Source organism: Maylandia zebra, linkage group LG10 (assembly GCF_041146795.1).
Source record: "Maylandia zebra isolate NMK-2024a linkage group LG10, Mzebra_GT3a, whole genome shotgun sequence".
Taxonomy (NCBI): Eukaryota; Metazoa; Chordata; class Actinopteri; order Cichliformes; family Cichlidae; genus Maylandia; species Maylandia zebra.
The window spans coordinates 13226488-13278678 of record NC_135176.1 but is presented as its reverse complement, the minus strand read 5'-3'; the positions used below and the strand labels follow the sequence as shown (position 1 = coordinate 13278678).

The 52191-nt window shown below is 42.1% G+C and overlaps 3 protein-coding genes across 4 annotated transcripts; 2 read left to right on the top strand and 1 right to left on the bottom strand.

Annotated features, from left to right (window-relative positions):
- The first annotated feature begins 6820 nt into the window (after positions 1 to 6820).
- atf5a (activating transcription factor 5a) lies at positions 6821 to 12266 on the top strand. Its single transcript, XM_004563918.3, has 4 exons — positions 6821 to 7524; positions 8453 to 8701; positions 9040 to 10228; positions 10315 to 12266. The coding sequence occupies exons 2-4, from the start codon at positions 8560 to 8562 to the stop codon at positions 10499 to 10501; spliced, it is 1518 nt and encodes a 505-aa protein (XP_004563975.1). The 5' UTR covers positions 6821 to 7524; positions 8453 to 8559; the 3' UTR covers positions 10502 to 12266.
- A 506-nt stretch (positions 12267 to 12772) lies between these two features.
- stk36 (serine/threonine kinase 36 (fused homolog, Drosophila)) lies at positions 12773 to 19212 on the bottom strand. 2 transcript variants are annotated; one of them, XM_004563917.3, is made up of 20 exons: positions 18667 to 19212; positions 18442 to 18582; positions 18262 to 18339; positions 18047 to 18177; positions 17721 to 17970; positions 17417 to 17510; positions 17126 to 17313; positions 16857 to 17029; positions 16676 to 16781; positions 16390 to 16521; positions 16126 to 16302; positions 15950 to 16041; positions 15770 to 15833; positions 15524 to 15634; positions 15362 to 15436; positions 15151 to 15268; positions 14934 to 15060; positions 14658 to 14838; positions 13500 to 14426; positions 12773 to 13208 (listed from the first exon to the last, which is right to left on the bottom strand). In XM_004563917.3, the coding sequence occupies exons 1-20, from the start codon at positions 18748 to 18750 to the stop codon at positions 13089 to 13091; spliced, it is 3369 nt and encodes a 1122-aa protein (XP_004563974.3). In that variant the 5' UTR covers positions 18751 to 19212; the 3' UTR covers positions 12773 to 13088. The 2 variants fall into 2 exon arrangements, with proteins under 2 accessions (XP_004563974.3, XP_076745198.1); XM_076889083.1 differs by having other exon boundaries at positions 18678 to 19211.
- Positions 19213 to 21401: 2189 nt separating this feature from the next.
- Positions 21402 to 35059, top strand: adamts15a (ADAM metallopeptidase with thrombospondin type 1 motif, 15a). The gene is made up of 8 exons (XM_004563916.4): positions 21402 to 22567; positions 27242 to 27374; positions 27502 to 27669; positions 29401 to 29684; positions 29785 to 29962; positions 30062 to 30234; positions 32469 to 32644; positions 32790 to 35059. The coding sequence occupies exons 1-8, from the start codon at positions 21638 to 21640 to the stop codon at positions 33580 to 33582; spliced, it is 2835 nt and encodes a 944-aa protein (XP_004563973.3). The 5' UTR covers positions 21402 to 21637; the 3' UTR covers positions 33583 to 35059.
- The last annotated feature ends 17132 nt before the right edge of the window (positions 35060 to 52191 follow it).

The window sequence follows — 52191 nt, the reverse complement described above, 5'->3', positions numbered from 1 at the left end:
AATCACATGGCAACATCTAAATCCATTAAAACTTTTAGACATGGTCATGAGAGCTTTAAGTTTAAAGTGAGCATCAGAATGAGGAAGAAAGGTGATGTCAGAGGAAAATAGCCAGGTTGCTTCAATCTGAAAGGAAGGCAACGGTAGGGCTGTGCGATATGACCAAAATCTCATATCCCGATATAAGAATTCCATCGTCCCGATAACGATATAAATCACACAAATGTAACATTTTCTGTAAATTCTGTGAATCTCGGGCAGCTCGACTTGCGTGAAGTGTTTCCAGGTGCGCGTCATGTAGCTGGAGTCGAGTGTTTTAACAGATGCATGAAACTACACATTTTGAGTATTGAGTGAGTATTTATTACACGGCGTGCTGCGGGGAAAAGCCTGTTCTAACGTTTAAGTCTAAGGTTTATTTTTTAGCACCTGGCGGCTCTTTTTTTTACTTCTCATCCGTAAATAATCTGCTCTTTCACGTGATTCAAGTTATTTTGAAAAGTCTCAACAGGATCTTGAGCTTTATTGTGAAAGGTTTGTGTGGAACATAAACAAGCGGACACGCTATGGTGTTACCGTCTTGTTGCTAACGACAACGCATAAAAACAGGCGCTTGTCCGTCTGTAGTGTGGTTATATAAAATATAAGAGAAAGAGAAAACTTTAAGAAATTAATATAGCCACTACAGTGACCATCAAAACGATGAAAAAATATTGCCGTAAACAGTTTATTTTGCGACACCACGAAACAAACGATAGCGTAAAATGAAACGATAGACGTCTTTATGTCGTCATCCGATATATATCGTTATATCGAACAGCCCTAGGCAACGGTATCTTAAATAACCACTAATTAGGCAGATGGGTTTGAGCAGCACAAGACCACGCTATGTGCCACTTCTGTCAGCTAAGAACTGGAAAGTGAAGCTTTAGTTCACACAGGCTCATCAAAATTGGACAACAGAAGTTAAAAAAAATAAAAATAAAAAACTTGCCTAGTCTGATGAGTCATGTGTCTGCACTTCGGAGACACCACAGAGGCCCTAAAGGAAATATTTGCTGAAGGTCATCTAGTCCCATCCACATTCCCTCCTTTAAAACAGTGGCCACAACTTTCAATCAGAATTTCCCTATTTAACAGACATTACACGTCTCCCACCATAACGGACACAGATTTTGGTTCCGTTTATCATAACTGTCATAACTGGTAAGGTTTTTGGACCCATAAGCAAGCATTGAGAGAGGTACCAGCCTCACTAGTTTTATTACATAAGAGGTTTGAGTGGGCAGGTAGGCGAGTGTCCACAAGTGAGTTTTCTTGCAGACAGGTTTTCTTTTCACAGAGACTGTTTGTTCCCCTGAACAAGGGAATGCAGACGAGAATACCAGAGGGGATCCAAAGCAGATGGAGAAAATAGTCAACAAGACTTCCTAGAGCTAGACTAGCTATTGTACTGCATGCTGTAACAAGCTGGTGATGAGTTGATGAAGAGCTGGTTCTTTTATGCACAGGTAACTCCTGATTGAAAACAGGTGTGCCAGCCAAGCTCAACGGGAAAAGTGAATCGACACACTCAGACAGTAAAAAGGGAGCGGGTGAGCGAGGGAGCTTGAAAAAATGCACTGCAAAGAATACAGAAATGCACAAAGAGAAGGAACAACAGGAGGAAATACACTGAATACTGCAGTGTAAGCTCCAAGACATGGGGAAAAAAAGAAGAAGGGTTGCAAGTAATGTTTGATGAAGCACTACAAAGTAACACTGAAATGCAGAAAAAAGAAAGAGAGGGAACAACAGAAAGAAACACAGAGAGAAATGCAGAGTATTCTCCAAGACTCCGAGAGGAAAAATACAGAACTGTGAGTATTTTATAACAAAGCAAAAGACAAAAACACTGAAACAGAGGAGGAGAAGGAACACCTGGAGAAAATATGGACCGATATACAGTTTAGGTTCTGAGAAATGGTGACATGCATAAAGAGAAGTGATGATGGAAACACATAAAAAGCGTGCACTTCATGAAATGCTGAGGAAAAATCAGGAGTTACAAGCCAAATGTGACAAAGTACAATAAAGGAATAAAGACATGCATAAGGTGAAAAAAAAAAAAGAGAAGGAAGTGATATATAATGATGTGAAAGAATCGTATGAAGAAAAGCAGAAAAAAATAGAAAAAACTGAAGAAACTGTAGAAACAGAATGAAGAAACCATAAAAACTGGTCATGTTGTAACAGTTACGGTTAAATTATGCCAAAAAATATCAGCATCATAACCACATTTAACAATGTTTAGAAATATTACTGATGAAAATGACCATTAAGCAGTGAGTAAGAAAAACTGAATAAGTTAAACTTTGCGTGACATGACTTCCCGTATTAAGGTCAGCTGACAGGTTTAAGTTGGATACAATGTAGCGGTGTTTCAAGAATAATTCAATTTAATTTGAAATGTTCTGCACCTCTAGTAGTATTTTCACTACCTTAAAACAGGCTCTTTAGTGCTATTGCAGGTATGAAAAAAATTCTTTTTAGAAAGTCAAGCTATTACATCACTCTTCATCAACAGGAAAATATCAGCACATACCTGGAACATGACATAAATTAAATAAGCTGCTGCTCCGATTTTTAGATGCAGAATTAAACTCGCTGGTCACTTGTTTTTCTTTAAAGGTTCATTTGCTCAACTAAATGTTAACCCACATATTTAACCAGCCAATTACATGCAAATCAATGCATTTAGGCATGTCGAGATGACCGAGACGACCTGCTGAAGTTCCAGCTGACTATCACAATGAGGAAAAAATGTGATTTAGGTGACTTTGACCATGGTATGATTATTGATGCCTGATGGGCTGGTATCAGCATTTCAGAAACTGCTGATTTACTGGAATTTTCCAACATCTCTCTAACCATCTCTAGGGTTTACAGAGAATCATCTGAAAAAGAGAAAACATGCAGTGAGCCTCAGTTCTCTGGGTAAAAATGGCTGGTTGAAGCAAGAAGGCAGAGGAGCACAATCTGACTGCTTCAAGCTAATAGAAAGACAAGAATCACTCAAATAACCACTTATTACAACTGAGATATGCAGAGGAATATCTCTGAATGAACGTGCCAAACCTTGAAGCAAATGGGACCGCAAAAGATGTCAGTCAGAAAACTGAAGCTACAATTTGGATTTTGACAAAATCAGACAACAGCAGATTGGAAATGTGTTGCCTGTTCTGAGGAGTTGTAATTTCTGCTGCCACATTTAGAGGGTAGGGTCATAATTTGGTGTAGACAATGTGTTAGCATGGATCCATTATGTCCTGTTTCAACAGTTTAGGCTGCCTGTAGTGTTGTAATGAGGTAAAAGCACACTTTGGACAACTTAGTACCAAGTAAGCATGAGTTAAACTCGACAGCTTACTAGAGTATTGCTGCTGACCATAGCCATTCTTTTGGGACCACAGCATACGCATCTTCTGATGGATGCTTTGAATGGGGAAAAAATATCATGAAAAATGTCAAATAACCTCAAACTGGTTTCTTGGATATGAAAATGAGTTCACTGTATGCAAATGGCCTTCACAGCCACCAGATCTCAGTTCAGTAGAGCGTCTTTGGGACGTGAAGAATAACATCGTGGTTGTGCAGCCTTAAAACTGCTAAACTGTGTGATGCTGTCATGTCAATATGTTTGCAGCACCTTGTTGAATCGAAACAAAGAATTTTAAAAAATGGGGGTTCCAACTAGTAAAGTGCATCTAATAAAGTGGTCAGTGAGTGGATGCATTTCTTTTGTCTTTATGTTGCTTAACACTTAACACTTTGTCTTATGCTCCACATCAAAGTAAAGGACTGTTTGCTTGCAAATATACTGTTAAATAAAGTGACTTTGCAGAAAGCAGAGACCCCATGACAAACAGTCAAACAATGGAAGATAACATTGTAAACTAGTGTTAACATGCCTTACCAAACTAACAATTAGAATTCAAAGTTCAGCACGAGTTAACTTAAGCTCTGATGAGTGAACAGTTTAAGTTTTTTCATGAGCACGAAGCATATGGCCTGGATGGTTATCGGCTGTGTAAAACTCATAGGTGACAGACGCTGAGCCTCAGGGGTTTTAAATGTTTCTGCAGCGCAGCATCACACAGCCTGAGTGCTGTAAATGACACAGAGGAACCACTTGGGACCCATTTGCTTAAAGAGCTGAAATTCTGGAGAACACAAGTGATGCACGGACAATAAGTATGAATAAAAAGCTGTGATATGCAACAATTCGTTTACTTTCTTTGTTGTCCTGCTGTTATTGTAGCACTGTTTTCTTTTACAGACCTTACACTGTATGCCACGCACGGCTTCATTCAACATGCTTTCAGAAGTTGGAGTTAGGTATGAGTGATCTACTAAAAGCTGTGAGATCCCACAGGAAGACAAAGCAGATGCTGTAGTGAGTTCTTTACATCAAACACCTCTAATATACCACGAAGTCCTTGAGGAATAGCAAATAAACAGAACCCTATGACTGACTGGTTCCTATCTGTCACAGCTGAATGCAAATGAAGTTGCTTTAAACATCCGTGAATGAAAAATTATACTATGCTTGTCACTTTCCTGAGACTTGATTACATGTTTTCACGGCAAACCGAAAAACAAATTCAAGTGATCAGCAGGCTGAACACACACAGAAACGTCCACAAATCCCCTCTGAGAGGCTTCCATTCACAAGTCGTAACTGAATTCCATGTTTTCTTCGTATGTTCAAAGAGGGGCAAAAGTTGAGGACAATAAATTCTGAGAGAGATGATGATGAAATGATGGTGTAACCCTTACTAACGTGCCATACATGCACTTGGCATGCAGCATTGACTTTTCTGACTTCTCTGCTCATCCACAATATTCAGACAATGAATTTGGGTATCGAGTGATGGACTTCCAACTCCCGCTATAGAAAAACCGACAATAAATATTTCAAGAGTATCTGAAGTCTAGTTTGATCCAGAGTTGTTTACTTTGGCTCGTTTTCCTGTGTTGTTTTAACAAGTCGGAAAGTTGATCTATTCCAGTTTTTGCAAATGGATACTGAGGTTGTTAAGATTTTCCAGAGGAAGGAGGGGGAGACATGAAGGTGTTTTGCTGCGCAAATAACACATTTTACATGTCTTCCTAAATAATGACAGAGGAAACTGTACTTAATAGTGGAGACTGCAGGGAAATCCAGCCATGCTGTCATAAGGAGCACCTTAGATTTCTCTCATGATGCGCAAACAGGAATCCCTCAGTGGACCAATTAATACAGACAGAGAGAGCAGTCAGCGATTTTCCCGGGAGACCTGCCAACTTCACCAGCTACTAGTATCTCAATCTGGTCTCCATTACGACCACATTTATCTCGATTGCATCAGGCTGCCTTTCTACAAATCTCTCAGAGCTCCACTCCTATGGTAACAACCACATGGTGGGCGTTTTGCTGAATAGCGCCGCTGTAACAAGGCCATCCTTTTAAAGGCATCAGATCGACACAGACGGACAGCGTATATTAGACTTGGGACATTTCACTCAAATTCAATTTCATCTGGTCTTTTTCAAAGAACATGTTTCACTTGGTGTGAAAACAACTTCCCCTGGAGCCATCCTGGATAATGTGATTCTGTGCGATCGATTCGACTTTCAGATGTTCACTCAATGCACAGACATGCTTCTCTGTGGACAAATCTATTAGAGGCTAAATCATAGTGCCAAATCAATTTATTAATTCAGCAAAGCTGGAAATAAACCTGTTGGTTTTGGTAAAATGATAGAGTAACAGAAATGCAACTCAGCAAATAGGATGGAGAATGGCTGGGTTGTTAGGAGTGCCAAAACAAATGTGAGGTAAAAGGAAAACAGTAGGGGGAGAGAGAGAGAGAGAGAGAGAGAGAAAGGGAAAAAGAGAGAGATGCAAATCCCATGGCAACAGCAACCAGACAACAAGTCTAAAATAGGGGGCAGTGTCCGCTATTACTATAGCAACAGGAGAACAGCACACTTGCTCAGCTTCGGGATTTGCTGAAAGGAGGAAAACAAAGCTTTATTCCTAACATAAATGTAATTGACAGTCATTACCAGTAACTTCATTTAGTTCCACCAGCTGTCTCTCACCAAATTAGTCACAAAAATAAGGATTCGCAAAGTGTATTAGGCTGACAGCCAACCACAAGGGATGAATAATTTATCTTCCATTATTCACTGACTTAGTGTAATTTTGCACCTGGGAAGCTTTGGGTAGACAAATGAACAAGTCAACAAAATAAAAGTGAAATGAGACATAATCACAATAGAGTAGTTGCAAGCTAAATTAAAATAAACGAATAAAACAGAGACATTACATCCACAACGGTGACTAGCAATTATGTAATTCTAAGTACTTTCTAATTTAAATTATGTAATAAATGATATATGCTGCATGTTCATTAGTTATCGCGACATAATCGGCCAGATTAAGTCATTACAAGCTGAATGCTGTATCAGTGTCTGAGTTTGTTTAAACTGTATCACAAAGTGTCAACGATATTCTCTGCTTTCAAAAACTGCAGCACCGACCTCCACGCCCGGTTTGTTGACATGAAACATGTGCACAGTCTGCACTGCAGACAGAGGGAGAGAGAAAGATGACAACACGGTGGTGCTTTGCCTTGCCTACCACCGACCAATCATATTTCAGAAGTAGCCGTTTTGAGCCAATCACAGAACGACAGTCTGAGCCCGTGCAGCCAATGGTACTGTTCGTGGACCACTGATGCAACGGAGATGCAACAGACTTCTTCTAAACAACAAAGTGTGTTATGAGCCATATAGCGCTTTAAACAAAACAGCGGCACGCCTTATTGTAAAGTACAGTGTCTGAGCTGTAGATTTCTCGACAGATCGCGTTCGCGTAAACCAAATCCTCTCACTTCGTTATTTAATTTAAAGACGAGGTTATACCCTTTAGAGCTTAAAAACTAGCACAATGTCTAGCTAAAAGGCTACTTTTCAGATTCCCTTTTTAAACCAGTTGTTACTTGTATCTTGAATTGCACAGTTTGAATTTAGTATTTTCTTTTTTATTAGTATATTTATTATCTATATATTTATTACTATAAATAATAGCATTACTCACCTGAATGAGCAGCTGTGTTACTTTTACAGAAACAACAACAAAAAAGTAGCTCAATACTTTTATAAAAGTGTGGGCAGCGAGAGTGTGGGACGTCCTTGGGTGAGCCGCGGAGGGAGGGGGCGGAGGGATCTGCACGCGCGGAGGAGCCTGGTTTACCCCGGTGACGCAGTCGGTTGCTAGGTGTGAATGAAGTGATGCTTTGTCACAATTAAGCGGCTCCTCAGTTTACAGGTCGACCACAACAAAGCAGCACCTCTCTCTGTTTGCCTTGTCTAGGATATTCCGAGCTGAAATATGGCTCTTTAATCTTTTGTTAAGTTGTTGGACCCGAAAAGTCGTCGTGCTTTGCTTTAGCAACGCACCCCCAAGTGCTCTACAATTTTTTCTGCAAGAATGGAGTAAGTGAAAGTCTCTCTACTGGCTGTACATAGAGCTGTTTTGTTGTTGCTGTTGTTGTTGTTATCATTTTGGTGTAAAGTGGCTACATCTTGTTTGGTTTCGTCGCTTTAAATGAACCTTTTTTACAAATTCAAACATCTTTTTTCTTCTTTTTTATTTTTTATTTTTAAACTACGATCACTCATGGAGTTTGACTGATTGTGGTTGCTTTGTGGTCAGTTTTAGTTTGATTTTTATTGATTTTTCCTCTACTCTAAATGTATTGCCTTCAGTCTGTGCACTAACTGGAGATACATCACGTCTGTCACTTCCAGCGTTTAATCTTTCAATGTTTAATTTAGCTCTCATTGCTGTAATCGAGTCCAATCTGTTTAAGTGATTAAAAAAAAGAATTGGTAATTAATTTTAAAAGGAACATGCGATTGGAAGCAGCTCATCAGCATTCATCCTCTTTGACCAGCAGGGCAGCTCACCTACAGAGTAGAGGTAGCTCTTGTGGTGCTTCTTGTCAACAGTTGGGCCCTTGACAGCGTCACTGGGTCCCACGTGTTTTGAGGACGTCAGGTTAATTTTGCTTTGAGCCAGATTAAAGCCCACAGGACACTGCTCCCACTTTTCTATCACCCACTGTGTCACATCTGAGGCTTGGTTTTGGGAATAATGTACTTTTCTGCTTTACAGTATTTGGTATTTACTGTAAAGCCTTTTTGTTTAAAAGATGAAAAAGTGTATTTGTGTGAAAATGAATTAAGTGAGGACCAGAAAGTGATTTTTTCTTTGTTGCCTCTCATTAAAACCATGCAGAGAAACTTGCAGAGGGCAGCACAGACAGAATCCCATCTGATGATCCCCATTAGTCGACTGAGTACGCCGTATCTTTCTCAGATATATCTGATCCCCCTTTTTTTCTTTCTGCTTACCCTCTAGGTTTCATTATGCTCACCCAGACCTGCTCACTGTGGCCCATCTCTCAGACCCTGCTTGCTCTCAGCATATGCTTGGACTTGGACTGAATCAAAGCACCAACAGACAAAATGATGGCAACATCAGCGCCTGTTTGGAAGACTCTTCGTGTCTGCCCGGCAGACCCCCTCGCTCTCTCTCACCCACAGGCTAACCACAGCCAATCACAGGGGTGCAGGGGGGAGGTGTCAGAGGAGAGTCAGCACTTAATTGGTGAGTTGCAGCGTGTACGCTTTTTTATATTTTTCCTCATTTCAGGTGGGCTCGGCACTGCAGCACATTCGTCCTTCTTGAGCAGTAAGTAATAAACTAGCTACGTCTGTTATATTAAAACGCTGCAACTTTATCGGCAAAACCCCCCAATCTGATTTGCCTTTATTATTATTATTATAAATCTGATTGTTATTTTGGGAAACTGCTTCGTGCACTGATGGATTTTTTTTTTTTTTTTTTGCATGAACGTTATTTTTTTATTTTATTTTTTTTAGCAGCATTATTTCCTTCCGACAAACATCTTGTAACCGATGCAATTTTTCCCCCCTCCTCAATAGGTGATGGTAACACTGACTGGATGACGGAAGAAGTGGATTTCTCCTCGTACCTCCCAAACCCTCCTTCCCCTCCCTCCTCTACTAATGCCTCCCTTCCCCCTTCACCCCTTCAGAATGATATCCAGGTGCCCTCTGACTTGGAGGTCATGACCTCTCTGCTGCAAGAGGAACTCGCCCAACTAGAGGACTACTTCCTGTCTGAGCCACTGCCCGAGAAAGGGCCGAGGCTGGGAAAATGCGACAGGGGTCCACTGCCTGCGGGTCCTCCGCCATTCACTCAGCTGCCATACGCATCATACGCTACATCCAACCAATCGGAATCCAGCCCACTTCTTGTTACCTTGGCAACCGGAGAACTGGACTTGCTCAGCATCTGTGGCGGGCCCATTGGGCGCTCCAAAATTCCAAGACACGCCCCATATAGCTGCAGTCGACCCAGTGGGTGTGGTAGGAAAAGAGTTCCTGATGGTTCGAGGTTCAGCGAAGGCTGTGACAGCAGTTTGTTGAGTTCCAAAGGAAGTAACTCAGGTAACTCAGCTGTGACCCTTACAGGTAATTATGGCTGTGTAGAGGACGACCAGTTGGTAGGGAAAAGCTACTGCTTGGGTAGTGCGGTTGAGCTCAGACGATGTGCTGTTATACCAAAAGAAGAGAAAAATTGCTGTTTCACTCAAGATGTGATAGGTGGTGGGAAGATTGTTGGTGGTGGATTTGGCTTTGGTGGATCACTGGAGGTCCCCCATAAGAAAGAGGATCTGTTGATGTATAGCATGAGGGAAGTCAGTGGAGGTGCTGGTAACAGTGATGTGCTGAACAGTATCAAAACTAGTGTGGAGGTGACAAAAGCCACCGTTTCTTGGAAAGCCGAGAGCAGCGAAGGTTGTTATCTTCCAACAACATCACAGTCTGAGGCCTACCATAGCTTCTTGGGCAACATCAACGAGCAGGTGAAAACAGAGAGTCTACAGATAGCTCAGCATGATCTACACTGTAATTTCCTTGAGGATCAGGGCCCAGAGTGTCTTTTAATGGCTAGGGATAGTTTGAACCTGGAATCTTCGGGGCACAGACAAGCATGTCGGCTGAAGGAAGACCACTGTGCAATGAAATACGAAGTGGACATCATTCCAGGTGAAGGCGGGGAGCGCAAACAAAAGAAAAGAGATCAGAACAAAACTGCCGCTCACAGGTGAGATTCTTCTCGATGAAATGTCAATGTTATCAAAGTTTCACGAGTTTACATTTTCACAGAGTCTTCGTTTTTGGTCGATGCAGGTATCGCCAGCGAAAAAGGGCGGAGCTCGATTCTTTGGAGGAACAACTGCACTGCCTTGAAGGGAGGAACCGGGAGCTCCGGGACAAAGCAGAGTCCGTAGAACGTGAAATCCAGTACGTTAAAGACCTGCTGATTGAAGTTTACAAGGCCCGTAGCCAAAGGCTTAAGCAGGACACAACAGCGTAACACCAAGCTTCTGCGAGTACACTTAGAGAGAGCATAACAGGGAGAATCAGCAGCTCTTTCTGTCTTTAAGTTTGTCCTGAATCAAATGTTAATTTTTTTTCTTTTTTTTTCTGTAGCGAGGGGTTAAAAGCATGCTTTGCTAATATGAAATCTTTTTTACATTTTAAATCAACACTATCCAATTCTTCCATCGCTTTCGTACTCGAATCACTTGAGCCGGCACTGTGGCATAGCAATGCTTTAAGATGACAATCATTTTCGATAGCTCTCGCACTTCGTGAATCTACTATTGAAATAAGGTAATTTCAGAAGTAATGTAACTCATTATGCAGGTTTTATATTTGTAATAGCCTTACGTTAAAATTGATGTCAGCAATAGAAACTCATGTTTGTTTGAGGGTTTTTTTTTCTTTCTTTTTTAATTATTTTCATGCTCAGTCGCTGGATCACGTTATTGGGTGTTGATATTTCAGTGTGGACAAATATTTCAAATCAACTGCGTTTATGCAACAGCAAAAACTAATTGGCATTAATACTAAAATTATTAGAACTGACCTTGAATATCCTTTGACTTTTACAATTGCAGAAAGAGCGGCTAACGTACAAAAGAGTCGTGAAACTTTATTGTGTATTTTGTTGTTTGTTTTTCTGTAAAACATTTGATTTGCTTCCAGTTTATTTCAGTCAATAACAGAATTATTTTATTTGTATGTTTAGAGTATTTTAGCCAGCTTTGTTGGAAACATTACTTTGTCTTCTGTATTTACATTTGTTTAATTTTCATCCCTTTAAATGTAACAAATATAACCTTTGCTATCTTTCTTTTAGCAATGGCTTCAAATAATGTCGGCATTATGCATTCTGTGACCAAAACTGTTTTTTTTCATATTATTTTTAAATGTGTAACATTTTATCATGTGGTGGCAGTAAGATATTCTTCCCTCGCATTTTGCAAAATGTACAATCTGTTTTGCAGCTCAGGATACATGTTAATCCGCCAGTTCTACAAACATCAGTAGATAATCATGGGAGGAGATTACAGACTTGAAGCTTGCAGGGTTTCCTCATATAAAACTGTTGTTTTTTTCTTTATTTCCAAATGTGTACAAATATTGTAACTAGTATCATTCTAACAGCCTTCCTCTGCATGCCTTTGCATAAATGTACTCTCTGGAATAGAAAATTTAGGGTTTCAGAAATAATTCTCTCTCTAAACTGCTTGTTAAAGCAATAAGTTTTATAGGCCTCTGGCTGATCTGCACTAATTTGTAACAACTTTTGTATGTTCAGGGAGTGGAGTGTGTTAACCTTTTCTTTCTATAAAATTATTGGGAAAAAAAAATCCTAATTTTGTTGTTTCTTAAAGCTTTTGCAGCTTTAGCTTTGGTGTAAGAGGTCTCAATTCTTTTTTTCATATAAGCAAATAATCATTGTTACTGTCATTTGCTCCATGCTTATACCAAGGATAGTTGTTTTTCTATGCATATTTATTTTAAGACAATCTTGAATATAACAGCGAAACTATCGTAATTATTTATGGGGTTTAATTAGTGCTTCTTTTTTTTTTTTTTTAGCCCCCTGCGGTGCACTATCAATCCCGATGGTTAAACCAAAAGTGTGTACTAACAGCACATTTAGCGCGTTGTGTTTTTAACGCAATTTTATCATAGATACAAATTAACTTCGTCTGATGTCAATCTTTTTGCTTTTAAAAAAAAATAAAGTGTATCATCAACTTGGCCTGCTGTGCTTTTTCTTTTTGGTGCTTTTACTGGGATTTATTTTTATTTTTTGTCTGCGTTATCCGAAGTACAATCTGCGGCCTGAGCGTGAAAATAAGTGCTTGGTTTTTGGATTTAATAAATCCGCGGGGTTTTCATTTTATTTTTATTTTTTTTTAAGGGAAATCAAAGTAAAGCCCGGTCAGGGCCCGACAGACACTGACAAGCGCTTCTTTTCTCACCCTGCCCCGCTGAGCAGACAGCTGACAGACGGTTATACAGAGAGGACTGAAAACTTTCATGGGTATCGATCTCTTCTAGTTTAGTCGATACAACATTTAACATAAAACCACATAAAAACGCTTTCGACGTCCAGTCCTCGGAAATTCGGCTTCGTTGTTTTCTACTTTATTTAGCCCAAATTCACAGACTTCTAGAAGACCTCGAAGGGCTTTGAAATGCGAATGCCTCTAAATTCACATGTTGATCTGCATATGGAACATTTTTAAAATCCATCAATAATGTTCGCTACACCTAAACAAAAGCTTTCCAAAAATCGACAGCACGCTGCGGTGCCAGCAGAAATACTCATAACTCAGAAATGAATGAAACTCCTCATTCGCCACTTTTATACAGACTGAATTATTGTTATGACAATTTTATCGATGAAAAAGAAAACCTACCGTGATTTTTACGAAGTTACATCGTTTCCTTTTTCTCGTGAAATTAGAACAGCTTGCTGTCACAAACCGAGACGTTAAACAGTAAAACAGTTTTATTTTGATTCATAAACGGGGACTCGGTCGTTCACTAACACATGGCTTCAGACAAATATGTTGCTGTAAAGTTAAACAGGGAGCAGGTTTTTAAGCTGCTGACTTTTCTGGTGCAGTCAGCTGTCCAATGAGCCGCTGATAGTCACACTGTGGAGGAGCATGTTGTGAAGCCTGAACAAGCTTCTTACTGGCATCAAGAGACATCAGGACCTTTGAATGAATGCAAAAGAAGAGCAATAATCTAAATAAATCAATAAATGTGTGTTTCAAAGTGTGTTACTGACTTGTGAAAGATTAAACAGTGAACAAAATTTATCTAAAGGACAGAACAAGCTCTGGGCGTAAGAGCACAGCTTTAAATTCAATACCAGGAGGTGTGAACTGTTTTCTGCTTTTCTAATTAAAAAGTAAAAATGAACTATTTCAAAAGCACCAAATTCTCCAAACAGAGATTGTTTTATTGTAATGTGAGCATGTGCGATGCTGTGACTTGCTCGTTACCTGACGCATGGCATCCTGCTGGCTGTACAGGTATAAAGATCCTATGGCAGCTTCTCTCACTGCACTGTGGTAATCTGTGCATGCAGTTCTTAGAAGTAAGCTGGGCACATTTTCCTCCAGCAACAAGGATATGGCTCCATCAACATTTAGCAGGTTTCCCAGGGCGGCGCAGCAGTGACGACGTGTGAGGGCATCAGGATCATAGATTAGAGTTACCAGCATGGCCACTGTCCTCCTGGCTTCATGTGTCCACCTTCTTTCTTCCTCCTCCATTCTCTGCTCTCTTAATGTTTCCAAATCACTTGCTGCCTCAATATCTGAGTACGTCTGTTTATTTTGTTGCTTTTCTATGCACCATCTCCCTCTATGTATCCCCTTTTCACTGGGTCTGTCCATATGCAGCCCAGCTGCAATATAGCCCAACCAGTTTCCAACTGACCGGCAAGCAACCTGCCGGACAGGCATGCAGGAATCATTAAGGCAGTTTATCATGGCTTTGAAAATGTCAGGTTTTAGGGTGTGTTGTGTGAGAGGCCTGAATGGATCCAAATTTCCTAAAAATCTACACGTGGCAGCCCTGATCTGCTCATACGAGTGAGCCAGTGCATGCTGCAGCACTGAGGTTTCTACATAAAGTTGCAGTGGGCAGGAGGGACAACGGGCTATCCCAGACAATAGAGTGAGGAGCTCCACAGCAGCTTCCCACAGAATTTCCAGCTGCAGGAGTTCGGGGAGCAGAGAGCAGGCAGTTCTGGTTGGAGGACTCTGACGGCTGGAGGCAGGGAGCTGATCGTCCCAGGATGGCAAGAAAAAGCAAGAAGCTGCTTTTGTGAGGTGGTCAATTGAGCGGGGGGGATCACACAGGAGCAAGCGGCTCAGAAGGGAGAGAGGCAGCTCCAGTAGATGAAGAGGAAGGGTTTGAATTACCTGCCAAAGCACAAAAATAATAATAATAAAAAATAAAATCACACAGACAACTCGTCATACATCAAACAGGCAACAACAAACAACAACACAGCGCTCTTAAAAAAGTACAGACACATCCAGGTGTACAGTACTGCATGCCAGACACAAAACTAGTGCAAGAGTTATCCTGTGTTGCATCAGAGAATTATGTTTGTCGGCGAGGTCTTTATTGGAGCAAAATAAGGCCCTAACCTGCAGGAGGCTTGTAACAATACCACAGCTGTCGTACAACTGGAGAACTGTGGACATGGTGCGTGGAGGCAGGTCCAGGGCGAATGGAAAACATAACAAGTGGCAGCTCAGTGTGGATAAAGTGTTGTGACTCAGATCCACCCTGGGCCTCCCAGGATTGCCCTTGGCAAACAAATGAAGACTGTAGGGTATAAAAGATGCTATTGTTAGCTCCAGGCATTGTAGCTGGCTTGTAATACAAATTATTTCGTTTAATTAAGACATCTCAACACTAACCACTCGGTGCCCAGCAGGCGGCCAAGAGCGTACACACATTCTGATCCAACATCACAAAACACAGGAATGCACGAATATGCATCCTTGCAGAAGGCAAACAGTAAAGCAGAGAGAAAGAAATACAGTCCTGTAACAGACACACACAAAGAAGCAAGGTTTGCTTTTTCATTAGAAGTGTTTTCAGACATCATGGGTTTCACAGGATGAGTACAATTACCATTTGCTGAACAGAAGTCAGAGTCTGATGTTGCACTTCTTAGGGAAGCACCGATCTTTTTCCACAGATTCAGAAAGAAAACTTCATTTAAACCCGAGGGCAAAGGGCCATTCTCATGCTGTTTAAACAAGAAAGCACAGACATTTAGTACAGATACGTTGCTAATATCTGTACTAATACATGTTTAACCAAACTTCATCTGCAGTCTGACCTCATTAAGTGCATCTAGGAACAAAGACAGCAGGCCATCACAGAGTCCCCAACCGGAGGGTGGAGAAATGTGGGGCTGATAATGTAGAAAAATAAATGGATCATACATTTTCAGGTCCCTTCAAGCTTTCATATTACTGCCAGGTTTACATGAGCTCAGTACCTCACATGGGTTCAAGACCAGAGTTTTCAGCAAGGATGCTAGATGCTCCACATCAACTTTGACATCAACATTGTGTTGTGTGAAGAGAGACAAAACACAAGCAGCCAGAGGCTAAAAGACAGATAATTGAGCGTTTCACACAACAGACCAGCTGAATGCATATCAAAAAGGTACAGACACAGGATATTATATGTAAACCATGCTGAACATGGTTGATGCTGTTGAAATATGTCAGTGGGTACTCACGACCAGACGACTGAGATTTGGTTGACTAAGAATTGTTTTGAAGGACTCTGTGAACTCTTCCAGGCTAAAGCGTGAGAAGCAGATGGTGAGCTGCTGTAGTTGGAATCTCGTGTGTATGCACTGAGTATTTCACAAATGAACAAAGTCAGTTTCAGCGAGGGAAAAAAAGACTCATCAAACCTTTGTTCCTGTTCCACCCAGGCACAGTTCTTCTCCCAGTAGACCAGGACCACTGTGATCATTTCTTGAAGGACGGGGATACTCTGCTGATGCTGACAAAGTACCAAAGTAGAAGTGAGAAACATTGTTGCAGGATCAGTTCATTGTGAAACACTGTTTCAATCCAGGGTAGCAACCTTAATGAAATCTGAGCTTTCTACAGTATCCTGGATCAGGCCAAAGAGGACACGGGGTAGCCCAAGTTCACGGCCGACGTCGTTCAACTTCTCAACCTCGGCCATCACTAGCAGATTATGTAGAACCCTCATTGGTTGCTGAATCTGCTGAACTTCTTTTACCACGCCCCCTTTTAGCTGCCCAAACAAAGAAAAAAAAGGAGTAGATGCAAAACTCTTTTGAAGAAGAAAAAATTCACGCCGAATGAAATGCTGAAACATTACCTGAGCTTTAAATTCCTGGATCTTTGATTTAATTTGAGATATAATTATGCTGTAATCTAATATCTCTCTCGTTTGTCTGCTTGGATCGGACAGTTGGGCCAGATTCTCCCAGTATTCTTTGTTGTTTACATTCTGAAAGAACAAGAAATGACTCAGTGTCAGGTATATATTAATATATTAATTTAAGAAAGCAAGTTTTTTTTGTGCGTGTTATCAAAGCAGATCCTCTACTGACAGATAATATGTAAATAATTTCTAATGAGTGGAAAAGGCAGCTGTCTCTGACCTGCAATCGCTGTGAGGTGTGGCTTTCCTCCCTGCATCTCCGCACAAGTCGCGGCCCGATATCTATACAGGGAAATTCCCGTTCGTAGTCTATGCTTATCTGACCCCTGTAGAGAAAGGAACTATAAACACATTTGTTTATGATAGCATAACTCATCGTTACTTTGAACCTTCATTAACACCTGTGCTTTGATGTTGAGCTAGCTTGAATCTTCGGTCCGAGGCTTTGATTAGCAGCCATCATATCCAGCTGACCCGAGGTAACAGAAACATCGCCACAAGAGGGCATGGGGTTGCACACTCTAGGGGACATTGCTGCTGCCATCGCACCATTTTCCCTTTCATCCTTATTTTTCTGTCAGTGCACACAAAACAGGTTTAGGGCCCTCCGCTGATCTCACCATACAAACGTTTACAAATAATAAAATAATCATAATTACTGATTACTTACTTTGGCACTGTCCTTTCCTGGTGGTTTCCTCTTACTACAGTTTTCTGTTTGTTCCCTGACCTTTCGCAACAATCTGCTTTCTGCAGAAGCTGGTACAGTCTTCTCTGCCACTTGTTGGAGTTTCAACGCCAGCATGTCAGGGCTGGGTGTGACCGTCAAGGGCCTGGACACATTTGTGGCTGGCAAAACTGCAAACACATCACATGGGAATAAAATCATGAATGTCAGACATGAGAATGTGTCATTAACATTTGAAAGCTTTCTACTAAAATCAGGAGTTTTAAGAATCACCTAGAACACCATCAGCAACAAAGGGATGGTACAAGAGGTCTGGCCATGACAACCGTTTCTGGGGGTCTTTGGTCAACAAGCCTTTCAGGAAGCTCTGCAAAGAAATCATTGGATAGTAATAATATAGAAGACTTTGCATTAGGAAACAATTTGTGTAAGGTTTGTCTCCAATAAACCCTTCAAGGGACTTATAATTGCAACATAATCTTTTATAGGCTTAAAATTTTCAAGCTAGCAACATATTGAAGATGTTGGCTTCAACCTAAATGTAACACAAGGTGAGTAAAGTGTAGCTTTACTGTACCGTGCAAGTGCTGCTCATGGTGTCTGGCCATTTCACTTGGTCTTTCACAATGAGCTGCACTAGCTTGAAGATGGAGTTGGTGTAGAACGGAGGCGCCCCCGTGTGGAGTTCATAAAGGATGCATCCCAAAGACCACAGATCAGCAGTGTGGTCATATGGTTTCTCCTCCACCAGCTCAGGGGACATGTACAGGGGCGTTCCCTTGATAGAAGTAAGCACTAAGGTGGAGACGCTCATCGCTCTGGCAAACCTACAGCAAGATTGCATCATGTCATTTATTCTTTTAGAAACGATTGAAACTTTTTTCTTTGCAACTATCAACATACCCAAAGTCGCAGAGCTTCACCACACCGCTTTTTTCTAGCAGGATGTTTTGGGGTTTCATGTCACGGTGAAGAATGCGATGGGAATGTAAATAGTACAGAGCAGAGACCAACTGGCAGGCAATCGCACGGACCTTGAAAGAAGGGAAGACTAGTTTAATAACGTAACATTAAATAAAGCTTCACATCTGGTTCAATTGTGTAAAAACAGTGAAAACCTGGCTCTCTGGTAAGTTTCCATCATCCTCAAGGATCTGGAACAGCTGGCCCTCTGCGTACTCAGTGACAATCACAACCTGTCATTAACATATATAGGGGGTTATAATGATCATGGGATTATGTAAAGATAATTAGTTGACAGCAACTTATTTGAGAGTTTTGAGAAAATGGGAGAATACCTCAGTTTCAGTCTCAAAACTGTCAAAGAGCTGGACAATATTGGGATGCCGAAGGTCCCTCATAATTTCAATTTCCCTTTTGAGACTTTGTAGCTGGTTTTCCGAGCGACCCAGCTTTGGCATGAACTTAAGAGCCACCACCTCATGGGACAAAGATGAAGAGACGATGTGAAGCAGTGTCGTTAAACAAACAGGAAACTAAACTGTGCTCCTGTAGATGCTTACCATGCCACTACCTTTTCTCCTTCCCTTGTAAACCCGTCCAAATGAGCCCTCTCCCACCAGCGACAAAACGTGATACGAGTTCATTTCGGCGGCAGCTGGTTCCGTTAGAGCCCAAAAATCCCCGTAACTTTCAAACTGCGACCATTGGTAAATTATTGCTCTTGTTACAATAGACGCTTGGATGTAAAATGTTTTACTTTTTAACTTTAAAACTCACAACTTATGACGGGTAGCAGAGGTTACTCTTCAGTAGTGTTATTTTTTTCGGTGTGCAGGGTGTCAACGAATAGCACAGACGCTTGCCAGTTTAGCTGCCAATTCAAAAAAGTGACGCAGAACATATAACAAAGTGTGATAAGTCGTTTGCATACACTCAGTATTCAAATATGCGACTTTTTTCCGCTTATTTTGACATCAAACGTGGTTTTCAACTGTTTTTAACGATAGAATGCCAAAATCAAGACCGGCTTCTGTGTGGACAACTTAAAAGCAGGGGTCCTCAGTCTAGCAACGGCAGCTGCGTTCATAGCAACCACGTCGCAAACAAAGCTAAACGTTAAATAAAATGATATAACTCCCAGAGTCAACATTACTACTATTTTTCACCCCGTTGGGGCCATATTAGAAATTTTATACCACAAATTATTATAAATATATTTTAAAAAATCCTTATGGTTGAGGGAAGTGGCCCAAGTCTGTCTGTGGATGCAAAGCTAGTAGTAGACCACATAAAGTCACAATCATCATATTTACTACTACAGACGGATGAGATGAAGATTTCCACAGACTTTTACACGACAACACACAAAACAAAAAGGAGTTGATAGTGGACTTCCGGAGGTGCAGAGAAGTACACACCCCCATCACCATCAGCGGCGCTGCTGTGGAGAGAGTGAGCAGCTTCCGGTTCCTTGGTGTACATCTGGCTGAGGATCTTACGTGGTCAGTACACACAAACAAAACAGTGAAGAAGGCGCAGCAGCGCCTCTTCTTTCTCAGGAGACTGAAAAGATTCGGCATGAGCCCCCGCATCCTCAGGACCTTCTATCACTGTGCCATTGAGAGCATCCTCACTGGATGCATCACCACCTGGTATGGCAACAGCACCGCCTACAACTGCAAAGCTCTCCAGCGAGTAGTGCGGTGCTCTGAACGGATAATTGGAGGTGAGCTTCCCTCCCTCCAAGACATCTACAGGAAGCGGTGCCTGAGGAAAGCGGGGAGGATCATCAAGGACTCCAGTCACCCCAGCCATAAACTGTTCAGACTACTTCCATCAGGAAGGAGGTTCTGCAGCATCCGGTCCCGTACCAGCAGACTGAGAGACAGCTTTTTCCATCAGGCCATCAGACTGCTGAACACGTCATAGACACCTCAGCTTCACTACTGGAACTTTAACATTATGCACTCCATACTGTACAGTAATGCCACTGTTTTGCACATGTCTCACTCTGTATATTTTATTTTATTTATTTTATACATTTTATTTATTGTTTACTCTATTTAATTTGTAAAATATGTGTACACACACACACACACACACACACACACACACACACACACACACACACACACACGTAGAAAAATATTTAGTATACACATCCAGAAATGCATATACTATTACATATTGTACATATATTTATTAGTTTCAGATGTAGCCATTCTTGTATTTTGCTTGTTTACATTATTGTATTTTGCACAACTCTGTTGCTTGTGAAGCTCGCACACAAGAATTTCACTCACATGTGCTGTACCAATGTACCTGCACATGTGATGTGACAATAAAAGTGATTTGATTTGATTTGATTTGTGTTTTAATTTCAGCTTTATTTCTTTTATCTATGTTTGACTAACAAAACCGAAGTACATTAACTTTAGCTGCACTGTTAATATTAGATCTCCGTAAGGTATGTATAATGCATTTAAAATGTATAATAGTACAAAATATGTCTCACATAACAACTTTAATTCAAATGCTGATACTTTTTGCAAATAAGATTTTAATCCGTAAAGAAATAATAAAGAAGTATCATTTAGCAACAGCCCCATCCACCTGTATAGAAGTAAAATTAAATCAAATTAGGCTGTAGCTGAGTAAAAATAATTAGAGTAGTTACTTTCTAACATTTTCTGGCAGTCTTAAAAGAATACCCTCGGACCCCTGCTATAGAATTATTATTATTCTGTCCACAAGATGTCGTATGTGATTCTCTCAGAAACGGACCTAATCACAACATGGAGAAAAAGTGATGCTGAATCCTTACAACTTATAATCTTCCTCCGAGGAACTTCAGCTGCAGTATGATAGTGGCCTGTGTCACCCCTTATTTAATCATGCCTGTTATTTTCCTGCTGCCCGTTGTCCGGTGTTCCGTTAAACATGCAGTACTTGTAGCTCTTATTCGCCTTATGAACTACAAATGAAGTGCAGGGATTTCTGTTGAATATGCATGTGGCATTAAAGATTTTTATTCACTCCATGTGACCAAAAGCTAAAGATTTAATGGAGTAGTGGATGTGCAGTAGTCTGAGTGTAAAGTGCAAGATCTGCTAATTCACCATATTTTGTACGTTGTGACTTATTGATTGGCCTGTTTGATGAGTTTTAAGAGGCGGCAAGAAAAAAAAGAAAAAAAAAGAAGAAGAAGAAGAAAAGGCTGAAGCTCATCCAATGAGCGCCTCGAAAGACTTCCCCCCAGCAAAGAAAGGTTGTGTTTCCATATTTTTACACATGACCAAATGCATAAGCTCCACACAAGGCAGCAGTCGACTGAGTACACACGTGGAGAATGACCAGGAGGAGTTTTCTCTGAGTGGACTTGTACGACCTGCACTGTTTTAGCGCTTTGGATTATGCTCTTCATCCCGATCCTCTCGCCGCCGCCACTGAGCTTGTAGATTCTTCATCATTCTGATTTTCTTTCTTCCCCCCCGTTGGTCATTGCAATCTTTGATTAATGCAAACATCGTCATGTTTATCAGATCAACTTTTCTCCTTTACTTTGTGGTCTCACTCTTAAAGCTCGCTCGTTGCATGGAGAGTGAACTTTGCTTCCCGATTAGAATGAATAGCGATGAAAGGACGGATTCTGATAACGACGTGGATTTCCTTAATAGAAAATATGTCCTAAAGATTAAAGCTTTCAAGCAGGAATTAGTGATCGATTTACAGCGAGACTCTAATTTCATTGCCCCTTCCATCTCTAACCAAGGCGCACTGTGGCTCTCCGATACCGATGTCACCACTGACCTGACCCGGTGTTTTTATTCTGGATATGTGAACGCTGATCAGTACTCTTATGCCGCTCTCAGTCTCTGCAAAGGTGTGCAAGGTGCATTTGGCTTCCACGGCTGGGAATATTTTATCAGCCCGGTACAAAATGACACCAGAAGCGCAGAGAGCGCGCACATCGTCCGGCGCAGAGCCAGCAACAACCTGAAGCCCAGCTCTACCTCCAGGTGCGCAGTGGACAGCGACATAAGCCTCCAGGCTGCGCAGTCCTTGGAGAAATACAAGCGACTGGCGGACCACAGCAATGTGACAGAAACGATGCTGAATAGGATGGGGAGAGCCAAAAGGTTCGCCTCAGTCCCCAGATACGTGGAGACGCTTGTTGTGGCGGACGAGTCCATGGCGAAATTCCACGGAGATGACTTAAAGCACTACCTCTTGACACTGATGGCAGTGGCAGCGAAGCTGTACAAGCATCCCAGCATCCTCAACTCCATCAGCATTACAGTTGTGAAGATCATGATTATATCCGAGGAGGACAAAGGACCCAAGGTGTCCGGGAACGCAGCCATGACGCTGCGGAACTTTTGCACTTGGCAAAAAAAGATGAACAAAAACAACGACAAGCATCCCGAGTACTGGGACACAGCTATTCTTTTCACCAGACAGGTAAAGAGAACTTTTAGTATTGTTCATGTTACACATGTTTGGGGTAAAACCAGAGCGGGATATGTTCTGTAAGCGCAATTACGCACAGAAAACGTAAATGTTTGTTTTTCGCACATGCATTGTGTCACCTTAATGAGTGACATACTGTAAAGCAACCTCTGATCTTGAGAAGGAAAATGTGCAATGTACTCTTATAACTTTGTGATAAGTAAAACTCCAGTTGACGCGTTTTTGATTTGCTCTGAAAACACTCTCCGCCTCTCGTGAACTCAGGGAGCATGCAGGCAGTCCACCAATAGCATCACAGCTTTGACACCAAGGCTGGGTCACACAGAGCTGAACAGAGCACCAGACTTGATTGCTCGTCATAGATCCTTAGAGGGCAGTTTTATAGACTTGCAAACCACCTCTGACTTCTCCCTGCACTCCCAAATATTTGCAAGATGACACAAGGTCAGAGATGAAGTCATTGCTCACATTCATTGGTCAGTGTGATGTATGCGCTTCCATTACCACTGTGAAAACTTGCAATAAAGCTGACAAGTCAGCCCAACTGATTTAGTTACAGTGAAAGTTTTTAGCTTGCAGTCACAAGGTCGTCTTAAAACCTGTGCTATCAGAGTTAAAAGAGCCAATGGTAACATAGTACTATTCTGTCAGCCTTAGTAGTACATAATGATAAGTGAACTATTGCTTGTTATACCTGCAAATTTACTGAATATAATGAGCGTCAGTGCCCTTGGGGATGTACTGTGTGGATGTGTTATTTTTCTCAGCTGTTCCCATTCTGCTGCAGCTGCCTGCTCCTCATTAAACAGGCCCCTGAAGGGATGGGATGGAGGGACTGAGGGTGGTGGCGGTGGGGTCCTTTGTGGATGTCAGAGTTACAGGCCTGCATGTTTTGGACTCACCTGTTCGCTTTATGTTGAAACAAACTCCTCCACATCAGCAGCTGGACTGCATCTTTCCCTGGCAATTCTTCAGTCTGTCACATGCTTCCTCCATTTCTTTTGCCACGGTGGTTCTGCACAAGTTTTTACAGTATGTCCTAGCTGAATAGATATCGACAGCTTAAGATGGTCAGCATTTTCCATAAAAGTGTTCCAAAAACAAGAATGTTACAAGAATGTAACATTCAGCTTTAAACATCAGCTTTAAACATCAGTTTAAAGCTGATGTTATAAACTCTGCAGCCACTTGACACGACCCAAGTCAGCTTGGAGAGTCACAAGGATGTAATTTACTATATAAAGCAAAAAGACAGGCATCAAGCAATCAAAGGTTTAGTGAGGTGTAACAAGTGCAGGGATTCAGAAAAAAGCCTCCTTTTAACACAGCAGGTTGAACAAAGGAATCTCACCTCTAACCATTGTGTGTTGAACAACAGATTCCTGGTGTAATATCACATATAAAGTGTATACAAAACAAAACATGGAGTTTATGAGCGAATGCTAACATAGTGTACAAATGAAAAGTCTAAACAGTGGCTTGTGGTGCATAAAACTTTCTTTACAGTACCACCCAATCAAACTCATGCTCAACACCAGGAATCTAGAGGATACAGGCCTTCACTGACCTTTTACAGTCAGTTTCATATTGAATCTATTAGCACAATCACTGTTTCCTGAAGCAATAAATAAAATAGTGGGGTTTGCAAACATGTACCTAACAAGCTCTAAATATTTCAAGGTCCGGTGTACTGCATGAGAGGCCTTTACTGATCATGAGATTGTAGTTAAACCTGTCAGGCTTTGTTCACTGCAATTAGATTGACATATATTTTTTCCTTTTTTATTTTCTTCTCAGTTTAGGCCTAAACGGTCTCCCCTCTTAAACTCAAGGATTCTGCTGACATGTCTGCTAACAATTCTGCTACATCATGACACAATGACTTTAAGTCTGTCCAATTAGTGAGTAGTATTTTCCTTTGTTTACTACAGTTTTTAACAGATATTTCAAAGCCCATTCATTCTCCACTTAACACCAGCCCATTGTGTAATTTTGTAGGTTTTATGAAGACCAACTCTGTGTTGTCCGGAGGCAACTGCGGTTGTCCCGAAACAGTATAGTCAGCGTGATTTTTGTGCAAAGAATGCCGCAAAGTGCGCTAAGTTGCACAGAATGTTTATTGTAGGAGAGCAGCCAAAAGATAAAATCTGACCATAAATCTGCTAGAATGCAAGTTCCCCCGGGGAGAGAGGAGGTGACTGTACTTTAGCTCACAGCCTTTTCTTACATGATAGATAATGGGCTGAGAAAGAAAAGAGCTCACCAAAGAATGTCCAGATGTCATAAACTCGGTCCAGGATACTGCATCAGACCTATAAAACTCTGAGATGCACCTTTTTCAAAGCTTTTTGAATATTGTTTCCAAAGCACAAACAGGTAACAGCCTGGACGGGATTTAAAAGCAATAAAATCTGTACACAAAACAAAATGGGAATTTTAGTCCGCTGAGGTAAGTATTGTTTTTCTATTCTTTTTGTTAATTCGCAGGAACACCAAAATTGCAAAGACAGATGACAGATGTGGGAAGTAGGTCATAGCAAACAACAAACTCATTGAATTGGGTGTTTCTTCTCCCCTGTTCATCTTGCAGTTCTTTTTTTTTTTTTACTGAAATGGCCCAAACTTTCAGATGTCCTCCAAGCACATGAGGACATCTGGATTAGATTTGCACTGGTGTACAATTGTGGTTTTGTGGTTTATTCTAGGAATGATTTGTCATAGCACTCGAGGTCTTCACTTGGCCCCGTGTTTAATGGTTACATTAAGCACGGCTGAGGATTGCAGGGGCTGCAGGAGACTCAGCTGGTGTTTTATCTGTAACAGCTGACCACCACTGGTTTTCTGTGTTTTGGGGTATGTAGGGACAGTGCTGTTTAGGGAACAGGCAGATGGGTGGTGCTTTGCAGCGGTTACTGCCGAAGTTGTCCTGTGATTAGGAGGTTCAGCTCCAAATGCATACTCGCTAAGACTGGATTTTAAAACCTGTGGTAGAGAAATAGGTCATCTGGAAACTCTGCTCTGGCATGGAAATGTTATGGTTGGGGTTATTTAAATTACCTCATAGGAGAAGGTGTGCTCTAAACACTGTTTCCCACTAAAAAGATTTAAAGACTGGGTGGTGGAAAGCAGTGCTTGACACGACTGAATAATTTCCCAATTTCTTAAACGAAGATCTTGCTGCGATGACATCAAGACAACATAAAGGATAATTTAATAATTGTACTTTCATAAACTGGACATGATTTCAACCGGCCTAATAGCATCGCACTCAGACAAGTTAATTGTCGACGTCTGGGAACAAGGTGACATCACCACAAAAAAGCCAGACAGGGCAAGAATGAGGATAAGCTGCAGTCCAGTTTCAAACAAACTTCAATCTCTGAGAAAGAAAAATGCAGACCAATAACAGATTCATAACCCAAACTGTCTGGGGTCACGCTGATCACTTGAAAATAAATGTCTTGGTAAATGGCCTGTATTTGTATAGCGCTTTACTTAGTCCCTAAGGACCCCAAAGCGCTTTACACTACTTTCAGTCATCCACACATTCACACACTGGTGATGGCAAGCTACATTGTAGCCACGGCTGCCCTGGGGCGCACTGACAGAGGCGAGGCTACCAGACACTGGCACCACCAGACCCTCTCCTCTGACCACCACCAGTAGGCAACAGGTGAAGTGTCTTGCCCAAGGACACAACGACCAAGGCTATCGGAGCCGGGACTCGAACCGGCAACCTTCCGATTACAAGACAAACTGCCAACTCTTGAGCCATCTTGTGTGAATAACCTTTATTTAGCTTTGTCACACTTTCCCATAACACTGCAAATAACTCAGTGGGAGCCATTCTGTGATCATCGACAGAAATCATTGTCTAATTTAGCTACAACTGGATTTTATGTTATCTTAAAAATACATCAAATGCCATTATCAAAACAAAGTGGAGTGTCTTAGGCCGCTGTGCTGTTTAAATGTTTGGCACACAGTTGTTACCACTTTGATTTACCGTTAATCCACTGCAGCCCATTTTGTTTCTCAGTATCACACATCAAAGACCAATAACAAGTGACACAATTACAATCATGAAGCAATAATCTTGAATAAAATGAAACTGAAATATATAAAATAAAAAGTTTACCTATTGAAATAATTAATCATTACGAAAAATGTGCTTCATTAAATTAAATGTTTTACATTTTACTTATGTAGCAAAATCACATGGAAAAATTACATGTAATTCAATTAGTTAAGGTCAGCATTTTGGGCATCATTTTTTTTCTAGTGTACCGAACAAAGTTGCCAAAAAAGCAGCTAAAAACACAAATATGTTGACCTTAAACAACACTTACTCCTTGTTGTGTAAAATAGGCAGCTAAAGTATGTTAATGAGTTTTTAACTCAATGAAAAGGGTGTTAATATGTCAGCGGTAAATTTATAAATAGTACCCACTACCCAGAAGTGACTAAAACGATAAATGAAGACAAATATTGTAACTCTCTTTGTGTCTCTGTGTCATAGAGAGACAAACTTAGCTTGGCTAGCCTTGAGCACCATTGTGATTCAGACTTTGGTTAAGAGGAAGGATGGATGCAAGCCCATGTTTGACTTTGCCTTTAGCTGTCATTGTTTCAGATGTAATCATGCTAATGTCTTTTTTCATCCAGGACCTCTGCGGCGCCTCCACCTGTGACACACTTGGCATGGCAGATGTTGGCACCATGTGCGACCCCAAGAGGAGCTGCTCTGTAATCGAAGACGACGGCCTTCCTTCAGCTTTCACCACTGCTCATGAGCTCGGTATGCTCCGTCGACGTCATCCTTCATTCAGTCCACATTAATATCTCAGTGTCCCTGAAAGTGTATATGCATAATCACAGTCTGTGCACTCATGAAAGACATCTGAGATCTCACTCCCTCTCCACAGGGCATGTGTTCAACATGCCACATGACAATGTGAGATCCTGTGAGGACCTGTTCGGAAAAATGCAGGAGAACCACATGATGTCACCCACACTTATTCAGATCAACCGTACCAGCCCCTGGTCCCCCTGCAGTGCCGCAATCATCACTGAATTTCTGGACGGCGGGCATGGTGAGTACTCTTGACCTCTGACCTCAGTGTTTCCAGCCTGAAAGCAGCCTCATAGCATGCTTGAAAAGGTCGAAAGCCAGAGTTGGATAGATAGTTGTAAACAATCTTGAAGCAGTAATGACTTACAAACAAGGCATTGTCCTCACTGTGTTGGTCACACAGCTGTGTTTTGTTCAAATGACAACCGTGCTTTTGTTTTTGAAGAGCAAGCCCTGATTCCAAACATTACTGAAATCATTTTTTGGATAAATGCAAGCGAGAGAATGGATTCATTTCAATATCCACCTATGCTTGATTTCTCACATCTGCCAAACCTCTCTTAAAAAACAGGCTTGCAATAGCCAAGAAGAAATTCATTCATTTGGATGCAGATTGTTTGCCAAACAGGACAGACCACAGCACTTGGCCTTGGAGCAATTCTAAACTTTTATTTTAAAACTGCCCCCACATCTGTCCCAAATTACAGGCCTTTTTGTCTGGGGAGAGTCACCACAGCGGTTTGGACCACTAAGTGTATCTGCACAATGTTTCCCATGCAGGTTTACTCCAAATAGACATTTTTTGTTTGTTGCTTCTCTCTATTCATTTTGGAAATAATCTGTGGACAAAAGTACTAGTTTAGAGGAATATCAGGGAGTGATTTCTGTGACAGCATCGTAACCTGGTTTCTCCTGGCCATCTGTCATAAATCTAAACTTCAAAAAGCAGTGGGGTGGAAAAAGCATGTTACCACATGCTTGTGGTAATTTTCATTCAGCGCTGTGTCCAGACCTATTTGTAACCTGTTTAAACACACACACACCACCAGCTATTGTTTCCATGATTGCTCTATGGAGAGAGACTAGGAAGGAAGAGATGAGGTTGAGCTTATTTGGCGTAGAGTGATTTGTTTGTACAGCATTGCCTTATCTGATAATCAGTGTGTTTTTCTGCCACATCTGTGGGACTGTTACCACCGCACCGCAGTTCGCTTATAATGTGCTGCGAATTCACCACAACATGAATGGCATACTCAACAGTTCAAGTGGGGGAACCCAGTTTTTCCAAGCGCAGATTAATGTGTTTGTATGTGAAAATTCCCCATAAGAGTGCGAAGTTCTGCATGTTTCTGGGGGATAAAAAAACTTCTCCTGGAAACCTTTTTCATCCACTCATGTTGGCCTTTCGTGATTCCATTTTGCACCTACTTGCCAAACTCTTCCTAATATTAGTCTGTTCCCAGAAAGGTATGTATTTGTAGCTTTTGATGCCTTTGACTTTTGCAGCACTATCTAGCTTCATATCCTTTTTATCAATATTCTAGTCTAACTGCAAGTCATGCAACAAGGCTGGGATGGAAAATAAGAGGAGAGGCTTGTGGGTTTTTAGGGGGAGTTTGAGGAAGGGACTGGGGTGGGGATGACTGTGTGTGGTGTGCTCATGCATGTTTCTGTGTGTGTGGCATACATTGCATATACTGCATCAAAGGCCAAATCACAAGGGCAATGACTGCTTCCTGTGCCCACCCACAATCCCACCCACCACAACACAACATGCAGAAAAAGCACACATTTAATGAAGAGGACCATATAAATATTTGAGAATAAGCATAAACACATTGTTTTTCATTGTGTTTTTCGTGCATTTGTGTATTTTGGTTGCATCTTTTATACCTGTGTGTCATAAAGTCTCCACAGAAGAAGAAGGTCATACTGCGTCGTTGTGTGGCTTATTGAATCTCCCTCTTCTTAGGTGATTGTTTGCTCGACCAGCCTCAGAAACCGCTAGTCCTACCTGACACGCTGCCAGGATCATCCTACAAGCTCGAACGCCAGTGTGAGCTCGCCTTTGGTGAAGGCTCTAAGCCTTGTCCCTTCATGCAGCCGCCATGCAGTCGTTTGTGGTGCACTGGAAAGTCCAGCGGACATTTAGTGTGTATGACTCGGCACTTTCCCTGGGCAGATGGCACTCAGTGTGGGGACGGACAGGTCTGCGACCGAGGGGTCTGCACTGACAAGCAGCTTCACAACTTGAAGGTAAGATTCAAGCAGTTCTTTCTGTCAGGACATACCTTTATGAGGATATGAATAATAATAGTATTTATTTGCATTTTTATTTATGCATTCTTATTTTCAGGTGGACGGCCGCTGGGGCAAGTGGGGACTGTTCAGTACCTGTTCACGCACATGTGGTGGTGGTGTCCAGCTGTCAAAAAGAGAGTGTAACAACCCAGTTCCATCAAATGGGGGTAAATACTGCCAAGGAGTTCGGGTCAAATACCGCTCTTGCAACCTGAACAGCTGCCCTGACACAGGTACAAATCTCTCAACACAGACAAGTATATCCAGTTACGTATTTATGCTAGAGCAATCCCACCTCTCACCTTGTATGTCGTCCCTCCTTCTCTGTGTAGGTAAGACATACCGTGAAGAGCAGTGTGAGAGTAGCGGCCAGAGATTCAGCAGTAACCGTATCAGCCACTCAGTGGTGTGGATACCAAAGTACTCTGGAGTGTCCCTCAGTGACAGGTGCAAACTAATCTGCAGGGCTAATGGTACGGGCTACTTCAACGTCCTGGAATCAAAGGTAAGAATAAGGTGCACTCGAGAGACAGAAAATCTGATTGACGATCAGTCAAAAGTCAAAATACATTAGCACTTAAAATCCTTTTATTTTTAGAGGCAGCGATAGCAAAGAGAATATATGTCATCCAGCTGCCTCTGGTCTCTGAACAGAGCAGGGGAAAGAATGAAGAAGAGGAGGAGGAGGACAGTTTATCTTTTTCAGATAGCAGGGCGTAGAGTGAGCTTTTGCAGCAGAGAGACAGAGTTCGCACTTCAGTCCATCAAATCAGCTGAGAAGGAGCAGATAGGGAGAACTCAGGGGACACGTAGATCAGCTCAGCACAGGTCAGCTGGATGTTTTAACCACTGACTCACAGCTTTAAAAGTTAGCCGGCAGCAGGCTTTATGTAGAATTTAGTTTAAAAAATGCGCTGAAGTTAATAGTTAAGGATGAAAAAACCTTGCACACTTTTTCTATATCACATTTGCATACACACTGGAAATAGGGCTGATCTCAAAACATGCACTATACTATGACATTCTGTGTACGCTTACGAAGTCATGTAGGTAGTTTACCTGATATAACAAATACAGGGAGTGCAGAATTATTAGGCAAGTTGTATTTTTGAGGAATAATTTTATTATTGAACAACAACCATGTTCTCAATGAACCCAAAAAAACTCATTAATATCAAAGCTGAATGTTTTTGGAAGTCGTTTTTAGTTTGTTTTTAGTTTTAGCTATTTTAGGGGGATATCTGTGTGTGCAGGTGACTATTACTGTGCATAATTATTAGGCAACTTAACAAAAAACAAATATATACCCATTTCAATTATTTATTTTTACCAGTGAAACCAATCTAACATCTCCACATTCACAAATATACATTTCTGACATTCAAAAACAAAACAAAAACAAATCAGCCACCAATATAGCCACCTTTCTTTGCAAGGACACTCAAAAGCCTGCCATCCATGGATTCTGTCAGTGTTTTGATCTGTTCACCATCAACATTGCGTGCAGCAGCAACCACAGCCTCCCAGACACTGTTTCAGAGAGGTGTACTGTTTTCCCTCCTTGTAAATCTCACATTTGATGATGGACCACAGGTTCTCAATGGGGTTCAGATCAGGTGAACAAGGAGGCCATGTCATTAGTTTTTCTTCTTTCATACCCTTTCTTGCCAGCCACGCTGTGGAGTACTTGGACGCGTGTGATGGAGCATTGTCCTGCATGAAAATCATGTTTTTCTTGAACGATGCAGACTTCTTCCTGTACCACTGATTGAAGAAGGTGTCTTCCAGAAACTGGCAGTAGGACTGGGAGTTGAGCTTGACTCCATCCTCAACCCGAAAAGGCCCCACAAGCTCATCTTTGATGATACCAGCCAAAACCAGTACTCCACCTCCACCTTGCTGGCGTCTGAGTCGGACTGGAGCTCTCTGCCCTTTACCAATCCAGCCACGGGCCCATCCATCTGGCCCATCAAGACTCACTCTCATTTCATCAGTCCATAAAACCTTAGAAAAACCAGTCTTGAGATATGTCTTGGCCCAGTCTTGAAGTTTCAGCTTGTGTGTCTTGTTCAGTGGTGGTCGTCTTTCAGCCTTTCTTACCTTGGCCATGTCTCTGAGTATTGCACACCTTGTGCTTTTGGGCACTCCAGTGATGTTGCAGCTCTGACATATGGCCGAACTGGTGGCAAGTGGCATCTTGGCAGCTGCACGCTTGACTCTTCTCAGTTCATGGGCAGTTATTTTGCACCTTGGTTTTTCCACACGCTTCTTGCGACCCTGTTGACTATTTTGAATGAAACGCTTGATTGTTCGATGATCACGCTTCAGAAGCTTTGCAATTTTGAGACTGCTGCATCCCTCTGCAAGATATCTCACTATTTTTGACTTTTCTGAGCCCGTCAAGTCCTTCTTTTGACCCATTTTGCCAAAGGAAAGGACGTTGCCTAATAATTATGCACACCTGATATAGGGTGTTGATGTCATTAGACCACACCCCTTCTCATTACAGAGATGCACATCACCTAATATGCTTAATTGGTAGTAGGCTTTCGAGCCTATACAGCTTGGAGTAAGACAACATGCATGGAGAGGATGATGTGGACAAAATACTCATTTGCCTAATAATTCTGCACTCCCTGTAGTTTATTGTCCCAGTATAAAAGGAACAAGTGAACTCATTTGTAACAGTTTTTTGATGTGAATGCAGAAGCTAACGCTTCGTGTGTTTTTACATCCAAGGTTGTTGATGGGACTCCATGTTCACCAGATTCCACGGGAGTGTGTGTCCAGGGGAAGTGCATTAAGACCGGCTGTGACAGCAAAATTGGCTCCACTAAAAAGTTTGATAATTGTGGAATCTGTGGAGGTGACAACAAGGGCTGCAAGAAAGTGTCTGGACTCTTCACAAAGCCTGTGTGAGTATCACTATGTCATCATGGGACGGGCTCTACAAAGCGTTGCTTAGGTCATTCTTTTTCCCCCACTCACTTCAACATAACTTTATCATTTTCGCTCCATTATTACAAGCCCCCACTGACTCTAAAATGTTTTGGCTTGCAGGCATGGCTACAACTTCGTTGTCATGTTGCCAGTGGGTGCAGCCAATATAGACATCCGCCAGCGAGGCTACAAGGGAATGGTCAGTGATGATAACTACTTGGCCGTGAAGAACAGTGACAGCCATTACCTGCTCAATGGGAACTACATAGTGTCAGCTGGCGAGAAGGACATCTTTGTAAAGGGAAGCTTGCTGCGCTACAGTGGCACAGTCGGCCTCTCCGAGACCATACAGGCCATGAAGCCCTTGGGAGAAGCCCTGACGGTGGAGGTCCTGTGTGCAGGCAAGTTGACACCTCCTCGCATCCGCTACTCCTTCTACCTCGCCCGTCAGGTCAAGGAAGACAAGACTCTGAAGAAGAATGAGAGGGTAAACTCTCAAAACAGTGTCCTGGGTGAAGATAGTGTCAAGGAGAAAGACACAGATACCCTAAAGATGTCTTACAAAAAGGAGGAGCCCATTCTGGACAAGTGGGTTACCACAGGCTGGGATGATTGCTCCGTTTCCTGCGGCCGTGGGATCCAGAGGAGGATGGTGCAGTGTTTGAAACCAGACGGGAAGCCAGGGTGGAACTGTGACTCTTCGCACAGACCTCCAGCCACCAGGGTTTGTGAAGGGCCATGTCCTGAGTGGTATATTGGCCAGTGGTCACCGTGCTCCATAACCTGCGGGAAGGGCTTCAAGAGACGACCACTGCACTGCCAAAGCCAAACTGGGCATCTTCTCACAAGAGATCACTGCACTGGCGTTCGTAAACCACAGGAGCTGGACTTCTGTAACATGACGCCTTGCTAGTAACTTAAACCTATAAGCGACACAAGTGTTTTTTTTCTGTTTTAAAAGGGTGAATTGATTCCATCTGCAAGTATCTTTTCTATCTGTCAGACATGGATTTTTCCACTTGGGCTGTTAGAGGATGATGGACACCTGCTTGGAAGAATATCAACACTCAAACCTGGAAGATGAATGCTGAAAGTTATCTTTCACTGCCACTTTGTTTAAGCATTATTCAGGAGTACGTTTTATGGCAATACAAGATAATCAAGGTCAAATAAAATTTAGTTGAATTCCTTGTACTGTCAGCAGATACAGAATGTCCATTTGCAAGCAATCAATCTAGTTTACCTTTTGAGTCTGGAACCCATTTCATGTCATAATACTTTAACTGTGCAGGCTGCAGATTAGTGAAAGCTGTGGGTAGTTTACAAAACGACTCCAGTCATTTTTCAAATAGCAACTATACCAAGAGTGACATGTATGAATAACAGTTTGACTAAAACATAGTTTCAAAATATCTCACGCATGTTTATGTTTTATCGGCCATCTTTTTTTTTTTTTGAATCACAAGGAATTTTAAAATCTTCCAACTGATTCTGAAATGAAACTGATATCATTTTCATTGCTGTGTGAATACTTATGTGGCACTGTTTATTCCTACCACCACCCGTTTACAGTTTGGTAGTTAACTCCTGCAGTCAATCAAGACTGCTATTACTGCGACGTTTTAGGAGTTAAAGATGCAAAACATACGATTATCATGTAGCCAGGATTTCTTCAAAACATGAACAGAGATCACCTTCGTTGTACACATCATGTTTCAATTTAAGGTTGAATATGAAGTCACACTGACTAAACAACACAGACCAGGAAACACTGACCTAAGATAGCGGCCTAGCCAGATACTATAAACACGCAAATACACACAGACTGCATTGAGATCCTCTCTCTCGTGATCACTTCCTTCATTTGACCTCAGCAACATTATTCGTAGTTCATAGTGTTCAGCCAGTCGTGAAGCCTGTTAAGTCATGCTCGTCCGGCACAGTTAGCACAGCTAATTTATTATCAATATAACAATAACACAATCACAGACAGAATGTGTTTTCCTGGATCCCCATCTTCTTATGGCCTCACAGCCTGAGCCAAGCTGTTCTGTCGACAGACTCGGAATCCTGTAATCCATTATGTTCTGTTTTATTTGAAGGGGTCACATTCACCAGTCCAACATCCGACTACAGGGTAAGTCTCATGTTAGTTGGCTGTTTTTTTGTTTGTTTGTTTTTAAATCCGCTTTTGCACTTTGTACAGCAAAAGAAACCAATGACTTACACAGGCTGTACTGTATACTATGTATACATTTATTCAGCTCTGTGCAAAAAATAATGTAAATACTCTTTTTTTAAAAAATCTTTTTTTTTTACACAGGCATTTGTAATGGTCTTTGAGACTAGTGTATTTATTCCAAAAATAAAGTCATTACCGTTGTAACTGATGCTTTGTTTTTCTTTTCTCAACTCTGTAGATATATAATGTCAATATCAGTCTTCATTCGGTTGGTGAAAGACGTCCGCTTTTCACAATAGACTGTAAAAAGGTGGACATAGCCAAAGTCATCTTGCTTTAATTTTTAGGGAAGGTGAATATTAGTCAACTGCCTCTGGCTTCTAAGCAAGCTAGTAAGCTTATTCACAAAGGTGCTTCCACGGACTCTGTGGGTGCATTGCCCAGGATACCTGTTAACTAGTGCTGCAAGGGGCCTCTCTGAGTGGAGTTCTGTTCTCCCTGCGCCGGCTTCTGGCTTCCTCCCACAGTCCAAAGACATAAACGAGATGAGATCATGTGACAATAAACTGGCTGTAGGTGTGAATGTTTGTCTGTCTCTGTGTTAGCCTAGCTTGTCCAGGATGTACCGTGCCTCTTGCTGTATAACAGCTGAGATATGCTCCTGTGACCTTGAATTGGACACACAGAAGATGGATGGTAATATACAAAAAATATACAAAAAAAGCATATATATATATATATATATATATATATATATTAGGGGTGCAACGATACTCGTATCGATATTGAACCATTCGATACAGTGATTTCGGTTAGGTACGCATATGTATCGAACAATACAAAATTTGTAATTTATTTTATCAACTTTCCTTCTGACGATGCTGTCTGTGTTGAGCGCTCAGTGGATCTCCGTTCGACTACTCCGCCTAGGTTGCACTGTCAAGCGCAGATCCACTGAGCGTTCAACACAGACAGCATTGCCAGAAGGAAGAGCGCAGGGCAAGCTAGCGAGACAGAAGTTAAGCTCTCCTTGCAACATGGCAAATTGAACCTCCCCCACCCTCATTCAGATCTGGCGTTTGGAATTATTTTGGTTTTCATGTGACGTATGACCCTGAAGGTAAGCGCGTCATGGACTAAAGTAAAACAGTATGTTGGATGTGCCACGCAATGGTCAATTACATGGGTGGGAACTAGTGTGTTAGTGCAGTTAGCTCGTTAATGTGTTGGCCGTCTAGCCCCATGCACGGGGGGATCAGGGGTAGCTCGTTAACGGAGATTTGCCGTGTTGTGGCGTTAACGTCATTTCAACGAGATTAACGCTGACAGCACTAGTGGGAACACAACGAATATGACTGCACATTTACGCCGACATCATCCTAGTGCAAAGACAAGTGGAAGCAGACAAAAATAACAAGAATGCATGCTACAAACTTTACCCGAGTCATTTAGACAGCCGTTAGCACATGATTCTCCTTATGGGGACCTGATATGTTTAATATTGTGGCGAGCTCAGACAAGGAGGAGACGGAGGTGTCGTTTGGTCTTGCTTCCCGCGAGCTAGCCAGGGAGTACAGCCGTTTATTGACATCTGCAGAAGAACACTGCCGCTAGCTAACTGCTCACAGCGCGGCAACCGCACAGCAACAACAACAACAACACACAGGGCACCCTCTGACCCCGGAAGGACACACCGTCGCAGCCAGAGGGCGTCACCTGTCACTATGGCAAACATAAACAAAACATAACCGTACAAACAGAACCCCGAACAGCCCTGACCCGCTACATAGCCCCCACCTAAGGGGTCAGTCGTCCCCGACGACCCCATTACCCCACACAAAGTCCTGCAAATGTCCAGGCGCCTTCTTTTGGCGCACCGGCCGGTCACGACCGGCGGGGGAAAAGTCACTCGGGTCAGAACATGGGGTGCCACCATCATCCCACTTCTGACACCAATGTGGCGAGCTCAGACAAGGAGGAGACGGAGGTGTCGTTTGGTCTTGCTTCCCATGAGCTAGCCAGGGAGCACAGCCGTTTATTGACATCTGCAGAAGAACACTGCCGCTAGCTAACTGCTCACAGCGCGGCAACCGCACAGCAACAACAACAACACACAGGGCGCCCATGTGGAAATGTACATACAATCAATATCAGACTCCACCAACAAAAAGGCTCTCAAAACAATATATGTATGTGAATTTTTGCGTGTATTCCTATAATTGTTACCTTTTTCTTTTACCCTTGGCTTTTTGTGTTCATGTTCTGTTGTTTTGTATACTTCATCTGTATGTTGTATACTCATTGTTTGTTAAATAAAGTAAAAAAAAACAAAAAAACACAGGGCGCCCTCTGACCCCGGAAGGACACACCGTCGCAGCGAGAGGGCGTCACCCGTCACTATGGCAACATAAACAAAACATAACTGTACAAACAGAACCCCGAACAGCCCTGACCCGCTACAATATGCTGCTAAGAATATAGCCCAGAAGAAGTGTATAGTATTGCTTTTATTTTGGAAAGAGCCATTTCTCTGTAATAAACTCTCTTTTCCAAAGATGAGTGATTCCTCAATCAGATACAGGGCTTGCAAAATCGCTAGCCCGACGTCCCGGGGCTAGCGATTTTTCCAGTCGGGCTACCAAAATCTATCTCTTCCCTGCCCGTCGGGCTGTTGTAGGAAGGAAAAATATATGTCAATGCTTTTGCATTCTTTCGGAAATGTAGCTGGGTAATTATGTCATTGGCATCGGTGAGCCACTGTCAATATGTGACATATTGAAATCGCGTTTGAATTTGCGCTTGTTTTTTGCTTTCACTTTGCAATCGCGCAAACTGTGTATAGAGAGCAACAGCACTGATTGGTGAGTGATGATAATTTGCGCACCAATTCCTCTGACATCGTCTTATCAATCGTTAGCTTACTATGCAAACATGACAAGTGAAATCTCCCGCAGCAAGCTTAAACATATGAGAGGTTGATCGCGCAGAGAATCGCTGACCGTTATGTGTGTGTGTGTGTGCGTGTGTGTGTGTATGTAAAAGCAGCAGGATATATATTTTAGTTCTGCTGAGCCAAATAAGACAGGTCAGGGTGAAGAAGTGACAGCCAAAGAAAAGTTTACCACAAAACGGAAAAGTTATGACAAATCAGACTATAAGGCAAAAAGAAAGTGCAGCTTTATGGTTTCATGGACAAAAGAATTTCTGTGGATGCAATATGACGAGCTATATAACCGGGGCTGCACATAAGTGGTCCGCAGGTGCGCATTCGCTGTCAAAATTTAAAAAAAAAACGCGCACAAGATATGAAGTTGCAACGCGTTTGCATACATACGATTTTCTGGAGGAGGACAGACATTTGTTTAGAACTCTTAAAGATGTCGAAGAAGCTCCTTAAGCAATTACTTTGGTGTTCCTCCACCTGCAAACAAATGTCAGAAGGAGTCCGAACCACAAAAGAAGCACGTATTCTCGGAAAAGTGGTTGCAGGAGGTGAGCTGGCTTCAAACAAATGATGAACGCACAGAGATGTGGTGCGGAATGTGCCGTGAAAATCCCACTCTAGCGGACAAAAACGCGCATTGCAACTTCTTATCTGGTGCGCGTCTTTTATTTTGACAGCAAATGCGCACATGCAGACCACTTATGTGCACCGGTGTAAATAACATAATGTTCTGCCGGGTGTGTTGTTGGTTTTCCCTCGATTTCTGAGTCGACAAGCGCCTTTGTTACTGGGACCAGTCATTTTAAGAAAGGCCCCCATTAGAACCCATGAGAAATGCAAGAAATGCATTATTGCTCAGTCTGCAATATCTTTCCCAGAACAAACACCAATTGCAAATAACATACTAAAAATAAACCTGAGAAATCAGTTTAGAACAGCGTACTATGTTGCAAAGAGTGAACCACCACTGGCAAAATTTAGCAGTCTTTGCAAACTTCAAAAAGCAAATGGCCTAGATCTTGGTTCCACTTGCCTCTTACCTGTGACTTCAGTGGAAATTTCAAATTCAGGATCTGACACAGACTGATTCATGTCCTACACAGTTCTTACAAGTTCATAGAAATTTCTGTTCAATTAGAACCAAGTATTTGAGTTGATGATTGTAATTTTTATACAATGTTGTAATTTGTTTTTCAACAACTTTTTGATTAATGTTTTGTTTCCGTTACAATATTATACTTTAATGTATAATATTGTAAAGGAAACAAAACATCAATCAAAAAATTGCTCTCTTTTTTATTCGGGCTACTTACATTTATTTTGGGCTACCAAAAACTGAAGAGTCCCTGCCCGAAGGGCTACCAGGGATTTTGAAATTTTGAGAGCCCTGAGATATATTAATTTTTTTAATTACTTTTGTTTCAGCAACATTAAATTTAAAAACTGTACTTTTGAGTTAAAATATATATTTATAAGTTTAATAAATGACAAATTAAAAAGGCATGAACATTTTTTTTGTATCGAAAAAATATCGAACCGTGACACCAAAGTATCGAACCGAACCGAACCGTGAATTTTGTGTATCGTTGCACCCCTAATAGATATATATATATATATATATATACTGCGCAGGACCCTCAAGCTCCCAGGCCTCTGGTAGAGGACCCGAGCTTGAAGGATAAACCGCCCGCAGGGGCGTGCTGGGTGTTTTTTTTTTTTTTATATAGACAAAAGGCTAGGCTAGGCTGATAGCCTAATAGCAGGCTATCAGCCTAGCCTAGCCCTTAAAGCTTGCCCTGAATGTTACCTGAATGATAACTTTATTCCATAACAGAATCTAAATAAGTGACTTATAAAGCAACCTGAATACAGTTGTTAGCTAGAAAAGACTAAAACTATTATTTGTACCAAAGTGTAAATGTTTTTATATCTGTGGTAAATCTGAGCACAAAATGTGAGTCTATGAGCACTGACTCTCTTTTGGTTTCATTCCCTTTTTTTTTTATACCCTTGAGGTTTTCACTTGCTGTTCAAAGTATTTTTATAGATGACTTTTCTTAAACCTGCCATGATATTTACAATGCACACATTGTAAAAAATCTATCAATGCTTTAATCACTGGCACTTAGATTGTCAAATGAAAATTACTGGCTGTAATTAGTTCCTCACAGCAATGTCAGTGTGAATGAATGGAGACAAAACTTAGAGTGGTAAACATATTTTGAGGTCAGCATTCAAAGAGACTGAGGAGAAGAAGCAGCTGGAGTGTGGCCTAGAAAAAATGAACAATAGCCTACATTTATTCTCATCTTCCTTTTTGCTCAAATCTCTCATTAAAGCCATTCACTTATGTGTGCAGCTGCAGTAGGTATTTGAGGTATTTGCGGCCATGTAGCATTTCAGTGTAGTCTATAAACCACTTTGTTATGCATTTGTTTTGCATTTACCATTTCAGACATGCAACTATGAATACTTTCCACTGATCGTGCACTGATGTGAACCTGTTCACATTCTCTGTGACTGGTCCAAGAATGCAGCTGTGTTGCGAGGTGGAAATTTTGAATTGTGTGATTTTGGCAAGATGACTTATGCATGGCTAGCTGTCTGACTAGTCTAGAAAAAGGTCTGTGGGCGGTGTTGATTCAGATGTTTTTTCCCCCCTCTTTCCTTTTTTTTGACTTACTGAGAAAGAAGTGATAAGTCAAAGAAAAAAAGTAGAGAAGTCTGACCTACATATGAACAGATAGAGGAATGGCTGCCGGAGAGCCAATGGAAATATTTATTTCTCTCCCCAGCTGCCTCTTGCCTGGGTTTATAGTAATATCTAGTTGGAGTTTTCATGACTTTAATTGATTCAGACTCCTTATCAAACGGCTGTTTGGTTGGAAAAGTTTCTACCAAATTAAGCTTTTTATTTGGAAAAATCTATCTTAGAATTTGTGAGGCCTGTGTTATATTACAATTTAACACCGTGGATTAATGGACTCAGTCTTTAAAGCAGTTTATATGGTACAAACTCCGTGATGTTCACTTTTATGGAAGAACAGAAACTTCCACAACAGGAATTCTGAGGTGATTAGATGAAGGGCATATTGTCACATGACTTACATTCACAAGTTGCGTCCAAACTAGGGCTGGGCGATATATCGAGTTTTTTTAAAAATATCGATATATTTTCATACGAGATATAAGATGTGGCAATATCGTTTATATCGATATAGCCTATGTTATGTTATAATTATACTTGTGGAGCCGCAGGTTTGCCTCTCTTTCGTCCACTTTTGTCTCTACGCAACGTTACTCGGCCTCGCCTCCCCCATAGCTTCACCTGCAGGCAATGACAAGATGAAAGCGGAAAATCTCCGTTAGCGAGTTACCGCGGATGGCCCCGTGCGTGGGGCTGGACGGCGTCAACGTGTTAGCGAGCTAACCGCGCTAACGACATGCAGCCCGGAGGGGCTGCACGGCCTAAAATCCTTTCATTTTCTCAAAACTCGACAGTGCGCCTTATGTATGAATTCTGGTTGTGCTTACTGACCGCGAACCGATTTTATGTGGTACACAGCGCTCAGCAATCTGTCAAAAAATGTTTTAATATGACTTTGCTAAGCTACGGAGCTGCACGGCTTGATGTCGGAGGATTACGGCTACCGGGGAGGAGCCTCGCGGAGTGATACGTACTGTGTGTGTATAAGGACCACAAATGGCACCTGTTTAGAGACGTGGTGCAGCTGTGAAATCTGTCTCTTTGTTATTACGCTCAGCGTCTATTAGTTTACATTTTGACTGCACAATTGTGAGCTTTTTGTTATGCACAAAAACAACATTGTTTTCTTTTATTTATGGACCATGATTATTTAATAAATGCTGATAATTTATTTTTGAGTAATTTCTTCATGTACATCTACGCTGTATGTAAATAAAAGTGCCCGTGTGACATCTGGGACACAGTGTGACTAAGAACTCTCTTTTTGTTCTTAACTTATGGCTTAAAAAAAAAATCGAGATATATATCTTATATCGCCATCCAGCTAAAAAATATCGAGATATGAATTTTGGGTCATATCGCCCAGCCCTAGTCCAAACCACTGCTCCTTACACGACCACTTGCTTTTGTTTTGGCTCTCATCCCTAGTTAACATAGTGCAACTTAGTTGTGGGTTAGTTGCCGTTATATGTTATAGTATAAGGTCAGATCTAAAAGAGAAAACAAAAGTAACAGTGTATACATACAGTTTTCTTGTATTTGAGTAAGCTGATAGATAGACCTCTACAAGAGATAAATCAGGAAATTTGGAAAGAACAACATTTTTGGAAAGACGTGGAAAGACATGGGCTACACTTCAAAATAAGGCAGTTAAGTTACTTTACCTTTATTGTGTTAATTGCTTTACATTAAAGTAAAGTAAATGTGTTTTTAAACACCTATTCGATTTGGGATTGTGGGAGGGCAAGGACCTCCCACTTCTTTGCAAGAAGCCGAGTACACCTGAACAGGTGCCAGACCATCACATTGAGACAACCATACACTGAGGCCAGTTTAGAATCAAGAGTTTAGAATAACAATTATGTCTTTGGATAGATGGAGTATAGATAAAAGCCACACAGGCACAGGGAAAACATACAAATTGGACATGCAGGGGCACCAGCAAACCTAGGGGATTAAACCAGGAACCATGTTGCTATCTATCTATCTATCTATCTATTAGGGGTGCAACGATACACAAAATTCACGGTTCGGTTCGGTTCGATACTTTGGTGTCACGGTGTTTTTCGATACAAAAAAAATGTTCATGCCTTTTTAATTTGTCATTTATTAAAATTATAAATATCAGGGCTCGCAAAATTTCAAAATCCCTGGTAGCCCTTTGGGCAGGGACTCTTCAGTTTTTTGTAGCCCAAAATAAGTTTAAGTAGCCCGAATAAAAAAGAGAGCAATTTTTTGATTGATGTTTTGTTTCCCGTTTTGTTTCCTTTACAATATTATACATTAATGTATAATATTGTAACGGAAACAAAACATTAATCAAAAAATTGTTGAAAAACAAATTACAACATTGTATAAAAATTACAATCATCAACTCAAATACTTGGTTCTAATTGAACAGAAATTTCTATGAACTTGTAAGAACTGTGTAGGACATGAATCAGTCTGTGTCAGATCCTGAATTTGAAATTTCCACTGAAGTCACGAGTAATTTGCATTTGCTTTTTGAAGTTTGCAAAGACTGCTAAATTTTGCCAGTGGTAGTTCACTCTTTGCAACGTAGTACGCTGTTCTAAACTGATTTCTCAGGTTTATTTTTAGTATGTTATTTGCAATTGGTGTTTGTTCTGGGAAAGATATTGCAGACTGAGCAATAATGCATTTCTTGCATTTCTCATGGGTTCTAATGGTGGCGCCAGTGTTCGGCAGCCTCGCCTCTGTCAGTGCGCCCCAGGGTGGCTGTGGCTACAATGTAGCTGCCATCACCAGTGTGTGAATGTGTGCGTGAATGGGTGGATGACTGGATATGTAAAGCACTTTGGGGTCCTTAGGGACTAGTAAAGCGCTAATGGGGGCCTTTCTTAAAATGACTGGTCCCAGTAACAAAGGCGCTTGTCGACTCAGAAATCGAGGGAAAACCAACAACACACCCGGCAGAACATTATGTTATTTACACCGGTGCACATAAGTGGTCTGCATGTGCGCATTTGCTGTCAAAATAAAAGAGCGCACCAGATAAGAAGTTGCAATGCGCGTTTGCGTCCATATAAAAAGCACTGTTTTTGTCCGCTAGAGTGGGATTTTCACGGCACATTCCGCACCACATCTCTGTGCGTTCATCATTTGTTTGAAGCCAGCTCACCTCCTGCAACCACTTTTCTGAGAATACGCGCTTCTTTTGTGGTTCGGACTCCTGACATTTCTTTGGAGGTGGAGGAACATCACAGTATTGCTTAAAGGAGCTTCTTCGACATCTTTAAGAGTTCTAAACAAATGTCTGTCCTCCTCCAGAAAATCTTATGTATGCAAACACGCGTTGCAACTTCTTATCTTGTGCACGTTTTTTATTTTGACAGCAAATGCGCACCTGCGGACCACTTACGTGCAGTCCTGGTTATCTAGCTTGTCGTATTGCAGCCACAGAAATTCTTTTGTCCATAAAACCATAAAGCTGCACTTTCTTTTTGCTTTATAGTCTGATTTGTCATAACTTCTCCGTTTTGTGGTAAGCTTTTCTTTGGCTGTCACTTCTTCACCCTGACCTGTCTTATTTGGCTCAGCAGAACTAAAATATATATCCTGCTGCTTTTACACACGCACTCACATAACACTCAGCGATTCTCTGCTCGATCAACCTCTCACATGTTTAAGCTTGCTGCAGGAGATTTCACTTGTCATGTTTGCATAGTAAGCTAACGATTGATAAGATGATGTCAGATGAATTGGTGCGCAAATTATCATCACTCACCAATCAGTGCTGTCGCTCTCTATATACAGTTCACAGTTGCAAAGTGAAAGCAAAAAACAAGCACAAATTCAAACGCGATTTCAATATGTCACATATTGACAGTGGCTCACCGATGCCAATGACATAATTACCCAGCTACATTTCCGAAAGAATGCAAAAGCATTGACATATATTTTTCCTTCCTACGATAGGCTGGCGGGCAGGGCAGAGATAGATTTTGGTAGCCCGACTGGAGCCCTGCGAGCCCTGTATCTGATTGAGGAATCACCCATCTTTGGAAAAGAGAGTTTATTACAGAGAAATGGCTCTTTCCAAACTAAAAGCTTCAGGGAGTGCAGAATTATTAGGCAAATGAGTATTTTGTCCACATCATCCTCTTCATGCATGTTGTCTTACTCCAAGCTGTATAGGCTCGAAAGCCTACTACCAATTAAGCATATTAGGTGATGTGCATCTCTGTAATGAGAAGGGGTGTGGTCTAATGACATCAACACCCTATATCAGGTGTGCATAATTATTAGGCAACGTCCTTTCCTTTGGCAAAATGGGTCAAAAGAAGGACTTGACAGGCTCAGAAAAGTCAAAAATAGTGAGATATCTTGCAGAGGGATGCAGCAGTCTCAAAATTGCAAAGCTTCTGAAGCGTGATCATCGAACAATCAAGCGTTTCATTCAAAATAGTCAACAAGGTCGCAAGAAGCGTGTGGAAAAACCAAGGTGCAAAATAACTGCCCATGAACTGAGAAAAGTCAAGCGTGCAGCTGCCAAGATGCCCCTTGCCACCAGTTTGGCCATATTTCAGAGCTGCAACATCACTGGAGTGCCCAAAAGCACAAGGTGTGCAATACTCAGAGACATGGCCAAGGTAAGAAAGGCTGAAAGACGACCACCACTGAACAAGACACACAAGCTGAAACGTCAAGACTGGGCCAAGACATATCTCAAGACTGGTTTTTCTAAGGTTTTATGGACTGATGAAATGAGAGTGAGTCTTGATGGGCCAGATGGATGGGCCCGTGGCTGGATTGGTAAAGGGCAGAGAGCTCCAGTCCGACTCAGACGCCAGCAAGGTGGAGGTGGAGTACTGGTTTGGGCTGGTATCATCAAAGATGAGCTTGTGGGGCCTTTTCGGGTTGAGGATGGAGTCAAGCTCAACTCCCAGTCCTACTGCCAGTTTCTGGAAGACACCTTCTTCAATCAGTGGTACAGGAAGAAGTCTGCATCCTTCAAGAAAAACATGATTTTCATGCAGGACAATGCTCCATCACACGCGTCCAAGTACTCCACAGCGTGGCTGGCAAGAAAGGGTATAAAAGAAGAAAAACTAATGACATGGCCTCCTTGTTCACCTGATCTGAACCCCATTGAGAACCTGTGGTCCATCATCAAATGTGAGATTTACAAGGAGGGAAAACAGTACACCTCTCTGAACAGTGTCTGGGAGGCTGTGGTTGCTGCTGCACGCAATGTTGATGGTGAACAGATCAAAACACTGACAGAATCCATGGATGGCAGGCTTTTGAGTGTCCTTGCAGAGAAAGGTGGCTATATTGGTCGCTGATTTGTTTTTGTTTTGTTTTTGAATGTCAGAAATGTATATTTGTGAATGTGGAGATGTTATATTGGTTTCACTGGTAAAAATAAATAATTGAAATGGGTATATATTTGTTTTTTGTTAAGTTGCCTAATAATTATGCACAGTAATAGTCACCTGCACACACAGATATCCCCCTAAAATAGCTAAAACTAAAAACAAACTAAAAACTACTTCCAAAAACATTCAGCTTTGATATTAATGAGTTTTTTGGGTTCATTGAGAACATGGTTGTTGTTCAATAATAACATTATTCCTCAAAAATACAACTTGCCTAATGATTCCGCACTCCCTGTATACTATACGCTTCTTCTGGGCTATATTCTCAGCAGCATATTATTAAACATATCAGGTCCCCATAAGGAGAATCATGTGCTAACGGCTGTCTAAATGACTCGGGTAAAGTTTGTAGCATGCATGCTTGTTGTTTTTGTCTGCTTCCACTTGTCTTTGCACTAGGATGATGTCGGAGTAAATGTGCAGTCATATTCGTTGTGTTCCCACTAGTGCTGTCAGCGTTAATCTCGTTGAAATGACGTTAACGAGCTACCGCGGATCGCCCCCTGCGTAGGGCTGGACGGCCAACACGTTAACGAGCTAACTGCGCTAACACACTAGTTCCCACCCATGTAATTGACCATTGCGTGGCACATCCAACATACTGTTTTACTTTAGTCCATGACGTGCTTACCTTCAGGGTCATACCTCACATGAAAACCAAAATAGTTCCAAACGCCAGATCTGAATGAGGGTGGGGGAGGTTCAATTTGCCATGTTGCAAGGAGAGCTTAACTTCTGTCTGCTAGCTTGCCCTGCGCTCAGTGAGTCTGCGTTCGACTACTCTGCCTAGGCTGCACTATCGAGCGCAGATCCACTGAGCGCTCAACACAGACAGCATCGTCAGAAGGAAAGTTGATAAAATAAATCAAAAATTTTGTATTGTTCGATACATATGCGTACCGAACCGAAAGCACTGTATCGAACAGTTCAATATCGATACGAGTATTGTTGCACCCCTACTATCTATCTATCCATCCATCCATCCATCCATCCATCCATCCATCCATCCATCTATCTATCTCTAAATTCCCACTCACCCATGTGTGCAGTCTTCACCATTCAAGTTCAGGTCCTCTACAGAGATCTTCGTCCTGGAATCTGCTGGAGTCACGTGCCCAGTTTAGGGATCACTGTTTCAAGTTCTCAAAAAGTATCGGGACCACTGTTGCCTTCACCCTCCACATGTCGAGCTCCTCTCTCTGCCCTTAGTATTTCTCAAGCTTTTTGTGTTCCTTTTCTCTGATGTTGCTATTACTTGGTATACAAATATTATATTTGCCAAGTTTACCAGTTCCTGCTAATATACTTTGTTTTATTTCTGCAAACAATTATTTCTGCTTCAGTGGCCACTGCTGCAAGACCTTGATGCTGAGCCACTAACTTTACTAGCTGTTACTTTATGTTCCTTTGTTTTCTTTTTGTAATTCACCAAAGAAGGGTTAACCCACGATCTGTGAAAAAAATGTAAACTGGTAAAGGGCTCAGTGTCTCTGTAAGTAATTAGGGTGAAGAGCCCATTGGCTTTTTTTATGTGGCGTCTTTTGTCTGATCAGCAGCATATTTTTTTTGTTTTTGCGGCAAGTGCTGAGTCAGATGGATAGCACACCACAAGCATTTTTAAAGAAGCCTCAGAGAAGTGCTTTGTACACAATCTGAATGTACACATTGAATGTGAATGGGTACAAGGAAAGGCCCAACGAGTCTCATTAATGCTCATCTCTGAGGAGGTCTGCTGACTGCAGCAGAAAGCGGATCAGTGTGCAAACAATAGTGATGACAGAGCCACAGCTGACCTCTGCTCATGGAAAACTATTCGAATGATTCAGCTAAGTGTGGCTGAGGTAAACTGCATGCCACGTTTGTGACAGTCATGTTGATGATGTGGGTGCAGCATCATTAGCCAAAACTCACTGTCAAAGTAGTTATGTGAAAATATCATTCAATCTTTGCTGCCCCGCTGAACTAAATCTGAACTACACACCCACCAAAAAGTTAAAGCTAGCTTTCTGAAATGCAGTTATTGAACCACATTTTACTTCCTTGTCTGTGGTACAATGGACCACGCTAGCAAAACTGCCAGAAATATCCCCTCTGCATGTGCTTTGTAGAAAAGGGTTCTTGTCCATGAGTGATGGCAGACAGGATCAGTGGGCTCACAGGTGGATCGAGGACGTGTTTGCAGTGATTTGGATACCCTAAAACTCTGCCGTGGTGAAGATTTAGGTGAGTGTAGAGAACCCACACAGGTACAGGAAATGCAATGTTCACACAGGAAAAACCCCAACTGGGCTGCAGGTTCAAACCTTGTTGCTGTGAAGTGACAGCACTAACCAATGAGCCACCGTGCCTCATTTAAAAAGAATACCATCGGGTTACCTCTATAGGGTCCCAGTGGTTGGAAACCAGTACTTGCAGTGAAGATATGTCATATTCTTTGAGAGCCTTCAGGAAAGAGCTGGAGGAAGTGTCTGTGAATCAGCACACCTAGGCTACTTTGCATAAAAGTTCCAGATAATAGACAAAAGCTGTGTCCCAAAACGTAGGCTGCATCCTTCGAAGGACCCGGCCTTCACGGTCTACGTGGGCCGGGTCCTTCGAAGACTGGGAAGGCCAGAAGTGCGAGGATGTGAAATGGGACAGTCTAGCCTTCAGATTTGCGTCACCGCTGTCTCGGTGGAGTTTAATAAACTCAGCCGTCTGCTCCTTGCTATCTAAAATATAACAGGACAGTGGCGTAAATTCTCGACCGTCTCACACTTCTGTTTAATCAGTTTTCTGTTTGATGTTTATTCAGCTGTGTGAAAATCCCCGAGGAACCCACCCGATGGATTAATAAAGTTTTATTTAATCTAATATAATCTAATAACTTCAATCTCAGCCAAACCGATTTACTCCGGAACAAATAAAACAGACTTACTTAGACTTAGTTCCTCCTACGCCGGGCGGCGCATCGGGCAGCTAGTGATCTCCATCGATGTCGGTCAGCAGCGACTGCTTCAGCTTCGTCCCAGGCAATGTCGACAGTTCTCAGATCGTCCATAAATGTTCGACGCCATGTGGTCTTTGGTCGGCCTTGCTTTCGCTTGCCAGTGCGTGGACGCCATGTCATGGCAATCTTAGCTGGGCGATGAGGGGGTAGGCGTAAAATATGGCCCGCAAAGCGGAAGCGCCTTTCTGCAACAACATCGGCTAATGGGCGGGTGCCTGCTCTTCGTAGGACCTCCTCATTTGTTATTCGGTCCCGGTAGGAAATTCTCAGGATTCGCCGCAGGCCACGTTGTTGAAGCACGTTCAGGTGTTGAATAATTGCACTTGTTGAGCGCCAGGTTTCACTACCGTAAAGTGCAGTAGGGAAGACGATAGAGTTCAGTAGTCTGATCTTGACCCTTACATTCAGGGAGGTCGAGTTCCAAATCGGTTGGAGACGTCGCAGGACACCAACTGCCTTCCCTACTCTGGCGTTGACATCCCGATCAGAGACCCCGTCATTCGAGATGATGCTGCCAAGGTATGTAAAATTCTCCACCTCTTCAGCACGTTGTTGGTTGATCATGACAGGAATGCGGGCACGTGCATAGCCAACTCGGAGTACCTTGGTTTTTTTGGCGCTGATTCTTAATCCAACTTTCGTCGCCTCCCTCTGCAGGGCCGCGGTCAACTTTTGGAGGTCTTCCTGAGTCGAGCCCAGCAGGGCAATGTCATCTGCGAAGTCCAAGTCAGTGAGATTACGCGCTTCGTGCCAGGGCACACCGATGCCAGCTTGGTCAACTGATCGTCGCATGATGAAGTCAATTACCAACAGGAAGAGGAAAGGGGATAGCACACATCCTTGTCGGACGCCAGTATTGATCTTGAAGAAATCTGTGCAGCCGTCATCCATCCGGATGCAGCAACGGGAGTTGGAGTAGAGACAACGAAAGGCATCTACAAACTGCTGAGGGACTCCATAGTGGCGTAGGATAGCCCATAGAGTCGGCCGGTGGACGCTGTCAAAAGCCTTCTCAAAGTCAATGAAATTAATAGAAATCTTCCTTTGGTATTCCAATGTTTGTTCAATGATCATGCGGAGGGTGAAGATTTGCTCGACGCATGACCGGCCACTCCGAAACCCAGCCTGCTCTTCTCGCAATCGTTCGTTCACAGCGTGTCGTAGCCGATTCAAAAGAGCGAGGCAAAACACTTTCCCGGGTACCGACAGCAACGTGATGCCCCGCCAGTTGTTACAGTCACCCAAATCACCTTTTTTTGGAAGTTTGATGATGGTGCCTTTTGTCCAATCATCGGGTACATGTGATGTTGACCAGCAGGCGTTTAGGAGTCTTGTAAGGGCGGCTTCAAGATGGGGTCCGCCATGCTTCAGCATTTCGGCGAGGATTTCGTCCAGGCCTGCGGCCTTTCCACTCTTGAGGAGTCGGATCGCTGTCTTGACTTCAGTGATGCTGATTTGTCCAATATCGACAGGAAGAAGATCCATGGAAGGTGCCGGGTCTTCGGCCTCGAACCGTTGGGGTGGCTCAGGTTGGTTCAGAGTATCGCGGAAGTGTTCGACCCATTGTTGGTCTTGTTCAGTTGCAGTAAGGAGGACACGTCCATTTTTGTCTCGGATTGGAACACCGCGGCCACCACGAGCCCCAGTTAGATCTCGTACAATGCAATATAACTCCCCGCGTCATGATTTGCTGATCGTGGGCGGAGATTTCAACGCGCAAATAAGCAGTAACCGGGACGGCCTGGAATCGACTATCGGCCCGTTTGGAATCGCAGCAATGACAAATAAAACAGAAAAAAGCCAAAAATTACATTTTAAGTTATTTAAGTGACTTATATATCATGTTTACCCTGAGTAGCGAAAGACAGTGGGTGTCTGAAAACGATGAAGCCGGGAGTCTGCTGCTCTCGCCGGTTCGAGTGACCATTGAACCCCCCCGAGCGGGTGGGTAACAGACATCTCCAAAAACGTCGGAGCACTTTGGCAAATATGCAATGTCTTGATAAACCAAGCAGATATTTGAAGTTTACACGGCTACTTTCTCGCCTGAAAATATGTTAAAAGTTTATTTTGTGACCCAGAAAGATTAATAAGAGTAATATTAAAACTTAGCAGCAGTCGCCATTGTTGGAAACTGGAATTGGCTGGGCCACGCTATGAATTCTGGGATATGGTGGGCCACGAAGACCACACCCGACCCATCCTTCAAATTCGGGGAAATGCATTTGGCGGCCGCATTTGAAGGAGTCGACAAATTGGGACAGCCTTCGTCGCCTGGCTGTGACGTAATCGGCCTTCAAATGCGGCCTCCGGAGGATGTAGCCTAGGTTTTGGGACACAGCTAAATAGTCAAATATTGACCCAGATGTGAAAGCATATTTTCCTTCCATGTTTTTTTCAATTCTTTAACCATACCATAGGATAAATGCTCTAGCTGGAGATCAGTTAGTTGGATGCCTTGTAGCTAACGGTATAATTTGTGTTCTCAAACTTGTAGAGACATTTCCGGAAGGTTTTGTGCACAACACGAGCTTACTCTGATAATCCACTGTTATTGCAACACTGCTGTTGAGCTCCTTGCCTTACAAGGATGTTTTGGTCACCTGCTGCTATATGTTTACCTTTGACCTTGCTTGAGGGGAAACACGCACGCTGATAAATAGGAAAGGTAAGAAGGTAACATACACGGGAGTATTCTGGAGATCTGTAAGGAGTAAAACCCGTGACCTCAGTGTGACCTTGTTAGCTCGGCACGCCTATGTGTGAACGGCTCTTTGAGGACATTTCTTTGGCCAGAACCTAATGTTTACTAAAATCTCAACACACTGAAGAAGAATAATGATCACTTTATGATCTCGACATTTAGGGTCAGTTTACACAATTCACACATTTTATACCAAATGTGATAAATGTTCACAGGATTTGTCCAGTAAAAATATAGAAATCATACACCAAAATATGTTTGAGATAAAAAATAAATGGAAGCTTCTTCTTTAATATTATTAATAAGACAGTAAGCAGTTTTTTTGTTTGCCACAAGTTATGGAATCTACCAGGAAAATTTGTCTAAAGCACACAATAAAAAACAGGAAGAGTATAATTATTAGGAGTGTTATTATCATATTTTATTAGTATTTCACAATTAAAATCATTCCAGAGGGAACAATTTAGTCCATGCACGCAAAGACTTTTATTATGAAAGAGCTGAAAGCCTGTTTGGAGACCTGATAATGGTGGGATATAATGCCAAGGCAAAACTACCACATTTGTTTATACTGCATTAAAATTTAGCCAGCGG

Bases quoted from the DNA above. Each gene is read 5' to 3' on its own strand.
- adamts15a (XM_004563916.4), top strand. From the start codon at position 21,638: ATGTTTATCAGATCAACTTTTCTCCTTTACTTTGTGGTCTCACTCTTA. The intron at 29,963-30,061 runs GTACAAATCTCT...TTCTCTGTGTAG, and splicing joins GAACAGCTGCCCTGACACAG to GTAAGACATACCGTGAAGAG. The intron at 30,235-32,468 runs GTAAGAATAAGG...TTTACATCCAAG, and splicing joins TCAACGTCCTGGAATCAAAG to GTTGTTGATGGGACTCCATG.
- stk36 (XM_004563917.3), bottom strand. From the start codon at position 18,750: ATGAACTCGTATCACGTTTTGTCGCTGGTGGGAGAGGGCTCATTTGGA. The intron at 17,030-17,125 runs GTAAGTAATCAG...GTGCACTGACAG, and splicing joins CAGGAAAGGACAGTGCCAAA to AAAAATAAGGATGAAAGGGA. The intron at 14,427-14,657 runs GTTAGGGCCTTA...GTGCTTTGGCAG, and splicing joins TTGTTACAAGCCTCCTGCAG to GTAATTCAAACCCTTCCTCT.
- atf5a (XM_004563918.3), top strand. From the start codon at position 8,560: ATGATGGCAACATCAGCGCCTGTTTGGAAGACTCTTCGTGTCTGCCCG. The intron at 8,702-9,039 runs GTGAGTTGCAGC...CCTCCTCAATAG, and splicing joins GGAGAGTCAGCACTTAATTG to GTGATGGTAACACTGACTGG. The intron at 10,229-10,314 runs GTGAGATTCTTC...TGGTCGATGCAG, and splicing joins AACAAAACTGCCGCTCACAG to GTATCGCCAGCGAAAAAGGG.